We start from the raw sequence: 72,089 nt of genomic DNA, 5'->3' as shown, positions 1-72,089 counted from the left end.
GGAAGACAAGGATAAATTGAATATGTTTCAAAAATAATTCCTTAATTATGGTTTAATAATGGCAAAAAAACATACTGACATTTTGGAAAAAATACATCGATACGAACGCTTAAAATGTGGTTTTCAAACATGTTGGAAACCCTACATCTTGAAGAAATGTGATTCCTCCTAACAGACAAAGTAGACCAATTCCAAAGGATTTGGTCTCCATTTGTCTACTTCTTAGAAGCATATGGTGCAACACAAACGTAGAAATGATTTGTTTCAGGACTGGGTGAACGGTGGTCAAGAATAATAAATAGCTATCTCTCCTTTATTCTTCTGCTTTCTACCTCTGATTCTTTTCTCTTCATTTTCTCATTTTCCTTTTCTCACTTTCTGATATCACACAGTTCTCTATTTCTTTTCTATTTTTTTTCTGTCTCCTTTTTATTGTTAAAATAAAAATAATAAGAAGCTGTACATGAATTTTAAAATGCCAATATATACTAGGTACCTATGGTACCATATTATTGTACTTACTTCTAATAAAAAAACAACAAAAAAAACAAAAAAACAATGCCACTCTCAGTGCACCATTCACAATGGGCTCTCAAGTTGCCGAGTGCCACCCCCCCCCCCCCCCCCCCCCCCCCCCCCCCCCCGGGTTATTCACACACGCCTGCCCCCTCACCCCCGGGTTATTCACCCACACACACCCCTTCCCCCTGCTGCCTCATAAAAGCAGCCACACCCCCCCCAACCCCCGGGTTATTCACATCCCCTGCCCCCCTGCCCCCCGTGTTATTTACCCCCCCCCCCCCCCCCCCCACCCCCCCCCTACCCTGCTGCCTCAAAAAAGGCAGCCAACATCATCAAAGACCCACACTCATCTCTCTGTTGCCCTTGGGAAGAAGGTATAGGAGCTTGAAATCTGGAAGATCCAGGCAGCAAGCAAGAATTTCATTGTCCTATATGGGACATATGACAATAAAACACACTCTGGACCCTCGTCCCCCACAACCCCCATGCTCACCCCCCTCCTCCCACCCCCCCCCCTCGGCTCCCCCCATCCTCACCCCTGCCCCCACCCCCCCCAACGTGGGGACGATTAATTGCTTCTATAAATTCCATAATTTTCCTTGTGGGGGATAATGGGGGTGATTCGCTCCGGGGGACGCCTGCGGGTGAGCACCAACACCGTGCCCCCACCCAACAGGTCCCACTTGGTCTAGTATACAATAAATCTTATATATAAAAAATCCAGCTTCATGAGTATTTGGGACAATCTCGCAAATGGAACCCTTGTTCAAATGCTGGTGAATTGCTAGCTTAATTCAAATTTCTGAAAACTATACTTTGAAGTGTTTAAGAATGTTCAAGCTATTCAAACTGTTCAAATCAACCAATTTTATTGACCGAATTTCATCCAAGGCCATATATTTTTTGCTTTAGTCACATTTTCTGAATTCTTCACTCATCCGGAACCCATTGAAAAATACAACACGCATATTTTTCCATTCAAATTTTTGGAAGAGTCATATCAGTTGCATTTTCTTGGTGCCTCACTGAGTTTCTCTAACTGTACAGCTTAGCTAATTTAGCATACATTGGTTCACTAAGAATCAATATTTTTGTGGTCAAAGGGGTTGTAGCTGATAGTGCTGCTACCTCTCAGCACCAGAGTCCTGGGCTTGATTGTGACCCTGGGTGTTGCCTGTGTAGAGTTTGCGCTTTCTCCCTGCAACCCTGTGGGTTTCCTCCAGGTGCTCTGGCTCCCTCCCACATCTCAATGACATGTGGGTTTGAAGTGCTAATTGCCCTCTATAAATTACTACTGGTGTATAGGGATAGGACGAAAAAGTGGGATAAAATGGAACTGGTCTGAACAGGTGATCAATGGTCCATGTGAACTTGATGGGTTAAAGGGCCCCTTTCCATGCTATATCTAAAAAAATCATCCATTGTGATACACCCTGTATCATTATTTTGGGACTAAATATTTACTCCCCAATCGGCTTTAGAGAAGCTCAGATACAAAATGATCAGACATCTCCAACTCCATTGCCTGCAGAAATACTGACTCTAGGTGAACCTATGTATACTGTAATATACATTCGTATATTAAGTTTGTAATGTTCGTATTGGTGGAAATGTGTCAGCCTCGATAACAATCAGCACGGGAGCACCTCAAGGCTGCGTTCTCAGCCCCCTCCTGTACTCACTCTATACCCATGACTGCGTAGCCAATCACAGTGCGAACTCCATCATCAAGTTCGCTAAAGACACCACTGTTGTGGGGCATATCACTGATGGGGATGAGTCAGAGTATAGAAGAGAGATCGAGCAACTGTCCATATGGTGCCAGCGCCATAACCTGGCCCTCAACACCAGCAAAACCAAGGAACTGATTGTGGACTTTGGAAGGAGTAGGAGGGGGACCCACAGCCCCATTTATATCAATGGGTCGATGATTGAAAGGGTCAAGAGCTTCAAATTCCTGGGCGTGCTCATCTCTGAAGATCTTTCCTGGTCCGAGAACACTAATGCAATTATCAAGAAAGCACATCAGCGCCTCTACTTCCTGAGAAGATTACGGAGAGTCAGTTTGTCAAGGAAGACTCTCTCTAACTTCTACAGGTGCACAGTAGAGAGCGTGCTGACCGGTTGCATCATGGCTTGGTTCGGCAATTTGAGCGCCCTGGAGAGGAAAAGACTACAAAAAGTAGTAAACACTGCCCAGTCCATCATCGGCTCTGACCTTCCTTCCATCGAGGGGATTTATCGCAGTCGCTGCCTCAAAAAGGCTGGCAGTATCATCAAAGACCCACACCATCCTGGCCACACACTCATCTCCCTGCTACCTTCAGGTAGAAGGTACAGGAGCCTGAAGACCGCAACAACCAGGTTCAGGAATAGCTGCTTCCCCATAGCCATCAGGCTATTAAACCTGGCTCGGTCAAAACTCTGATTATTAATAACCATTTTCTGTTATTTGCACTTTATCCGTTTATTTATTCATGTGTGTATATATTTATATCATGGTATATGGACACACTTATCTGTTTTGTAGTAAATGCCTACTATGTTCTGTGTGCTGAAGCAAAGCAAGAATTTCATTGTCCTATACAGAGACACATGACAATAAACTCACTTGAACTTGAACTTCAACTTGTACTAATATATACAGTTCTACACGCTCAATTGGGCACCTCGAAAATTCAACTATTAATATGGCGCTTCCAGAATGTTTGAATGGGATACCAGAATGTAGAGAGATTTAATTTTGGTCTGCAATATTGACATGAACGAAAGGCAAGCAAACACGTGCATAACATTACCTATATTGTAAATATTTGAATGCTAGTTTCCTATCCCTCCTTTTTTGCCTAATCAGATATGTAATGCCTTCTATGGCATGGTGCTTATTCCTTGTGCAAGTCCTGTTATCATTGAAATATTATATATATTTTCTGGGATGCTGTTACAAAATACTGATGTATTACAAAATGATCCTGATCTAATCGAAAGGTTTGAGAAAATTGTTTTATTAAGCGATTCGAACCAGGGAAGAAATAATTGACCAATTAAAATAAACACACTCATAAATCGACTGAGAATGGAGTCTTCTGGCAACAACAAATGCAAAAGACATCAATACCTCTTATTGCATCCACAATCCTGGTTCAGGACGAAAGTGTGCTCAAAGGATCCAAGAAAGAAAGAGTTTTCAAGCAAACAATATTCTCAAGAGTCAAGAGTGCTTAATTTTTATTAGCAGCAGGAACAGAACAACTAGTTTCTTACGTACTGTGGCTTTTACAGGCTTGTTAAAACAACAACACAACAAATCAATACACAATAAATAATAACACAATACGTTAGCAGTCATACTTGTAACAAGAACATTTCTGCAAGGCAAAGTACGTATTGCAACCCTCATACAAAATCCTGTGAATTCTGTGATGAGGAAGGTTGTGGTTAGGTCATTGTGGTTAGGATACACATTCCATCTGCTATTCTACAGTCCTGGCAACAATACATACACCTGCTTTCTCAGACAGAAGGAAAGCTTAACATAACTTCCCACTCCAGGAGAACAAAGTTCACTCCACCTGTGACAATATCTACTAATTTTATATCCATGATCAAACAACTTTCTATCACATGACAAATCACTTTTGCAAACAAACTTTACTCAACATTACTGCACATTAAACCTTTATTTAATTGGATTTCATATTTAACCTTCCCATGCCAGTGCTTTTTTACAAATGTCAGTTGCACATAATATAAGGTGTTGATAAATTATGTTGAATTTATAATATCATTACCCTAAATAGATTATTAATTTCTTGCTGTCTTTTGCATAACAATACAGTGGCCTAATAAGTTAATTGATATAATAATTTCAGATAGTGATTTTAATGCTTGCTGGTGAAAGGAAACTAGGTAGTTTGGGAGTTATTGTGATCCAAATTGACTACTGTCTGGACAAAGAAAATAAAGGGCCTGTGCCACTTGCCGATTTTTCGGCAACTGCCGCGTCATTGATTGACTTATCAGGGTCGCCAAAAGATTTTGAATATTTCAAAATCCAACGACGACAAAAAAAATGTTGCGACACTTGAGGAGACACTGCACGTCAATACGTCATCATGCCGCCTCACGACGCATCACCCCGCAACTTTTTTGGTGACCTGATACGTCAGGCAATGATGCCGACAGTTGCCGAAAAAATCACCAAGTGGGACAGGCCCTTAACCCAGATCCCGTAATTTCTAATTTTAATGGGCAATTCTGGACAGATACAGAAGGCACACACTGTATAAGTTAATCAAAATATAATGATACAATTGGGACTCTGATAGTCAGTTAACATTTGGCTTGAGAAACAAAGGCATCATGATATCCTCCTCAAGAGGCCAACATAATGACAATCTACTTATCTTTATAAATATTTGCATTCACTCTTTACCAACCAATACTGTATCCTGGGGGAAGGGATGACGAGAGAAAAAGACAGAAGGAAAGTTTACTCAGTTCAGAAAATCTCAAATTCCTTTCCGTGCTTTAGCAAATATCATGGAGCTTATTCTAACACAGGTAAATAATAAGCACAATTGGATTTGGTACCTTCTTTCAGAAATTGACAGTTCTAAAATCAGAAGTAAATCTATCCTCCAGTTATTTAGTTGTTGTGGACGGCGACCATCAGTTAATAGACTTTTTAAATATACAGGCACATTTAATCTCCCAACCCTATATATTTAAAATAACCATACTCCCCACATTTTGATACCTCAGTCATACTGCCTCAAAATATTTTTCCAGAACTAATACCTTTTTATCGTTTGGGATTTTCACCATCCTGGTGTCGTCCTCAGTGCCTCCAAAACATCAGCATCATCTGCACAGAGCTACCCATTATAACCCAAGAGCAGGATCTCATTTTGCAGATGGCACTGATAATGCAAACTAACACCTACCAACGATGGACACAAAATGCTGGAGTAACTCAGTTGGTCAAGCAGCATCTCTGGTGAAAGGGAATAGGTGACATTTCGGGTCGAGAACCTTCTTCAGACTGATTTGACCCATATGGTCTCCTAATCCTTTATTCCAGAAATGCTTCCTGACCTGCTCAGTTAGTTCGGCATTTTGTGACTATCTTTAGTGAAAACTGGCATCTGCAGTTCCTTCCTCCACATTATAATTGACCAACTTCATTTAGCTATCTTGCATTGTTTGTGCGGCTTGAATTTGAAGTCAGCTAATACCCAAAAGTTACATTTAAAAACAGATGTATTTTGCATATGACAGATTTGCCCATAAAGATACCTGTTAAGGATAGTTGACATCTCAAATTTTCTGAACAACAATGTTGAACTTGCTGTTTACCTAATTTTTCCATAATGATGACTCGCTCAGTATATGTTCCTCTGTGTATTTCTCTAAAAAACCTTTGAGAGATTTGTTTCCCAATTTCCACAGTGGAATTCCAGCATCAATGAATGCTTTGCACAGATCACTCGAAAACTCAGATTTGTGACTGGATCCAGCAGTAAATGTTGTTAGAACAAGGGGTCACAGTTTAAGAATAAGGGGGAAATCTCTTAGGACCGAGATGAGGAAAACATTTTTCACACAGAGAGTGGTGAATCTCTGGAATTCTCTGCCGCAGAAGGTAGTTTAGGCCAGTTCATTGGCTATATTTAAGAGGGAGTTAGATGTGGCTAAAGGGATCAGGGGGTATGGAGCGAAGGCAGGTACAGGATACTGAGTTCGATGATCAGCCATGATCATATTGAATGGCGGTGCAGGCTCGAAGGGCCGAATGGCCTACTCCTGCACCTATTTTCTATGTCTCTATGTTTCTAGAAGACAGGTTTGCGTATTTCCTACCTTCAGTTTCTCTGTTGCCGAATTGTGTTTAGCTGTCTGTACATGCTGGGAGATTAAATATTTCTTCACATGATTCATTACTTTGCAAAACAGCACACAGTTTTGTAGAGAATATATCACTCCCGGACACTCTCACCAAATCATTCAGTTTTTTACAAGGCGTTGATTTGACTTTAGGCATTTTGACGCTTGCAGGAGTGAGGATGCAGACCTCTACAGGGAGGCCAAGTACAAGCTGAGAGAGGAATCAGAGCTGCCAAGGAAAAGTACTCTGAAAAGCTTTTATTTTATTTTAATAGAAGCAGTGTACAAAAGTATAACATATGACATAATACATTTATTGTACATTTATTGTTAGATGAAATAGAAAAAGAGAGAAAAAGCAAGAAAGAGAGAAAATGAAAGAGAAAGTGAATGTGTAAGAATAGAACCCTTAGACTACCAAATAGGTGTAGTCGAAGACTGAGTAAGTAAAAGAAATGAGAAAAACATAAATAAATAAAAAGACAAAAACAGATTGAAAAGCAAAGAGTGATGATATAACTGCTTCGTATCTCTCCCCATCCATCACCCAACTCGTAAGTCGGTTTAATTCTGAAGATTTGTTGCACCATACTATCATAATGAATCAATGAATGGAATCCATGTCTTCGAAAATTGCTCTGGTTTTCCTGCTAAGACAAGTCTCATATTTTCAAGATGAAGCATCTCAGACATGTTTGTAATCCACATTTTAAGAGTAGGGGAAAATTTCCAAAAATTTAAGTATTTGTTTTTTCGCCGTTATCAGGCCATAATTAAGGAAACATCTTTGAAATATTGATAGCTCAAGGCAGGCTTTTGATGTTCCGAAAATAATCAGTTCCGTATGGGGGTCCAGTTTGTTTTTATTGTTTTTGAGAAAATGTCAAAACTTCCTTTCCAAAAGTAATGTAGTTTTATGCAAAAGGCAAAGGAATGTGTTATGGTTGCTTCTTGAAGGAAACATTTGTCACAAATAGGAGATACATTTGAGAAAATCTTATTCAGTTTAGTCTTTGAGTAGTAGAGTCTGTGCAGTGTTTTAAATTTGATCAAAGTGTGTCTAACATTAATCAAACATCGTGCGGGGCTCCGAAAATCCCGCACTGTCCAAAGATCTAAGCGCGCCAACGGCCTGTCGGCCCGCAGGCACATTGAGGGCATATGCAGTGTCTTAACGGCGTACGCAGCGTCTTGATAACGTACGCAGTGTCTTGACAGCGTACGCCTAGAGCGTGGCGTTGCGCGATGATGTCACCACCCGGCATGTCGTTGCGTGATGACGTCACCGCCCGACTCCGTGCGACGTCCAAATTCAGTCGGCCCACCTCCTGCCCAGCTGATTGGTGAGTATGATGTTGTGACTAGCCCCGCACAACTCCATACGCATCTGTGGTTCGAAGTGGGACCGGTCCAGTGCGGCTGTACGCCTCAAGCGACCACGTTTGGTCACGCTAGATGCATGCAATCACATGCTGATGGGACAGGCCCTTTACTCTGGCAGGTCATGCGACTGCGCTCATGTAAAAATGTAACGGCCCTGCTGTTCTTTTGTATCGATCAGCGACGTGGAGAGGGGGGGACGTGCTGCATGAGCAACAGCTTGTCCTCCATATGACATCACCCAGGCTTGCATCTGACCACACATCACCTGCAAACTAGGATGCATCACCCATGGTCGTTCTTGACTGAGGGGGGCCTACTGGACAGGCTAAAGCTAGCATTTAAATTAATAATATGACTTTGTGACAAAGAGGTGAATCGCAAACATAAGTTGTGGAAGAATGCCTTTGCCATTAAGGAAGCATTAGAAAAAGTATGGCATCAACAAGCCTTAGTAAAAGTCATAATCCAGATTCAGGGACAGTTTCTTCCCAGCTGTTTCAGCACAGAGAGCCGTGAGTCTGTGGAATTCTCTGCCTCAGAGGGCAGTGGAGTCTGGTTCTCTGGATGCTTTCAAGAGAGAGCTAGATAGGGCTCTTAAAAATAGTGGAATCAGGGGATATGGCGAGAAGGCAGGAATGGGATACTGATTGGGGATGATCAGCCATGATCACATTGAAAGGGTGTGCTGGATCGAAGGGCCGAATGGCCTACTTCTGCACCTATTGTCTATTGCCTATTGTCTGTCATCAGGCAACTGAAACATCCTACCAACTACGAGAGAGTGGTCCAGAGCTACCATCTACTTCATGGAGATCCTTGTATTATCTTAATTAGACTTTACTGGACTTTATCTTGCATAATACATTATTCTCTTTATCATGTTTCTGCACACTCTGGACTGCTCAATTGTAATCATGCGTGGTCTTTCCACTGACTAGATAGTAGCAATGTTACAAAATGTTGAGATTTTAGAAATCAAGTTTGCAAATTATCCCATCAGATAAAGCATAAAAATAAGTTTAATTTGATACCTAATTCGCTTTCATATCTTCAGTATTAAAAAAGTTATGGCCATTATCATACTCTGAAATTAGCATCTTGTTCCCTATTGATTTTCCATTGACTTAAGACAAAAGTTGTGATCAAGGACAGTGAAATGGCCATAACTTTATTAAAAATTAAGAGAACCGAAATAAATCTTCAGTTATTATAGATAGAAGCATTCTGAAACAAATATTAAACAATCTTACTTGGATGACCTGAAATTAAAGCATATAATTAGTTAGTTACCCAATTGTAGCTAATTCAAAAATTCAATTACTAGATCTAAACATCCATCCATTTCTTAAGAAAATATTAACATTTTTAAATATCCTAAGTGTCCAAAGAACATTCACACAAGAATTCACAATAAAACATGATTTTTAAATCTCATTGACATTAATTTATAGGCCAAATGGAAGAGATTTAGTGTTCAATTGCTGTAAATTAATGGCCATTTAAATCAGCTTGCAAGTGGGATTTTCTCGAACGTGCTGGTTAGGAACGCTGCCATTGCGGTGAATTAAACCCCATATGGCATGAAAGATACTACGGGATTGAATGGGTCCCCAAGTCACGTATTCGCAACTTAAAATTTTGAATAAAGGGATCTTAAGAAGCCCTTTTTAATGTAAAAATAAACAACCTATCTTGCCTTGTCCCCTACATGAGATCCGTCCCGTTGTCGGCGTTCGCGGCTTGATTTTTTAACCTAGTATAGTAATCAAATAATCCAATTTAGTTTAAAAATACTTGCAGCGAACGAATTTCACAGCGTTTTTTAATCAGCAACTAAGTAGGCTGAACAACATCGATTTCAACAGCCTAGATAAAATCGCTTTTTAAACCCGCCCCCTCTCAAAGACGCCAAAGTCGCGCACACGGGCAGCGACAGAACTGCAGCGCCGCTGAAGGTAAGTTTTGCAACATACCTATAGATAGCATGTAACAAAAATATTTTTTAGATAGCATACAACAAAAAACTTTACTTATGTACACGTGACAATAAACTAAACTCAAATAAGCTGAACATATAAATTGTATTTATACAGTGTTTTCAATAGAGCTAATGGCCCAAGGCGCTTTTCTGAAACACCACCCAATAAACTAAAACTGAAATCAATGGGATTTAATGGGGGGAAAAAACATAACAAGTGACTTGAGTTACGCCTCACATAATGGAAAATGGTCATGGCTGTTGGTGGTCAGTCTTTCTATTCTTATGATGGCAGTGCAATAGCTCTCCAGTGCATTGTTTTAGGCCCAACAAATTCTCAGTTGTTTCTTCAAATAACTTTATTTCACATAATGTTAGAAGTGGAGATGTTTGCTGATGATCCCATAATATTCAATCCATTTGCAATTTGTCTGGAAATGAAGCAGTCTATCTGTATGCAGCAAGATTTATAACATGTTCTGGTGTGGGCTGGTAAGTGACAAATAACATTAATGTCACAGAAGTGCCTATCAATGACCAGATCCACCGTAAGAGTGCCAAAATACCTATCCATGATAATAATTGCCATTATCATCACTGAAACCACATCATCAACAGCTGTAGGAGGTCAATATCAATGAGAAATTTAATTTACCAAACAATTGGGCAGCACTGTGGCACCGTGGTAGTGGTGCTGCCTTACTGGACTGGAGCTGCTATGCCTGTTTACCATCAGCAACCTCACTAGCCTGACATAAACTGACCTGCAGCTGGGCAAGAGAAAGAGCAGCAGGGAAATGCAACTCAGTGGAAGTGGGTTGCACGGTGGTAGAGTTGCTGCCTTACAGCATCAGAGACCCGGGTTCGATCCTGACCACAGGTGCTGTCTGTACGGCGTTTGTGCGCTCTCCCCATGACCTGCATGGGCTTTCTCTAGGATCTCCGGTTTCCTCCCATCCCTAAAGACGTCCAGGTTTGTAGGTTGATGAGCTTGGTATAGATGTAAATTGTCCCTCGTGTGTGTGGGATAGTGCAAGTGTCCGGGGATCGTTGGTTGTCGTGGACTCCATGGGCCGAAGGACCTATTTCTGCACTGTATCTCTAAATTAAACTAAACTATTTTAAGTTCACTGGCTGATTACAAATCTGAGGCTATGCATCATGAGGCAAGTGCTACTGTTGAGTGAGCAGCTAAAGGGATGAACAATGCAGGAGATTTAAAAGCAGCCTTTAACATGAAGCCAGGACAGTTCAATTGTGGAGTGAGCAACTAAGAGGATGAGAGCAGTAGAGAACGCGAGGGTAAAAGGCAAGGGGAAGTTGATTTATTGATTAACAAAAACATCATGTCAGTATCCCGAGGTGACATTATTGGTAGCGAGATCAGTAAGGCCACACTGACAGAGCTGTAAAATAAAAAAAGATGATGATCACATTATTGAGATTGTACTATAGACCCCCAAATAAGCAACTAGAGGAACAAAAACATCAGAAGATTACAAATAGCTGCAACATAGTCTTAGTAGGAGATTTTATCTTCCCAATATAGACCAAGGCCTTAAATTGAGTCATGTGTGTTCAGGAAAATCTCCTCAGACAATATGGTTTGTCCAATATGGGAAGGCCTGGCCTTGGATGACAAGAGAAATTGAGGCTCTGGTCAGGAAGAAGGAGGCATTGATCAGCAAAGGCAGCTGGGATTAGGCATATCCCTGCAGAAATATTGGGGATTGAGGAACAGAAGGAAACCAGGAAGTCAAAAAGGGGGCATGAGATACCTCAGACAAATCCAAAGAGATTTTATGTACTTTAAAAGAAAAAGCATTACGTGAGAGAAAATAGGAATCCTCTGAGTCTAAAGTGGTCATCTATATATGGAGCTTCATTAGATGGGCAAGTTTCTCAATGAATATATCTCCTTTGTTTTTTTACCCCAGAGAAATACATAAAGACATGGGAATTTGGAAAAATAAATGAAAATTTCTTGTGGATTGTCTATATTGCATTTGAGGAAGTGCTAGATATCCGAAGACCAATGAAGATAAATGCCCTAGGCCGGATCAGATATCTCCACGCATACTGTGGACACTGGTTCTCTAATCTGCACTGGATCACATGGACATTAGGAATACGGATGTTATCAACTACAGGTTGGTGTTCAATCTATCTTCTCTAAACTTATCATCAGATGCAGGGAACTAGGTCTTTCCTCCTCAGTGTCTGTCTTCTGCTGGACCTTTGCCAGTCCTTGCATTCTTGCCGGAAACCCACCGATTTGCAATGGAGGAGACTTCAGATGACAACATTCTGAGTAAGGGTCCTGGACCTGAAATATTAACTCTGTTTTCCTGCCACGAATGGTGCTTGACTTGCTTAGATTTTTCAGATTTTTTGTTTTTGTTTTTAATTTAATTTTGTTTTTAAAATGAACAAGACGTGGGAATGAGATAATGATAAGACCATAAGATATGTGCGCAAAAAATGAGGGCCATTTGGCCCATCGAGTCATCTCCACCATTCGATCATGATTAATATATTTTTCTCTCTAAACCATATTTTCCTGCCTTCTCCCCATAAGCTTTGGCACCCTAAAGGGCCTGTCCCACTTACTTGTCCTTGGCACGCAAATTACGCGACCTCATGGTCGCGTTGAGGCACACGGGCATCGTATGGCTGCACGGGGCTTGTCCCACAGAGACATCGCGCGGGGGGCTCAGAAATTTTTTTTAGCGAACAAAATCTTCGCGCGCCAATGGCCAAAGTGGGACAGGCCCAAGACCCTGGCGCAATGCAACGTCTCACCTTCAACAGCAGTAGAAGCAGGCAAACGATCGCCAAACTCGGCCTGGGGCTCACGGCCGTTGTGGATCCAGATCCGCCCCCACTTCTACTCCCAGAGCAGGGCCAAGAAAATTGAAGATAGACACAAAATGCTGGAGTAACTCAGCGGGACCGGCAGTATCTCTGGAGAGAAAGAATAGGTGACGTTTCAGGCTGAGACCCTTCTTTTAGACTGAAGAAGAGTCTCAACAAGAAACGTCACCCATTGCTTCTCTCCAGTGATGCTGCCGGTCATGCTGAGTTACTCCTGCATTTTGCGTCCATCTTCCAATGACGTCATGCGCTCCAGACGGCTGTGCATACGCATGAAATCGCGTGTGACCCTCGCGGGACCGCCGCGGCTCAATGCGACCACAAGGTCGCGTAATGTGCGCGCCAAGGACATGTAAGTGGGACAGGCCCTTTACTAATCAAGATCTCTCAATCTACACTTTAAAAATATCTAATCACTTGGCCTCCAAGCTGTCAGTGGCAATTAATTCCAGATTCACCACCCTCTGGCAAAAGAAATTCCTCCACATCTTCATTCCGATCTGCTTGCACCAGTCATTCATGATTTTTTTTAATGCACATTAGCTGATGTTGTGCCTCATATTATTCCCAATTCACCTTATGAAGTCTTCCATGTTAAAGCACAGCCTCCTGAACAGGAATGGTCTAAGGTCAGTGATGGTGATATACAGTCATCAACCATTTCATATTCTTAAGAGGATTCTTATAATTGGATGTGCTGATACTTAATGTTTATTAATGCGTTCAAAGGACAATCAAGAGGAAATACAGGAAGTTCAGAAAGCAATGTCCATATTTTCATTGAAGGTGATGATGGGGTACAACACCTCTATACAGCATTTGCCTTAATCCCACATCTACTTTGCTTGAAATTGCTGTAACATTTATCTGTAAATAATTGAAGATGTCAGAAGTCTTTTATTTTAAAGAAATTGATGACAAATCCCATCTCTTTAACATTTAAGCCAACCCAGAAGTTTTTAAACTAAACACTTCTCAAATGCACATATCGATGTGAACACTTAACCAGAACTAATGCATTGGAATGGAACAAAAACATATCTTTTAATCACTTAATTTATCTATCTGCCAGAACATTGATGAAAAAGATCTGCTGCAATAAAAGAGACTAGCTACTGTGATCTTTCAAAACTTGTGCATGTGAACTGCATGCTTGAACAGAGTAGGAAGATTGGAGATTAGTGAAGTATAATTTGGAAAGTTGATGATGATGAGTGTTAAATAATATTGTCCATGCATTATTACCAACTTTAACATTTATGGATCGACGAGACAGAATCAAAAGCCATTATTCCATCTCAAAAGTTGTGATCGTGTTTTTAAAATCCTTTGAGTCATTATTCACCTCATTGGTTTGGTGCTCTGTAATGATGCTTTGTATTTTCTAATTTTAAATAACACCCTCCTTCCCACTCTCTTTTTCCTGTGTCCCATCTCCCTTCCCTGGACCCATTTCTCTCACTACCTCCACAAACTCATCCCCACATCTGTCCCACTCCCTTCCAACCATTCCCTTCTGGCGTTTCAACCCATTCCTCTTCTTTGCTTATCTGACACCTTTTTGTCTACATTTCATCTCTCACCTTTGTCACTCAACCGATCTGTAAATCATTCCTCTCCCCTCAACTGTATCTAAATCACACTCACCAGACTTTGTCCCTCCGCAAATTATTTCCCAGCTCCCCCCCCACTCCTCACCACACACAACAATCTGTCTGAAGAAGTATCTGGTAGACACAAAATGCTGGCGTAACTCAGTGGGACAGTCAGCATCTCTGGAGAGAAGGAATGGGTGATGTTTTGGGTCGAGACCCTTCTTCAAACTGAAGAACTACTTGAAGAAGTCTCTGATCTGAAATGTCACCTATCTATATCCTCTGTGGATGCTGCCTGATCTGTTGAATAACTTCAGCACTTTGTGTTTTGCTTGGACTTGACCACTTCTTGTTGTTCTGTATATTGATTTTAGAAAAACATGCTGCCACTTACGGCTGTGATTTTTGGCCATCTTTTTGGCCATCTCCATCCGCTGCGCAGGACAAGAGGGATTTTTCCCATCGATTAAAAATGAGTGTTTAAAAAATGTTGAGATTCTCTCTCCTGATGCCATGCCCCTTCCAGAGGGACTATAAAACCCAGATGTGTTGTGTGCCTCAGTCAGCCTTTGCAAGATGGGGGAATGAGAGGATCACGTCTCTCAGTCTGAACTGTGAATAACACTGAACACATGTCTACTAAACTGTGAGTGGTTTTACTGACCTGTCAGTGCCCTTAATGTGGTTTGAAAATATAGTTTGGAAATGCTAAAGCTGTGTTGCCTTTGGTTTGGAAATGCTAAAGCTGTGTTGCCTTTGGTTTGGAAATGCTAAAGCTGTGTTGCCTTTGGTTTGGAAATGCTAAAGCTGCGTTGCCTTTGGTTTGGAAATGTTAAAGTTGTGTTGCCTAATTAAAGTTGCCTTTCCTAATTAAAGTTGCCTTGCCTTCTATATAATTAAAAGTCTATTCTTGACCACTTCCTGTTTGCGCTTTATATTGATTTTAGAAAAAAACGCTACCACGTACATCTTTTGCCCAGAGTCCCCTCCGCTCATTATGTGCTGAGGATTTTTCCCATTGATGAAAAATAAAAGTTATTAGTGTTTAAAAAACGTTGAAATTCTCTCTCCTGCCAATCATGCCATGAAACCACTTAGTCTAGTATTTATTATTTTTCGAGGTCTAAAGTAATGCTTCTGATTTTGTTTCTGTGCTGTTTGCTAAATTCCTCATTCATACATTACTACTACATTTTATGGCAGGCCAGCCTACTCTCTTGTCATCTGACAGATGCCTTCACCATCCCCATGACCTTTCTGCACACCTTTGTGCCTACCTAAAACCTCCATCCCTACCATATAATTTAGTGTGCTTGTCTTGTTCTGCTGTCTCTAGTCATGTCCATTGTTGGCCCACTTCCAGCAGTGTATGTTTAAAATGACACTTGAGAATTTTCCAAGAACCATTTTAATCATTTCTCATACCTGATAGATTGTGCTTTGATTATTTTCATTACACTCGGATGTGTATGGTGAATTATGCATTGTGGAGATAATGGTGAACTTTATGCCAAATATTTGAATTAGTTTATTCAGTGTGCAGGTGGGTAACAAGCATTGTAGATGATAACACTCAGCTAGTGCTTTCTATTTTGTTAGAGATGAGAATTATTTCCTGTGCACATTTTTTTCCTTAAAGTGGAATATTAATGTACTGACATCCTTGAAGGCTATATTGGTTTTACTAATTATCTTTTAAAACTGTCACATTCTTTTTTAAAACATCAAAAACTACAGTTGCTTCTGCTCATCTAACAATGTTGCAGATGTGAAGTATTGCTTCCATCAAGGAGATAATTCTTTCTTACAAATCCTTGCTACTACAAGAAACAACCATTCATCATCTGCTCAAGAACAGGCAATTAAATGGGTGACCTGTCTGGGACTATCAACTGGAATGAATTATTTTATATGAGTTTTGGTAAGCTCTTTATGTAAAGGAATTATGCAATGGGTCAATCCATGGATTAACATATCACTTAAATATAATTTTCTTTGGAAAAAAGTTTGAACTCAGAGGCCATGTCTTGCAACTAGAATTCTGTTTAGCATCATAACCTCCCGTGGGGTCTAGGGGTAGGGAACCGGTGTGTTGGGGGAGCAGTCCTTGGTCTAGTAACAATTACTGCACTTGGTCTAGCAACAAATATTTATGAACAGCTGATTAATTTCTTGTTACTTGATACCTTTTCTGAATGGTGTGTCTTTGCGTCGTAAGCAAGCTAAAATGTATCGAAATCTGAAGAAGGGTCCAATTCAAAATGTCACCTTCCCATGTTATCCAGAGATACTACCTGACCTGCTGATTTACTCCAGCACTTTGTGTCTTCTTATGTAAACCAGCATCTGCAGTTCCTTGATTAATTAATTAACCAACCTCTGTAACAGATGAAAGGATACAACACTAGTGGCCTTAGGCCTCAGACAAAAAGGGTAGCACAGTGAAGCTGCAGGTAATGCTGGTGCCTCATATGTCCTGGTACCCAGGTTTGATTCTGACCTGCAGTACTGCCTATGTGCAGTTTCCACATTCCACTGGATGCTCCAATTTTCTTCAACATCCCAAAGGTATATTGATAATATCAATATACCGGTAATAACGTCATAAAATGTCAGCACATATAAAGAAGCCTTTCAGACCAATTAGTCTGCAGCAAGCATCAAAGCACCCATTTTTACACTGATTCTGCTGTAACCCATTTTATATTCTTCGTAATCCTCCTAGATTCCATCTCCCATCTGCACAGTGTGAGTAATGTGCAGTCAACAATCAACCTGCAAATGTCTTTAAGATGTAGTACCACCGGGTGGCGCCCGCAATGGCCGCCTCACCAACAGTCTGTCTCACCCCTGCCTTCTTTGTTGTTTTCTAGTATGTGTTAAATGTAAGTTTTAGTGTTCTTTAGCTTGTTTTATATGGGGGGGGGGGGGGGGGAATCTCTTACCTCAACGGAGATGCAATTATTTTCCGTATTGTATCTCCATCCGCACTGCGGCCCAAAATCGTGGAGTTGGTGGCCTCTGCTCGAGACTGACTTCACGAGCTCCAACCACGGGAGCCTGCGGACTTTAACATCGAGGCGCTGGCGTCTCTGGTTAGAGACCGACTTTGGGTGCTCTAAGCCGCAGGAGCTTCATCCGCCTTAATGCGGGAGCTTCGATCGCCCTGACACTGAGGCTTCAGTCACCGGCTGCGAGAGTTTTGATTGCCCCGACTGCGGATGGTTCGACTGCCCCGACTGTGGTAGAATAAAGAGGAAGAAGATTGGACTTTATTGCCTTCCATCACAGTGAGGAATGTGGGGAACCCGCTGTGGTGCATGTTTATGTTAACTTTTATGTAGTTGTGTGTCTTGTTGCTTTTTTTCAGTATGGCTATATGGCAATTCGAGTTTCACTGTACCCTAATTGGTACATATGACAATAAACAGATCCTTGAAGCTTTGAATCTTTGAAGATGTGGGCGGAATCTGGAACACCCTGAGGAAACTCACAAGATCACAGGGAGAATGTGCAAATTTAACATACTATATGTAACTCCAGAGCTCAAGATTGAACCTAGATTGATGTAACAGTGAGAAACAACTGTACTAGCTGTGCCAGTATGCCAGCCCAATTATTTGGTTCCTATAAATTGGTCCTAGAGTCAAGGTGGGAGAAAAGAGAATTAAGGTGGAGGGGCACGCGAATGAGAATGGTTGCAGGGAAATGGAACTGCACTGATAGGATTGTTCCGAGAAATGGCAACATTTGATGAGCCAAATGGCCTCTTTCTAGATTATAAGAAAACATAAGACATTATCAGATGCATCCAACTGTGCATTGCCCACCATAGCACAGTAGACAATAGACAATAGGTGCAGGAGTAGGCCATTTGGCCCTTCGAGCCAGCACTGCCATTCAATGTGACATTGCTGATCATCCCCAATCAGTACCCCATTCCTGCCTTCTCCCCGTATCCCCCGACTCTGCTATTATTAAGAGCCTTGAAAGCATCCAGAGAACCTGCCTCCACTGCCCTCTGAGGCAGAGAATTCCACAGACTCACCACTCTCTGTGAGAAAAAGTGTTTCTTTGTCTCCGTTCTAAATGGCTTACTCCTTATTCTTAAACTGTGGTCCCTAGTTCTGGACTCCCGCAAAATCGGGAACATGTTTCCTGCCTTCTAGCGTGTCCAAACCCGTGACAATCTTATATGTTTCAATAAGATTCCCTCTCATCCTTCTAAACTCCAGAGTGTACAAGCCCAGCTGCTCCATTTTCTCAGCATATGACAGTCCCACCATCCCCGGAATTAACCTTGTAAACCTACGCTGCACTCCCTCAATAGCAAGAATGTCCTTCCTCAAATTAGGGGACCAAAACTGCACAAAATACTCCAAGTGTGTCTCGCTAGGGCTCTGTACAACCGCGGAAGGAACTCTATGCTCCTATATTCAATTCTCTTGTTACAAAGGCCAACGTGCTATTCACTTTCTTCACTGCCTGCTGTACCTGCATGCCTACTTTCATAGACTGATGAAAAAGGACCCCCAGATCCCATTGTTCTTCCCCTTTTCCCAACTTGACACCATTTAGATAGTAATCTGCCTTCCTGTTTTTGCTACCAAAGTGGATAGCCTCACATTTATCCGCATTAAACGTCATCTGCCATACATCTGCCCACTCCCCCAACCTGTCCAAGTCACCCTGCATTCTCATAGCATCCTCCTCACAGTTCATACTGCCACCCAGCTTTGTGTCATCTGCAAATTTGCTAATGTTACTTTGAATTCCTTCATCCAAATCATTGATGTATATTGTAAATAGCTGCGGTCCCAGCACCGAGCCTTGCGGTACACCTCTAGTCGCGCCTGCCATCCTGAAAGGGACCCGTTAATCCCTACTGTTTGTTTCCTGTTTGCCAACCACTTTTCTATCCATGTCAGCACTCTACCCCCCATACCATGTGCCTTAATTCTGCCCACTAATCTCCTACATGGGACCTTATCAAATGCTTTCTGAAAGTCCAGGCACACTGCATCCACTGGCTCTCCATTGTCCATTTTCCTAGTTACATTAAAAAAATTCCAGAAGATTAGTCAAGCATGATTTCCCCTTCGTAAATCCATGCTGACCCAGACCGATCCTGTTACTGCCACCATATGTTTGGTTATTTAATCTTTTATAATTGACTTCAGCATCTTCCCCACCACCAATGTCAGGCTAACTGGTCTATAATTCCCTGTTTCCTCTCTCCTGCCTTTCTTAAAAAGTGGGATAACATTAGCAACCCTCCAATCCACAGGAACTGATCCTGAGTCTATGGAACATTGGTTGTAAAATTATCACCAATGCATCCACGATTTCTAGAGCCACTTCCTTAAGTACCCTGGGATGAAGACCATCAGGCCCTAGGGATTTATCAGCCTTTAATCCCATCAGTCTATCCAACATCATTTCCTGCCTAATGTGGACTTCCATCAGTTCCTCTGTCACCCCAGATCATCTGGCCATTACTATATCAGGAAGATTGTTTGTGTCCTCCTTAGTGAAGACAGATCCAAAGTACCTGTTCAACACATCTGCCATTTTCTTGTTCCCCATAATATTCACCTTTTTCGGTCTTCAAGGGTCCAACTTTGCACATTTTAGGTTACACCAGACCTCACCAGCGCTTTCACTCAAATATTAATACAGGTTGAATGCCGGAAGAACTATAGAAAAGCGATAATTATTATTGATATAGCATTGCATTGAATAAAGAATGAATGATCTCAACAATCTCTTATTAAAGAGGAATAAGAAAAATATCTCCAAAGATTGAGCCACGTCCATTTGTGGTGAAGATCAGCATGATTTTAGAGGTTGCATCACATACCTTGAATAACTTCAAAGAATAATTTTCATCTCCTGTATCAATAGCCTGGCTGCTCTGATAATAGACAATAGACAATAGATTCAATATTCAAGAGATTCAAGAAAGTTTATTGTCATGTGTCCCAGATAGGACAATGACATTCTTGCTTTGCTTCAGCACAACAGAATATAGTAGGCATGAATACAGAACAGATCAGTGTGTCCATATACCATTATGTAAATATATACACACATGAATAAATGCACAGATAAAGTGCAAATAAACAGATAATGGGCTAGTAATGTTCAGAGTTTTATTTGAGTTGAGTTTAATAGCCTGATGGCTGTGGGGAAGTAGCTATTACTGAACCTGGATGTTGCAGTCTTCAGGCTCCTGTACCTTCTACCTGAAGGTAGCAGGGAGATGAGTGTGTGGCCAGGATGGTGCAGTCCTTGATGATGCTGCCAGCCTTTTTGAGGCAGCGACTGCGATAGATCCCCTCGATGGTAGGGAGGTCAGAGCCGATGATGGACTGGGCAGTGTTACCTTTGGGAACCTCAGACCTCAGTACCTTTTGAAGTCTTTTTCTGCTCCTGGACGCTCAAGATGCCGAACCAAGCCATGATGCAATGCTCTCTACTGTGCACCTTTAGCAGTTAGAGAGAGTCCTGTTTGACAAACCGACTCTCCGTAATCTTCTAAGGAAATAGAGGCACTGATGTGCTTTCTTTAAAATTGCGTCAGTGTCCTCGGACCAGGAGAAATCTTCAGAGATGTGCACGCCCAGGAATTTGAAGCGCTTGACCCTCTCCACCATTGATCCATTGATATAAATGGGACTCTGGGTCCCCATCCTACCTCTTTCTAAGTCCACAATCAGCTCCTTGGTTTTGCTGGAGTTGAGGGACAGGTTATTGTGCTGGCACCATTTGGTCAGTCAGTTGATCTCTCTTCTATACTCTGACTCATCCCCATCAGTGATACGTCCCACAACAGTGGTGTCGTCAGCAAACTTAATGATGGAGTTCGCACTATGACCGGCTACACAGTCATGAGTATAGAGTGAGCATGCAGCCTTGGGGTGCTCCCGTGCTGATTGTTATCGAGGCTGTCACCTTTCCACCAATACGAACAGACTGTGGTCTGTGAATGAGGAAGTCGATGATGCAATTGCAGAGGAATGCACAGAGACCCAGTTCTGCGAGTTTGGTAACCAGCTTGGAGGGGATAACTATATTAAATGCCGAGCTGTAATCAATGAATAGCAGCCTGACATATGTGTTTTGTTGTCTAAGAGATCCAGAGTGGAGTGGAGGGCCAGCGAGATTGCACCCACCGTTGATCTGTTGTGGCGGTAGGCAAACTGCAGTGGGTCCAGGTGTTTGTCGAGATAGGAGTTGAACAACCTCTCAAAGTCATCACCACCGACATTAGTGCCATTGGTCGATAGTCATTGAGGCACGTCACCTTGCTCTTCTTGGGCACCGGTATAATTGATGCCCTTTTAAAGCAGGTGGGAATCTCAGACCTCAGAAATGAGAGGTTGAAAATGTCCGTAAAAACTCCAGCCAGTTGATCCGCACAGGTTTTTAGAACACAACCGGGTATACCATCAGGTCCAGGTGCTTTTTGAGGGTTCACCCCTCTGAAGGATTTTCTGACGTCGGCCTCTGTGACTGTGACTGAAATACCATCACAGCGAATGGGGGCTCGAGAAGGCACATCAGTGTTCTCCCTATCAAACGCAATGAGCTTGTCAGGGAGTGATGCTATGCCGACATTCGAGCTGCCTCCTGATTTTGCCTTGTCGGAGGTGATTGCATTCAGGCCACGGCATAGCTGCCGAACATCTGTCTCATCCTCCAGCTTGGAACAAAAGCCCCTTTTAGTCTTTTTGATGGCCTTACCAAGGTCGTATCTGGACTTCTTGTAGACCACTGTATCATCAGACATGAATGCCCGGTGTCTGGTCTTTAGAAGAGTGTGGATCTCAAAGTTCATCCAAGGTTTCTGAATGGGAAACACTCGGAAGGTTTTTGTAGGGATGCAGTCCTCCACACATTTCTTTATGAAGTCTGTAATGACTGTGGCGTATTCTTTCAGATCCGTTGCCAAGTCCCTGAACATTGCCCAGTCCACAAACTTCAAACAGTCCTGGAGTTGTTTTCTGCCCCCCGAGGTGTGGAGAGCAGGAGTTGGAAAGGACTGCCACATCTGAACACCACACAGAGTTGACCATAAGGCAGAAGCCCCCTCCCCTCCCTTTCCCAGATGCCTGCGTATGGTCCATATGGTGGATGGAGAAACCTTCAGGCTGGACCGCTGAGTCTGGGGAGCTGGGGGTGAGCCATGTCTCTGTGAAACAGAACACAGAGCATTCCCTCAGCTCCCTTTGATAAAGCAACCTTGCTCTTAAGTCCTCCACTTTATTTTCAAGGGACTGTACGTTGGCCAGTAGGATAGTAGGGAGAGGGGGCCGAAGTCTCCTGCGGTTTAGTCTGACCTGAAGCCCTGCCCGTCGGCCACTTTTCCGGACACAATGGAGGCCTCCCCGTAGTTTCCAGGTACTGTACTTACTGTACTTGCAAGAGTAGGCCCTTCACTATGATCATGGCTGATCATCCATTAGTACCCCGTTCCTGCCTTCTCCCTATATCCCTTGACTGCTATCTTTAACTCTATCGAATGATAACTCAACCAGTCCATCCAAATCTCTTCAGCATCCCACGTCAGCCTGGATCTTGATAACACCCAATATAAGGTGACAAATGACCAACAGAATTTAGCCAAATATTTTCAACAAAATAAACTTGAGTAATGTGTCCGTCATTTTAGTTTTTCTCCCAGTAATATTTTGTCTATGTGAAGGAAGGACCTGCAGATGCTGGTTTACAACGAAGATATACACATAATACTAGAGTAACTCAGCGGAACAGGCAGAATATCTGGAAAGAAGGAATGGGTGACGTTTTGGGTTGAGACTCTTCTTCAATCTCGACCCGAAACACCATCCATTGCTTCTATCCAGAGATACTGCCTGTTCAGCTGAGTTACTCCAGCATTTTGTGTCTATCTGCAGTATCTATCAGGTTTAACTCAGAAGTATGAGAAATATTCATCATTCAACTGGGTACAGCTTTGGTAACACTCAAGGTATCAGGAGATTAACCAGATCATTTAACTTTGTTTAGTGATGCCTAATCAGTAGCATCAATATTGTTCGCTTAACGACTATTGTTCCACAATAGAATGTAATGCAGCCATTCGCCAAAACCACCGATCAATATTTCACTTGGCAGCAAGCGGTATCTGTGTCAATAAGCAGTGCGATAGAATGGTCGAAATAGCTTTCCATGTCATACAACATGTCATACAGTGATCGTCATTCCCACATCATTACTGGATTGGAGCCTTGGATTTGGCAATAATTCCTTTTGCCTATTACTGCACCATAAGAGGCAGCTCAGTCTTATAAATCAGACTTAATTCCACTAGCATGTTTTTTAAAAATAATGCAAAAGATTGCAGAAACTAATGATGCCAGGTTTAACTTGTGATTGAAATTCACTAATGTTTGTTCCACCATCTTTCAAGATTTGGAGTAAATTGCACCAATAAAAATGATGTCATCAACTCGGAAGCTCAAGGCCGTATGTTTATATTGTTAATATTTGGAGATGGGGGAATTGGAGATGGCTCCTAGTATTATTTTTTTTAATGTACAGTACCAAAGAATTGCCTTACAGCACCAAAGGCCCGGGTTCGATCCTGACTATGGGTGCTATCTGTATGGAGTTTGTACGTTGTCCCCATAATCTGCATGGGTTTTCTCTGGGTGCTCTGGTTTTGCTCCCACACCAAAGACAAATAGGTTTGCAGGTTAATTGGTTTCGGTAAAATTGTAAATTGCCCCTAGTGTGTGTAGGCGTGTGTTAGTGTGCGGGGATTGCTGGTCGGTGGGCAGAAGGGCCTATAGTGTGCTGTATCTCTAACTTAAACTAAACTACTTTCAGTGCACTGGCTGATTACAAGTCTGATTTAGTTCCTGATTATTTACAATCACTCATTCTGCATCTCAGATAATTGCATAATAAACTTTTTGCTCATTCATAATTTGGGTCATAAGTTAAGAAACAAGCTTATATCAAGTAGTTCTAATAAAAACACTTCTGAATGATTAACTCCTGCTTTTCCCTCAACAGATAAGGCCACTACTATTGAATTCAATTGAAATATACACCATGGAAACAGGCCCTTTTGTCCATAAATTCCACACCAACAAACTAGTTCTGTTATCCTACTTTCACACAACTCCCTACACACGAGTGACAATTTACAGAGGCCAATTAACCTACAAACCCACACGTCTTTGGGATGTGGGAGGAAGCCTGCGCACCTGTAGGAAACCCACACAGTCACAGGCTTGAGGTCAGCCCAAACATGCAAACTCCACACAGACAAGGCTCGAGGTCAGGATTGAATCTGTCTCTTCCAGCAGCTCTATCAGGTGCATTCTCATTTAAGATCATCGGTAGTAAAGGTAATCGTTTTATTTTTAATGCACCATAGGCAGATACAACAAAATAACAGAAGTTGTAATACTCCATCAAAATCTGTAATTGTGCTGTGATTAATTCATGAGGTTTCATTGGATTCAAGAAAATTAAGCTGTCAATGAAAATGTTTTCCTGTGAAAAGGTAATCTGTATATTACTAAAACTCTCATCTCATTTTGTTTGTACGTTTCTTTGCTTGGTTTGTATTTGCACAAACATGGTACACAGTAGCTCTGCAAATATTTGGCCCACCTATTGAGGGAGAGGGGTTATGGTGGGAGAGAGGGGAAATGGTGGGAGAGAGGGGAAAGTGGGGCAGTGACGAAGCAGAGTGGTGGAGGAGGGGGAGGGGAGAGGGGTTATGGAGGGAGGGAGTGAATGAATGTAGGGGAAAGGAGAGGTGAGGGAGTGAGTGGGGGAGGAGGACAGAGGTAGGGAGAGGAATTGCGAGGAGCAATTGGGGGAGTGTTGCCATGATGGCGAGGCGCAGTTGGGGAAGGGTTGCCATGACTCGCGTCACAATGGGGATTTCTGGCATCACAATGGGATCCCCTCAGCCGCGCCTGCATAGTTGGGGGCTATGGGTGAGTGGTGGAATATTGTATTGGGGGAATGGATTTTCAGGTTATAGGCATCGTTGGCAAGGCCAACATTTTCATCACATCCCTAATTGTCCTAGGTGATGGTGGGTCACGTTTTGAAAGCCGATGTTCTTCCAATGAAGATGCTCCTCAAAATGTTTTTGGGGAGGGACCTCCAAGACTTAGATTCTGCATTGAAGGTGGAGAAGCAATAAGGTCAGGCCAGCATGTTGTGCAACTTGGCGTGGGTGGTGTTCCTGGGCGCTTGCTGCCTTGTCCATCCCAGGTGGCCTGGTTTGGAAGTGACATTGGAGTAGCATTGGCAAGTAACTCTGAAACATTTTGTAAGTACCACACCCTGCAGCTACTGTACACCAGATTTGAACAGGTTGCTGTGTCCTGGATGGTGTAAAACCTTTGTGCTATTGGAGATGTATTCATTAGGCAATTGGAGAATGTTCCATTACATCCATTACACTTTATAGATGGAGGAAAGTCTCTGGAGTTTCTGTCGATTTCTCAATGTTTTGAGGTGACTGGGTATATAATGATCATGAGGACAAAACACCATGTGCTGGGGTAACTGAGCAGGTCAGGCAGCATCTGTGAAAGAATTGGATAGGAGATGTTTCAGAACACTACCCTTCTTCAGACCTAATAACTAATTATTGAATCTGAATTAAATTATGAACTGATTCGGAAGAAGGCTCCTGACCCAAACATTGTCTATCCATTCCCTCCACAGGTGATGCCTCACCCGCTGAGTTACTCCAGCATTTCATGTTTCACTCAATATTCCAGCTTTTGCAATTCCTTGTGTCATCATAAGGGCAAAGCCTGGTCGATTTCCACTCCTCTTAGTGACTGGAGCTAAATATTGCTCAACTACCAATATTTAGTCAATTAATATTGTAGAGGGTGGGTTCAAACCTTATAGCATTCTGGCTGTATTATGAACTATTTCAACAATTTAGCCAGCTAGACAACTAAGAATACCTTCTTGTAACAGTGCCTCTTTTTATTAACTTTTTTTTTATAATGCAGCAAAGTATTTGGAATAAAGAGCATTTGAAATGTCAATGTGAGACAGGAACAAAAAGTAATTACATTTTTTCCTACTTCAGACTAACATTTAACTAATAAATATGCAAACATTCTCCAGTATCTTCGTTAAAAGTTCAAGTCAACCTACGTTTACTGTATATATAAAAAAATCTACTTGTGTCAACACAACTGTGATGGTTATACTGTTTATGTAGTGGTCACCTGTGCTATCTAACTTAAATCCTAGCTCATACATCTGAGCCACCAATGATACAGTGAATTACCAAAAAGGTCAAAACTGTTTTACTTGAAGGAGATGAAATTTTAAGAGTACACATATACCACCTGAGGAGGTTGGTTGTATGGTAACATCCATAGAATCATATAGCACAAAAGGAGACTGTTCAAACCATTACTCTATCAAAATTACCAATAATATTGAATACTTCTTTGAGGTTACAACTGAAGTTTCTCTTCCCATTAGAGAACAACCCCATTTTTTTTGTTGCAAATACCTGTATTCTTGAATCTTCAGTGTAATTCCAATAAATCTCCTTAGTAATAAAAAACAAAGTACTGGAGTAACTCAGTAGGCCAGGAAACATTTGTGGAGTGAAATGGACAGATGATGTTTCAAGACAGTACCCTTCTTCAGTGCATCTCCCTCCACAGATGCTGCCAGACCAGCTGAGTTCTTCCTGTGCTTTATTTTTTGCCACACATTACAGAATCTGCAGTCTCTTGTGTCTCCAAACTCCGTTGGTATAATCTCTAGGTTTCTGAAATTGTTCACAAGGGATGGTTCCACAATCACACAAAAATCCCTGGATGATGCCGGAAGAGAGAAATATCCATTGACTTCCTTGTTTTTCTTTCCAATGCCCCTGTTTTCAAATATAAATGTATGTACATTTATTAATGCCTTTCAACTTTATCTGTCACCATCAAAGATTTATGAATAGACAACACCAAGTGGGACCCGTTGGGCCCTGTTCCTTCAACACGCGGTTGCAGGATGGGGGGGGGGGGGGGGGGAGGGTGGCCTGTGACGTCACACACACACACACTAACCATCCTCTCACACATAAACTAACTTCCCCCCCTTGATATTATATTGATATTATTAATTTGCTCCTTTTCCCTCATCCCCCTCCCTATCCACTCAAGCATAGCCCTCAACTGCGCAGGCGTGGTTAGAGAGCGAGGGGAGGGGGGGTAGAGAGGGAGGGGAAGGGGTAGAGTGGTAGAGGGGAAGAGGGGTAGAGGGGTAGAGAGGGAGGATAGAGAAAGGGGGAGTGGGAGGGGGGTAGAGATTGAGGGCTAGGGGGAGTGCGCAGCATCACAGGGGAGGGATGGTCCCCAAACGCAATACTCCACCACTCACCCATAGGACCCAATACTCACCACTCCCTAGAGAGGGAGGGGCATAAAGAGGGAGAGGGGCCAGAGAGGGAGGGGGCCAGAGAGGGAGGGGGCAGAGAGGGAGGGAGGGGGGGGTGAGTGGGGGGGGGGGGGGGGGGGGGGTAGAAAGGGAGGGTTTTTAGAAAGGGAGGATTTAGGACAACTTGTTCTATTTGATCTTACTTGATTGTGCACGCCAGGTTGATTGCATTTGTGGAAACACGTGAAGGTTTCAAATTCCCACCCCTGTCCCATTGCGATGCCCTATGTAAATGAGATCCATTGTGATTGGATGTCTGTGAGATGGCACTGTGACATCATCAATGGAAAGTGCTGCAGGAGTCTCCCACTGGAAATCAGTTAATTTTTTCAAATAAATGATTAAAACTTTAAAAAACTTCGGAAATATAGGTTGGAATGCGATGGGAAGATATTTAACCCGTCGAGGGAAAAATGTGAGTAGCATGTATGAAAATGGGAAGGCTGTTGCCAAGCATTTTGGAAGAAGATACAAATTAAGGAGATTAAAAGAAAGCCAACACAACCCTGCATACAGACATAAATTTATAATGTTGAGAACAAAGGAGAAAGTTTGTATAATGTTGATACACAGGTCGTTCTCAAACTTCTTCATTAAACAATGCACGTTTTTTTTTCTCTGCATTATTTCTCCCAACCTGTCTTAATTTGCATTTATCCCATTAAAATGCATACGCCACCTATCCATTCATTTCACTTTTGTGTGTACATTCTCCTGAATCTGCTGCAATGCTATTCACTATTTTCTTCCTTGTCAAAATCTGTTTAATTCGCAAACTTCAAAAATCTTCTCCATGCACACAATTCCAGAATACTTTCATGCAACAAGCAAAACCATTATTATCTAACCGACTCATGATGGGTCCCACTGAATACTTCTCTCTAGTCAGAAAATCATCTGTTCACAATTACTTTCTGCCTCCTATTATTTGGCCAATCACATTACAAAGTAAGAATTGTTTCTTTAATATCCTATTCTCCTTTCTTTGAATTGTAGAGGTTTAATAGTTCAACCATGACATATTGATATATTTGTGTTGCTATGGGATACAGTAATCTCATGCATTAAAACAATTCTGTTTAATATGATGACAGAGCCACAGTTACCTCTCTTGCAGCACACTCTCTTGCAGCATTGTTTTGGGTTCCATTCTACTTTATCTCTCAAATTTAGAATATTTCCTACAGTTTCCAACAAATCGTTCAAAATTACAAAGAAACCAGCACATTCCACCAGTTGCTTCTATTAAATGGTTATTAAAAATTTGCTTGCAAGAAAGGCATGCCTTATGTTAGAATGCTCCATGCTGTCTTCATGCTAGTATTGCATTGCCAGGCAGGGATCATACATATTTTTAATCTTTGTTAGGTGAGGTGACAAATCTGTTCTGTCTTTTAAAGAGTTGTCAAGTCATACAGCTAATCCCATTTGCTCACGTTTCGTTCATATCCCTCTAAATCATTCTTCTCTTGAAAACAAAAGAAAAACTAGGACAACATTATTGTAAATAACAGAATTATGAAAAATAGGTATGCATTTTCAGTAGATGAAGAAGTGTCAAACTTCATTTCTCAATGGATACTTTTGTTCTGGAGATTTTAATCTTCTTGGAATAAATAAATTAATGTGGAAAATTGCATGCTGAAAGACAAAGGTAATACTTTTTCAGAGATCAGATATTCTGCAGTAATGACTTTTTCCTTTCTACTGTTAAACTGGAAATTTGAAAATTAAATCTGTATTTTAATTTCAATTGTTCCATGTAGTTTCAATTTTAAGTTCCTGACTCAAAATATCACAAAATCTGACTGCTTAATACTTTGATTATATCCCTGACAGTTTTTTTTATCAACTGTCTTTATCTATGACAAATTTAGAACCTCAGCCAAATTTTGCTCAGAATTTCTTAACCTGAATCTTACAAGAATGATCTTTAAGGATTGATGAGGAAATCTCACAAGAGAATAACATTCAATCAACTTCAGGTGCGCACGGGTGTTGTAAACCTAGGGCTGGATCTGTGTGGCGTGGCCGGAACTTGAAGGCCAGAGCTACAGAGAGAGTTTGGCCTGGCAAGGACTTTATTCCCTGGAATGCAGGAGGATGAGGGTGATCTTATAGAGATGTATAAAATCATGGGGGGGTATAGATAGGGTAGATGCCCAGAGTCTTTTACCCAAAGTAGGATAATCAAGAACCAGAGGTCATAAATTTCAGGTGATGGGGGAAAGATTTAACAGGAACCTGAGCAGCAATTTTTCTCAAAGGGGGTGGTGGGTATAAAGAACGAGCTGCCAGAGGGGGTAGTTGAGACGGGTAATATAACAACATATAAAACACATTTGGACAGGTACACTGATAGCAAAGGTTTAGAGGGATGTGTGCCAAACGTGGGCAAGGGGACTGGTGTAGATGGGGCATCTTGATCGGCATGAGCAAGTTGGGCTAAAGAGCCTGTTTCCAGGCTGTATGACTTTATGACTATGACTCAATGATAAGAGTGCAACAACAAAAAGTGGATAACTCTGGAACAATCTTTTCAGCTAAATAAAAGAAAACTTGGGTTTCAAAGGATTCAAAGAGATCTGTCATATTAGGCTGAGTCATTGTAGCTTGGAAGCTCTACAAAATAAACTAACTGGCACAAAATACAGCTACAAAGTAAGAAATCATTCTAATTAGAACTTGGCAAGTTCTAGAATTTAAAAAAAACTGTTGAATAAAAATAATTTGGCTACAAAGACAACAATTTTATTTTGAAAGGATATTTGTAACTTCATGACTTGAGAAAACAACATACAACAATCAGAATTGTGTATTGTGGGAACACATTTTGTTTTTGGCTATGTAGGCCATTGTGAGAGAGTATTGGATGGATGGTTGGAGAAGGGACAGATGGTGGGGGTGGGGCATGGGCATATTTTGCTACGGATGGCAGAGGTTAATTCCCGGGATGGCGGAACTGTAATATGTTGAAAGAATGGAGTGACTGGGCTTGTTTACACTGGAATTTAGAAGGATGAGAGGGGTCTTATGGAAACAAGATTATTAAGGGATTGGACACGCTAGGCAGGAAATATGTTCCCGGTGTTGGGGGAGTCTAGTTGGAGGAAACATCCCATTCACTTCCTGCTGTACCTGCCTGCTTACTTTCTGTGACTGATGAACCCCCAGAACGTGTTGTACTCCGCCTTTTGCTAACTTGACAGCATTTAGATAATAATCTGCCTTCCTGTTTTTGCCACCCAAGTGGATAACCTCACATTTATCACATTAAATGGCATCTGCCATGCATCTGCCCACTCACCCAACCTGTCCAATTCACCGTGCATCCTCATCGCATCCTCCTCACAGTTCACACCGCCACCCTGCTTTGAGTCATCTGCAAATTTGCTAATGTTACTTTTAATCCCTTGAACCAAATCATTAATATATATTGTAAATAGCTGCGGTCCTAGCACCGAGCCTTGTGGCATCCCACTAGTCACTGCCTGCCATTCTCAAAGGGAACTGTTAATTCCTACCATGTGTTTCCTCTCTACCAACCAATGTTATATTCATGTCAGCACCCTACCCCCAATACCATGTGCTCTAATTTTGACCACTAATCTCCTATGTGGGACCTTATCAAATGCTTTCTGAAAGTCCAGATACACTACATCCAATGGCTCTTCCTTGTCCATTATCCTGGTTACATCCTCAAAAAATTCCAGAAGATTAGTCAAGCATGATTTCCCCTTCATAAATCCATGCTGACTCGGACTGATCCTGCTACTGCTATCCAAATCTGCCACTATTTAATCTTTTATTATTAACTCTTTTATCTTCCCCATCACGGATGTCAGGCTAACTGGTCTATAATTCCCTGTTTTCTCTCTGCCGCGTTTCTTAAAAAGTGGGACAACATTAGCTACCCTCCAATCCACAGGAACTGATCCTGAATCTATAGAACATTGGAAAATGATCACCAATGCGTCCACAATTTCTAGAGCCACTTCCTTAAGTACCCTGGGATGCAGACCATCAGGCCTTGTGGATTTATCAGTCTTCAGTCCCATCAATCTACCAAACATCATTTCCTGCCCAATGTGAATCTCCTTCAGTTCCTCCGGCACCCGAGATCCTCTGGCCACTAGTACACCAGGAAGATTGTTTGTGTCCTCCTTAGTGAAGACGGATCGAAAGTATCTGTTCAACATCTGCCATTTCCTTGTTCCCCATAATAAATTCACCCTTTTCAAGGGTCCAACTTTGGCCTTAACTAGTTTTTTCCTCTTCACATACCTAAATAAGTTTTTATTATCCTCCTTTATATTCTTGGCTAGCTTACCTTTGTACTTCTTCTTTTCTCCCCGTATTACCTTTTGTGTTGCCTTCGGTTGCTGTTTGAAAGTTACCCAATCCTCTGGCTTCCCGTTCATCTTTGCTATGTTATATTTCTTCTTGTTTATATTTATACTCTCCCTGACTTCCCTTGTCAGCCACGGTTACCCCTTACTCCCCTTGGATTCTTTCTTCCTCTTTGGAATGAACCAATCCTGCACCTTCTGTATTATTCCCAGAAATACCTGGCATTGTTGTTCCACTGTCATCCCCGCTAGGGTATCTTTCCAGTCAACTTTGGCCAATTCCTCCCTCATGGCTCCATAGTCCCCTTTGCTCAACTGTAATACCCTTCTCCCTCTCAAGTTATAGATTATGGATGAATGACTCAAGGTAATTGCACCAATTTGTTTGCTTGCTCCTTTATATATCGCCTCAAGTCAATCTTGCATTATTCACAGATGCCATTGTCAGCTTCTTTCGCATTGATGCAATACATATTTTTAAATGAAAAAAAAAAATGCAGATGCTGGAAATCTGGAACAAGAATAGAAAATGCAGAAACACTCAGCTGGTATTCAGTCTGAAACATCAACTCAGTTTCTCTTTCCAGAGATGGTGCCTGACCTGCTGTGAAATTCCAGCATTCACTGCTTTTGTTTAATTATATATTTTGTAATTTAACCTTTCTTGGTTTTCAACTATTCAGTCTTACCTCTTTAATACCTCCACTACCACCCAACCCTCAACACCACCTCTTCGTTTCAGTTCTATTTATCATTACCTTTCTTGTTTCTGATGAAAAAACATAAACCTGAATTAGAGTCAGATTCATACAGCATGGAAATAGACCCATTGTCTCAACTTGGCCCATGCTGACAAAGATGCCCCCATCTATACCAGTCCCACCTGCCCGCATTTGGCCCATATGCCTCTAAATCATTCCTGTGCTCATATCTATCCAAATGTCTAAAATGGTGTATAGGACCTGTCTCAACTGCGTCTCCTGGTAGCTCATTCCATGTACCCACCGCCGCTGTGTGAAAAATGTTAACTCCTGTTTGATCACCCACAAATTATGTCTGTCCTCCAGTTTTTTCTGGCATTTACTGTTTTGTTTCAGATTTGCAGCAGTTGTGGTATCTTGGTTTTGGATCATGATATTAAGCAATGTCTTCACTTTTCTGGTTTCTTCACATCCATTTTCTATTTATATTCCGGGTGATTTATTTTTTGGTACTTATTTCCAGGCAGTTTGAACAATTCTCAGCAGAAACTGTCTGGCTTGTTTTGGTTTAAACAAGCTCTTACATGGTGCCCGATTGTGATTTATTTATTTTTTCTAGATTATAACGATAACTGCAATTCCAAGCTACATGGTATTGTAATGCCCAGCATTTTGGGGGGTTCCCTGGAGTTTTGAAAAGTGCTATATTAAAATCTCTTTACTTTCCCTTGTTGCCAATTTGACTTTCAACAACTGCCTATGCATTATTTGGGGTTAGGTTATGTCATAAGTAATTTATGTGTGAAAACCCTCAAAGATTTTCTGACTGCCAAGACTTTGTGTTGTCAGTTTGAGGTTGAATCTGTTCCTGCTGGAGGATGGATATTGATGAAAGTCTTGAACGGTACATGAGGACTTGAAATTGGCCATCAGTGAATGTGCAACAGAATGGCCTGTAGCATTCTTACATGAGCTATACATCTGGTTCCATCCTTTTGAAATTCATTAAGTGTAAAATGGTGGCACAATGGTGCAGCTGGTAGTACTGCTGCCTCGCAGCTCCAGAGACGCGGGTTCCATCCTGACCTTGGTTGCTGGCAATGTGGTGTTTTCATATTCTCCCTGTGATAGTGTGAGTTTCCTTCGGATGCTTCTGTTTCTTCCCATAACCCAAAGGCATGCAGATTTGTAGGTTAATTGACCTCTGTAATTTGCCCTTATGTGTGTAGAGTTTGCCCTTGTGTGTGTAGAGTGAATGCAAAAGTGGGAAAACATAGAACTAGTGTGAATGAGTGTGAATGGCCTGGGAGGAGTTGACTTTGACCCAGGTCTGGAATCCTGGATAGGTCTCTCTATTTTACTTCGCAGTCACGTGAGTGACTACGTGAAGAAGGGCCGTCCGTCTGCGTGCGTGTCATTACGTCTGAACGCAACGCGCACAACGGACTGGCAGAGGCACTGCGTCCTCCCAGCCATTGGAATTTTAAAAAGGCGGCCGGTAAGGAAAGTTGAAATACTTATCTGCGTTCTTTTTCGGGCCTGAAGTTATTGTATTTCAGAGCCCAGATGTCGAGGAGACGGTCCGTGGGGAAGTCGGCTGCCGAAGACCGCGGCATTCCCAGTAGTGGGCGACGGTCTTTGTCCCCGACATTACCGCCGGCAGCAGAACCGGCAGCACCAGACTTGGTGCGGGAGGAGAGCACCGTGGTGGTCCCGGCGGGATGTAAAGCCACCCGCAAGTCTGTCAGACCCGTTGACTCGGATGAGTCTGGGGAAGAGGGATACCCTCCCTCAACGGGAAGTGGCCGAGGACGACTCTCCCACATGGAGCAACTTGTGGAGAAGTTGCTCCACAATGATCTGCTCCGAAGGAGGGAGCAATATCAGCACGGGTCTCCACAGCAGACCGTGCCAGGAGCCTCGCACATGGGGCAGCACAATGCCTTTCCCATTGGAGGGGGAAGTACATATGGAAGAAACTACTCTGAGTCAGAGTACGGAAGCACAAAGGTAAACCATTCCCAGGGACGTGCAGAAGAAGTACCTCTGCAATCATCCAGGTTTGCTATCACAACACCACTGGGTGCTCCCCTGGATGAAGATCTGGCTAGTAACATCAATTACCTAGCCTCCCATCAACTTAAAGACCTGGCCATGGAAGATGCATCCTTACAGCTCTCGGCGTTTTACGCCTAGAGGACCAGGCACTGGAGGAAGACCCACGCCGGAGTCAAGGTCTTTTTTAGGGACAGGCCCCAGCCGGCCCACAGCGAGGATGAGGAGAGAGCAACCACCAGTTCAGCCTACAAAACCCCATGAACGAAAACCAGCGCCATACCACCAGTAACGTCAGAGGTAAGTCAAACCAGTTCCTTAGGGAACACTCCAGACAGGCCTCACATACAGGTGGGTGGGAAGGTTAAAATATTTTTTGAAAGAATGGTGTTGGGTCACAATGGATCCGTTTGTACTGCACAGTATAGAAGGGGGGTTCAAAATTCAGTTCATTTACGAATTCACCACCCACCACATTTTCGCACATATGTTTTCTCTCAACGAGAAACTATGGATATACAGGAGATTTGAACTTTATCTGACAAAAATGTAATTGAAAGGTCACATACAGAACCTCACCAATTCATATCCAATATATTCTCAAAAGAGAAAAAAATATGGATCTTACGGAACTCTGGATCTTACGGAACTCAATACATATGTGCAATATAAACATTTCAAAATGGACAATTTTGGAACAGCATCTCAGTTGTTTTCCAAAAATGGTTACATGGCATGCATCTACCTCAAAGATGCATACTATTTGTTGCCTATTCACAAAGAGTACAGGAGATATTTGAAGTTTAACTGGATGGGTCAATAATGGCAATACAAGGCTCTGCCAAATGCTTTGACATCAGCTCTTAGACTATTTACTAAACTACTGAAACCAATTCTGGGTCTACTAACGTCTCAGAACCACATAGTCATGGCATATTTGGATGACATTTTCATTTTTGGAGTCACCAAAGAATTGGCAGAAGCATCAGTCAAAGCAACCAAAACCCTGTTTGAAAAGCATTGGCTTCCTCATCCATCCAGTTAAATAAAAATTGACACCTACCAGGGTAATTGATTACCTAGGATTTGCTATCAACACAGTAAATATGTTGGTGACTTTGCCTAGGGGCAAACATCAAGATTTGAGTAAAGCCTGCAATGACCTGATAGTCAAATACAAGCCATCTATCAGGCAAACAGCGAGTGTAATTGGCAAATTAGTAGCTGCATTTCCAGCAGTACGTTACGGGCCTTTGCATTACCAGAATTTACAGCAAACGAACACCGATGCAGGCCAATTTGGCAAACCTATGCGATTGCCAGCAGAGGCCATTGTTGAATTACAATGGTGGATGACGAACGTGAGACACAGCTCAAGGGAAATCTTGCTCAAAAGCCCATCGGTGGTTCTTCAAACCGATGCAAGCGGTTTAGGATGGGGAGCTACTAACAGTCAAGAGCTGTGGGGGCAGATGGGATGAGCAGGAGTCTGTGATTCTCCAACAACATGGAATCAATTACCTGGAATTGTTGGGGGAACTATATGGGCTCAAGGCTTTCTGTAGCAACATGCAACTTGTGCATGTTCAGATTCAGATTGATAACACTACAACGGTGGCATATACCAATCACATGGGTGGTGTAAAATCTGTATCTTGCGACAGATTGTCAAACCTCATTTGGCACTGATGTATCGAGAGGGATATTTGGGTTACGGTGGTCTATCTACCAGGTAGATATAGCACGGTGGCAGATGCCAGGTCACGAATGTTTAATGATAACACAGATGTTGAATCAGGCAGTATTTAATGAAATAACTACACGATTTGGCATACCAGATATTGATCTGTTTGCATCTAGATTAAACCATCAGTTACCCTGATATGTGGCCTGGGAGCCGGATCCAGAAGCAGAGGCAGTGGATGCTTTCTCCCTCAATTGGGGAGGAATGTTTATGTATGCTTTTCCGCCATTTTGTCTCATAAACCGATGCTTGACCAAAATCAAGCAAGACAAAGCCACAGGCATTTTGGTAGTGCCAGATTGGCCTACACAACCCTGGTTCCCCAAAATTTTGGGAATTATAGTCCAGCCATTAAAGGCTGAACCCAAGAGCAGGGATCTCCTAGTGAACCCAGTTACAGGGAGCAATCATCCACTACAGACCATATTAATCTGTTGATTTCCAGATTCTGAGGAGGCCATTTCAAGGTATTGGACTGTACGAACGAACAGTGGATGTCATCACTATGGCATGGAGGGACAGTACTAAAAAACAGTATGCCACAAACATTAAGAATTGGGAAATGTTCTGCAATGCCAATAATATAACATACAACACAGTTCGGATAACGGATGTCGTGGAGTTCCTATCAACTCTGTACTTTAACTATAAATTAAGTTATAGTGCAATCAATATAGTCGATAGGAACGCACCCCTTTATAACAACATTTATGAAGGGAATTTACAATTTAATACCTCCAAGGCCAAGGTACACGGACACATGGGATATGCACGAGGTACTAACCCTACTTTGAGAGTGGGGACCGCCAATGGCCTTATCATTATCTAAACTAACCCTGAAGGTGGTTATGCTGATGGCACTAGTAACAGCCCAAAGAGTCCAGACACTGCAATAGCTACGATTGGACTACATGACCACCAATATGACCAACATAACTTTCGTTATCAGGGACCTGATAAAACAGAGCAGGCCAGGAATGGCAGGGATGAAGATCCAGCTCTTGGAATATCCAGAGGACCAATGGTTGTGTGTGGTAACATATACTTACACCACTATCTGAGAGTTACGGAGAACCTCAGAGGCTCAGAACAATCGGTCCTCATCAGCCATAAAAAACCACATCAGAAGGTGTCAACTCAAACCATCTCCAGATGGTTAAAGGAGGTAATAGCAGGAGTGAACATTCATATCTTTAAATCTCACTCCACCAGGGCTGCATCTACATCGGCAGCAAGAGCAATGGACGTGCCCCTTGACGACATCCTAGCGGCTGCAGGATGGGCGTATGAACGAATGTTCCACCGGTTTTATAACAAACTCATAACCAGACCGGAGGTGTTTGCACGTACCATTTTAAGTTCTGTTTCCTAGTTTCCCCCCAGGTTGGGAGGAGTAACTATTAAAAAATGTTTTTCTTTCGTGTAAAGCATCAGTGTCTTTACTTAACTATGTTATGTCTGAATGCTTTAATGATTACACTCAATCCATTCAGTGTGTGACGCCTGGATTCGTAACCAGCGTGAAATCACAGAGCTTTGAAATCTTCACGTAGTCACTCACATGACTCTGAAGTAAAATAGTAAGATTAAACGAGAACTTACCAGTTTGAAGTTTGATCATGATTTTATGAGGAGTTACGATGAGCGATTACGTGCCCACCGGTCCCACCCTCATACTATCAAGGTCATCTGGAAGTTCTAGTTTCTTCACAATCTTACTATTCTCAGGTCTTCTTTTTATCTGTTATTTTACACCGCTGTTTTGAAGATTGACGCGCACGCAGACGGACAGCCCTTCTTCACTTAATCGCTCATCGTAACTCCTCATAAAATCAAGATCAAACTTCAAACTGGTAAGTTCTCGTTTAATCTTGCTATTTCATGTGTGAAATGGATGCCACACAGCTAACTGCAGAGGCCCATCAGAAGGTGAACATTAGGTTGAGCATCTCTCGTGCTGGAACTATGCAGATCAAAGTAGGAGGATGAAGTTCCATATCACTCAAGGCCTTCTGTAATTACATAGAGGACTAACTCAAGGAACAATGGCCTTTCATTGTGTTATCAGAAAATATGAGACATCAAAACAGGAATTACAGGAATATGCTGTGGTAGTTCAGTATTCCACAAGATTTGATTACATGCCCTGAAGGGAGAATTCAGATCCCAATGTGTGAATTAAAATTCAGTTAATTAAGTAATTCTGAAATAAATTAAAAAAAATAGCTTTACAAATGGTGACCAAGAAAGTGACAGACTGGTTTAAAAGCACATTTGTTGTCCTAATGCCTTTAGTGATGTGATCCTTTCTTTCAGCTGGTCTGCCCTTTATGTAACACTAAATCCATAACAAAAATTATTGAATTCCAACTGTCCCCTGAAATGATCACTCAGACGGTTAAGTGGATTTGCACATTCCGAAGGCCCCTTGGGGAGGGAGAGCCAATAAATGTTGGTTTTGGCAACAATGCTCAAACCCCGTGTATGCTTCTGTTAAGAACATTGCAAAGTTAAATTAATTTTCAGGCTTTACAATTTGATGTTCAAATAAATGACAGCATATAAGGGCGCAATCCCACCCTTGAATGTTACTGCAGTTAAGTAATTAAGCCTCATTTATGATGGAATTTATGAAACAATTCCTTGCTCCAAAATTCACACTGAGCAGCTGTAATGTGTGAAAATCAATGTTGTTCTTGGGGTCTTTTCCAATGGCATTGCATTATTCCACAGCATCTGATTATGCTGGAAGCTTTTGAAAGTCTTCTGTAAGCATGCAATTACTTTTTCTTTGCAAACTATGATTTCTTGTATAAGAATATGTGTTCTCTAAAGTCATCAGGCATTTGTCATTTCAGCAGACATTTACATTAATTCTCTTTGATTTATACTAAATGACATTTTCCCAGTAGGTTTCAAATTTGTTATTGATCTCCTGGCAGGTTGTCTATGAAATAACGTTTCCAAGTGAGTGAGTTCTTATATTAAATTCTGGTCAGGTCAGGTAATATGTGACATTATGTGCCTCTTAAAATGACTTTAGCCATAGAAAAACATGGAAAAACTGTAGTAATTTGATGATCAATACATTAGCATAGATTGTTTGATAATATCTAATTATCCATTACCAATAAAATCTATATATTACAAGATTTTACAGAATTGAATATCTATATAACTAAAAGTCTCAACTTGACCACTTCCTGCTGTGCTGTATATTGATTTACGAAAGAAAAGCTACCATATTTGATATGACTTTTGGCCATCGTACTCACAGTCCTCCTCCGATGAGGATTTTTCCGATCGATGAAAAATAAAAAAGTTACGAGTGTTTAAAAAATCTTGAGATCAGCTGATTGGTCCTCTCGCCTGTCAATCACCACGATGAAGGTAACGCCACCTCCAGGGGGACAAGGCTATAAAACCCCAGATGACTGGACATCAGTCAGTCACTCTGGAAGATTGTGAGGGAGAGCCCACAACTGTGATTCTAAGCTGTGAATCAACTGAACTGTGAGTCTGCAATTTACTTGCAATAAATGATTTGTTAGCCCTTAATGACAATGTAATGAGTTGTTTGACAATTTGGTGACCTGCACTCTGCTTGAAATGCTATGAAATCGAATTTGGTGGCCTGAACTCTGCTTGAAATGCTCTAAACCTGAATTTGGTGGCCTGCAATCTGCTTGAAATGGAATTTCAAGGAATAGCTGTGAGTGAATTGCCAACCCACCAGCCCTGAGTGACTGATCTGCCAGCCCACCAGCCCTAAGTGGCTGAGCTGCCAGCCCACCAGCCCTGAGTGACTGAGCTGCTAGCACCTGCCAGCCCACCAGGTCTGAATGACTGAGCTGCCAGCCTACCAGGCCTGAGTGACTGGAGCTGACAGCCCACCAGGCCTGAGTGACTGAGCTGCCAGCCCAAGAATCTATTCGGCCCACAATAATGCTTGCAATTAAAAAAAAATTGTTGGGTTGTACACATCAGATTAATCTGCCGACATAAATGCATTTGGAGCTGTAGGATAATGAGGGCATCAGATTAATTTATAAACCATGGAGAGATAATTGATCTGCTCGCAACACTGGCACAGAGGTAGAGTTGCTGCCTTACAGCGCCAGAGATATCGTTTGATCCTTACTAACGGCGGTGTCAATATGGACTTTGTACATTCTCCCTGTGACTGCGTGGGTTTTCTTCGGATGCTCTGGTTTCGTGCCACATTTCAAAGGCATGCAGGTTTGAGGGTTAATTGGCTTCTGTAAATTGTCCCTAGTGTGTGGGATGGAACTAATGTATGTTGGGTTGAAGGGCCTGTTTCCACGTTATATCTCTAAACTAAAAACTAAAACCAAACTTTGACCCTTTTGTGATATGGCTTGTACTCAAATCTATTTGGTTATATTTCACAGCATATGATTGAGATGTCGAATATTCTCCTAATATTTAACTATTACAAAATATCATCATTTAAAGCAGCTTGTTCTTTTGTGGAATTCCTTAATTTAAAAATAACATCCATATTCTAGATTAAGTGTTAGGGAAGTTATATTTCAGTTCAATTACAATGTTCCATTAGAAAATAACCCAATAAAGATAAAATTTAGGTACGAGACTGGATAATAAAGCATGAATTGTCTTTAAAAAAATTAAATACAAACTAATATAACACGAGTTGTCTTTATTTGATTGTACTAAAGGAGCTTTTGCTGCGCATCATTCTTCTCTTTTGAACTTTGGTCTATTTAATCTTAATGAAATAGTCTGAAGAAGGTGTCTCGACCCGAAACGTCACCTATTCCTTCGCTCCATAGATGCTGCCTCACCTGCTGAGTTTCTCCAGAATTTTTGTCTGCCTTTAATGAAATAGAATGTCAGGAAGAAAATGCAAATGACATCTGATATCCAAGCTCTTATTTAGAGTGAGTGATAAACAGCGTGTTTCTATTTGGAACTTTGTTGGATAATGAATTGGCTGAGATATTGGACCATGAACTGTGCATCACTCAGTCACAGGACAACATGTGGATAGGTACTGGGTTTGGTTGCTTGTACCAAATGCATTATTGTGGAAAGTGCTACACACTCCTCTTTTGAAATTTGATTTCAGTGGAGCAGAACTTCAAAGGAAGAGCACAATTCATGCTTATTGCCGTATATTTATCTGTAGCACAGGCTACAAAGGACCAATTTCTTCACAATTGTTAGCACAATGAGACATATATTTTCCAACTAAAAAATCATCAACCATTATATAAGTAAGGATAGATGTGCTGGTTGCAGAAACCAGCACATTTTAAGTGCAGGAAGGTTTATTTAAATTATCATCCTGGCTTTTTGACTTATTTTTTAACTATGTTTGGATTTCGAAGCCACTGTCTTCATTTTTATTTAAAACTATCTGATATGGAAGTGTGAAAATCTTTTAACAGTATAAAATATTCCACTGCCTACTCATGGCTGAGAAATGTATTCTTATTCTAATTACGCAAATCACAATAAATACCACACTGTTAATCATGACAGACTTGCAGCATTTTTTCCCCAGTGATTTATGGAGTTGCAAGAGCAGTAAACCTACATTTTTTTGTATATTCACCTGAATAGTTGTTTCTCATAAATCATGTTGTTCCATAAAAACTGGGATAACCAGCTAAACCATTGACCAGTTTGAATAAATGATGCTACCTCCAGTATTTGTGAGAAGTGTTTAACCCAGAGAGAAACAATTAAGGTTTTTGCAAAATAGTACCACGTTGCACCTAACATTGCATTTTTCTGAAATGTCTAGTGTGAAATCATTCGAGATTTGTAACATTTATAATGCATGTACTATCAACAATAGACTAAGGGACTAGATAATCCAAAAGTTAAAAAAACAAGGACAGACACTCCAAGTAAAAGGAAAATGCTGGACTTGCGCAACAGATTGTGCTAGGTATTTGGGAATGTTCTTGTTAATGATTTTTCACCAAAACTTTGAAATTTTATGAAATAACACATCTTAAAACTAAGTCCACAAAGAAGTCAAGGATCATAGGGAAGAATAGAAAGGAAGTTCTGTGTAGATGGGGGGACCAGGAGAAAGTGAAGGACTAAAAGGATGTTTAAGACGGGTGAAAGAGCACAGTGTTGAGGCAGGTAAAGGAGGGTGGTGCTGGTGGAGAGGAACTAGTTGCTCCTCTGTTCAAGACAGAAGCAAAGGCCCCTGAGGCCATCCTGGTGGGAGGTGGTATTCTGAAAGGACTAGATGTCTATGGTAGTGACCCGGAAACTGGATGTGGAAAGAGCAGCGGCAGAGGTGTCACTGGAATAAGTGGGATGCGGCAAGGAATTGGGGGAAAATAATAGAAGCAAGGTAGTGAAAATGAATAGAGTCTGACTAGAAAAGGCGTAATGGTGAGTTTATTGACTTTGCATCTTCGGGAGGAGATGGAAATTGACTGTGTTCGTCAGAGGTTAAAGGCTCTATTTCTCTTTTCAGAGAAGGTGCTTGTATTCCCAACAATTTCTGTTTTATTTAAGTTTTAGATCATTTTCACAGTGAATAGAATTACATCTAATCTTGGTTGAAATTGCTGCGATTTATTTGAATTCAATATTTAATTGTTTTAGGCCAAACTCATGAGAAATTGTCTCATATCTAAATTCATGAGAATGTTTTTACTGTGAAAGAAAATTCAAAATTATTAAATACTACTTTTTATGCCATATAATTAGGAGTCCAACATTAGTTTTTGTGTTGATCACATAATCTGTCAAGTATCATTTAAACTTAATAGAAAGCAAATCTCAAACAAAAATAATTTAAAAAATCTGAAATGGTTTTGGCAGTTCCAGATCTAATATGTGTGCTCCTTGGAGCAGTTTTCTCAGGTTTGACATGATCTTCACCAAAAATAACACATCAAAAGAAACTATTTGTCAGATTTAACACATGAATTTATGTGTCTTTTCTATGTCTCGGTTCTTTCAAATGATTGTCAAGTTTAACAACTGACTGGTACAAAGTTGGAATATCAAGAGCGGTGCAGCGGTAGAGTTGCTTGCCTTACAGCACTTGCAGCACCGGAGACTCGGGTTCCATCCCGACTACGTATGCTGTCCGAACTGAGTTTGGATGTTATCTTCGTGACCGCGTAAGTTTTCTCCGAGATCTTCGGTTTCCTCCCACACTCCAAACAAGTACAGGTATATAGGTCTTCTTCTTCTTATCGAGTCCACACACATGATTAGAAGTTGTTCAGCCAGAGCTGAACACACATCTCGGCATCCGCATACAATGGTGTCTGTCTTGCGCTTCTTGTGCGTGTTGGTGAAGATTGGTGAAAACAGGGCCTTCACGTGAACGCCCTTTGCTTGACCCCAGGTACGTAGGTAAATTGGCTTGATAAATGTAAAAAAATTGTCCCTAGTGTGTGTATAATAGTGTTAATATGCGGGGACCGCTGGTTGGCATGAACCTTGTGGGCTGAAGGGCCAGTTCCCACTCTGTATCTCTTAAACTAAACTAAACTAAAATCTCAGCTGAGATGGAATGAAATCAGAAAAAGCGGGAAACACTCAACAGGCCAGTCTATGCTGTTAGACAAGAAAAAAACATCCCAAAAGGATGATAGGCAAAAATGGATAGTCCTAGTTCCGAAATAAAGATAGAATTTCCGAAAGTCAGAGAATTTGATGCCGTGACCAGATGCTGTAACATGCCCAGATAGAATATTATGTGTTATACTCAGTAACGGAGTTTATAGTCAGAAAGGCCAGAGTGGGAACGGGATGGAGATTTAACATGGAGGCAAGCAGATTCTCTGGGTCACTCCTGCACATGGAATACAAAGCCATTACCCAAATGTGTTAAGGAACACTGAATGCCTGTCTTTACTAGATAGGAAGAAGTAAAAGTGACTCGTTGCTTCACCTTCGAAGACTGTTCGGGTATCTGCAATGTAGGAAGGGAAGAGGTGAAAGGGTAGGTGTTGCATCTCCTGCAGTTGCATGGGGAGGTGCCAAAGATGACAATAAACGAATGACAATAAACAAATCTAATCTAATCTAATCTAATCTAAAGATGAGCAGTCCATCGCAGGGAAGGAACTCACCAATACTCACCAAAGTTTGCTGCCCCATCAGTCTGAAGAAGGGTTTCGGCCCGAAACGTTGCCTATTTCCCTCGCTGCATAGATGCTGCGGCATCCATTGAGTTTCTCCAACATTTTTGAGTACTTTTAAAATTAATCACATGGGTAGAGCAATAGAAAATGCTCAAACCATAGGGATAAATGTTTGAGGTCAAACAATAGTAAGATTAAATGAGAACTTACCAGTTCGAAGTTTGATCGTTATTTTATGAGTACATTGAGGGAATACGTGAAGAACCCCGCCAGGACGCATGCATGTCATTCTTCAAAGCAGCTGTTTGAAATCGCAGATAACTGTAATGACTAAACATAGTAAGATTAGAGAAGAAGATACCAGTTGAGTATATGATCAAGGGTGGGAGCGGAGGGCACGTATTCCCTCAACGTACTCCTCATAAAATAATGATCAAACTTCGAACTGGTACGTTCTCGTTTAATCTTACTATTTTACTTCGGAGTCACGTGAGTGACTACGTGAAGATTTTAAAGCTCTGTGATTCCATGCCGTGGAAACGAATCCATGCATCACATCTGCCTTGATTATGGGGAGAATACTGTTAACATTATTAGACATCAATACGATATTGAAAAACAATGATAAATTTATTAACACCAAATTATAGCCCCTATTTATGGGGTAAAATTATATTACAGAACTTAAATTGTTTCTGCAATTGTTCCAGGTTCAATTACTGGTTTGTTATAAATTCGTTGGAAAGTTTTCTCCGTTGACCATCGTGCTGTCTTGAGGATTTGGTCCATAGGAACATCCAACTTCATAGCTGCCGATGTAGCTGCAGCCCTGGTGGAGTGAGATTTAAAAATGTTAGTGTCTACTCCAGCTTTATTAGGACCTGTTTTAGCCATCTCGAGATGGTCTGGACTGTCACTTTTTTGTGTGGCTGTTTGTAGCTGATTAAAAGTGCCATTTCTTTGCCTCTGATGATCTTAGTATACTCCATATATAATAGCAAGTGTATTACAATACAGAGACGATCATCTGTCGGATAGGCCCTGAATTCTATTTTTAGGCCTGCTGACCCCTGTCTGTTCTGTTTGACTAATTTATTGATGTGAAAAGTTAAATTTCCAGATGAAGAAGTCATGTTGTCCAGCCTTAGTTTCTTTAGCGACTGGACCCTTTGTGCCGTGACCAAGGCCATCAGCATGACTGTTTTCATAGTCAGTTTCTGTAGGGACAGAGCTGTAGCTGGAGACCAGTTTCTTGACATGGTCAGTACAATGCTCACATTCCATATTTGGGAGTACCTGGTTCTTGGGGGATTAACATTAAAAATGCCCCTCATGAGTTTAGTTACCAGGGAATGTGTCCCAACAGAATGCCGCTCTGTTCCTTGCCACAGGTATGTTGACAGAGCACTTCTGGCGCAGTTGATGGCACTATAACTGAGCCCCTCATCGTAATGGAGGCTTGCCAGGAATTCCAGAACAGACGGGATGTTCATAGATCTGTGGGTGATGTTATTGTTGTGACAGTACATTTCCCATTTTTTGATGTACACCAAGTACTGTTTTTTGGTGGACTGTCTGTGGGCCGCTGAAATAATATCCACTGTTCGATCCGTCAGTCCCAGATGTAGTAGAGGTGCTTTCAAACTCTACAATTAATAGGTTTATATAATTATGACATGGGTGACTTTCCCTTGTTACGGGATGAACCAGTAAATTAGGTCTATGATGGATGGTGATGCATGGTACTAATAACATGTCGCGTATCACCGGGAACCATGGTTGAGCAGGCCAATCGGGTACTAGCAAAATTCCAGACGCAGAGTCTTGCTGTATTTTCCTTAATACCCGACTGATGAGGCAGAAAGGAGGGAATGCATAAATAAACAATTTCGATTTGCAGCGAAAATGCATCTGTTGCCGCTGCCCCATGGACTGGTTCCCATGAAACATAGTTTGATAACTGGTGATTGAGTCTGGATGCGAATAGATCGATATCTTTTGTTCCATACTGTGCTGTAATTTCAGCAAATACTTTTTTATCCAACATCCATTCGGTGTTTTCATTGAATTTGCGTGACCTGGTGTCTGTCACTAAATTTAGTTTACTTGGTAAGTAGGTAGCTGATATCCAAATCTCTCTCTGGATACACCATTGCCAAATTGTGTTGGCCAGATTGTCACATGATGTCGATTTGTTTCCACCCATATGGTTGATATATGCTACCACGGTGATGTTGTCAATTTGTAGTCTAACATGCTGGTGATATAACCCAGAACAATATGACTTAATGCCATGGAATGCACCTAACATTTCCAGGTAGTTTATGCCCAGTGTTTGTAATAATGATGCATTCCATCTCCCTCCACAGCTGGAGATGGAATTGGTAGCACCCCAACCAAGTGCACTGGCATCAGTTTGTAGTATCATAGACGGTTTGCTGATAATGATTGGATTGGAACAATGCCCAATGGTATCTTTCCATCATTTTAGTTCCATTATGGCCTCTGTTGGTAGCTTCATTGGTCTGTCAAAATGACCACCATTAATTTTGAGTGCTCGTATTTTAGTCCTCTGTAAATTTTGATAATGTAAAGGTCCGAATTGTGTGGCTGGAAACGCAGCCACTATTTTGCCAATTATTCTTGATACTAGTCTGATGGATGGTTTACTGATGTCAATGATTTTGCTGCAAGCCCCTATTAAGGTTGTAACCTTTTCTTTCGGCAAAGTCACTGACATGTGAACTGAGTTAATGGTGAACCCCAGATAATCCATTGTGGTTGAAGGCGTTAATTTAGATTTAACTGGATGGATGATAAGCCCCAGTTTTTCAAATAATTGTTTTGTGGCTGTTACCGTTTGTTTAGCCAATTCCAAAGATTTGCCCACAATAACTATGTCATCTAGATATGCCATTACCATGTGTTTTTGTTTCCGCAGAAACGCTAGGGCTGGTTTCAAACTTTTAGAGAACAGCCTGGGGGCTGATGTTAGGCCATTAGGTAGTGCCCTGTACTGCCAAGACTGACCCATCCTGTTGAATTTTAAATAACATCTGTGGTCACCTCTTATGGGTACTGTATAGTAAGCAACTTTTAAATCGATGCTTGCCATGTAGTAACCTTTGGAATTCAATTGCTTAGCAGTAACAAAGGTTTCCATCTTGAAATGAATATATTGTATGAAAGTATTCAAATTAGTCAAATCTATGATGATGCGGCAACCACCATCTTTCTTGTGTTTGATAAAGATATTGGATACGAATTCCTGTTCGGTTTCCTCAATTACTCCTTTTTTATAAAGCCGCTGTAGTTCAGCATGTGCTTTTGATTTTTCTTTGCCTGTAAGCATGAACATTCGGTTCGGTACATGCTGAACTGGAGGGTTATGTTTTTGTACAAATTCTATGGTATATACCTGGATACTGCTTAAAATATGTGTCGGTAGTTAACTTATTCCATGCATCCCGATAGAAGTGTAATCTCCCACCAACCTCCATGCTCCCTTCAATTCGTAAAGAACCAAACCCACCTACCTCCATGGTTAACAGTGGTAGGTTTATTACATTTTTGGTATCCTCCGTGGACGTTGAGGCGTCGGTGTCTGGGTCTGTAGTTGGGTTGGTGTTGGGGGTTTGCGCATTTTCCAGGAAGGCCGGTCTGGGCCATGGCCTAAAAAAGACCGATGTTGAGTGTACCTGGCCTTCGAGCTTTCACCAGTTTGTCTTGGCCGACTGGTGGTTGCATAAGGGTGCTGTTTCTGGCCGAAGTAGTTTTTAGACATTGCTTTAATGAGCCCCAGGGTTTTAGCCTCTTCGTCAAGTTCTTTTACCTGTTTGGATAAGTCACCTTCAAATAGTAATATTGGTGGTTTGGAGGTTACAGGTTTGCATAGGCCTGCAAATTTGGGGTCTAAAGCCGGTTGGATGGCACTCTTCCTAATACTATTTAACTCGTATTGGGAGTTGCAAAATAAAGCCAGTGCATCCTGCTGATCTTGTGTCATGTCTTTTTCGTTTATTGTGCGGGCGAAAGCCGTAATTCCCGCTGTTAGGACTTTCAGAACTTTTTGTAGTTTCAAGTCCCTGGCTCTGATTGATGCTCCGACATGTTTCCAAATACACTGGGAACATTCAGTGATTTGCAGTTCCCTGGTGGTAAGTGTCTTGCTGTGGTGTCCAATAATGCCTGTCCTTGTAGCTGATTGAATGACATGTAGTCGATACTTGCAGCTATTTTAGGTTCCAGTTTTGGCCAGTTTGGTCAGGTTGACACCATATCCAATAGGTTTTTATTTTCTTGCACCCCATGCACACTAGGAGTATGTTCTGCACACCCCTCTTCAGGGTCAGCCAGGAATTGACCCCCCGTACTCCCCTCTGATGAGGGAGAAGCACTGTGTAGCCCTACAAGAGGTACTGCTGTAGGGCTTACTAGCTGCCCACTGTGACAGCTCGCGGCTGCTCCTCAAGCCGCTCCAACCGGCCCCAATGCTCACGGGCACTGGCCGCTCGCGGCTGTTCAAAGTCTGACTCATCGGAGTCAACGACTCTGTCAGTTTTTTGCTTTGCTTTACCGCCCGGCCGCGGTGTTGATTTGGCCGGTGCGGGGGTGAAGTCGGGCACAGCTGTTCCCATTACGGGAGATTGGTGTGCCGTTGGCCACTGCTGGCTGCCCGCAACTCCGCAGTTCTCCCCCGTCAGCTTTTTCGCAGACTTCTTGTTTTTCTTGGATCTGTCCATGCCTCCACCTGTGATAATAGTAAGTGGAAAGAACGCAGAGTCTCCTTACCTGCTGTTCCCGGCTTTTAAATTCTGCCGCTAAGGGGAACGTCGTTTCCCCTGCTGTGACTCGTTGCAATGCGTGTAGCGATATGACATGCATGCATCCTGGTGGGGTTCTTCACGTAGTCACTCACGTTACTCCGAAGTAAAACGCCAAATAAATCACATAATTTATTTTTTTTCACCTGTTCGAAAAATACTGGCACGCTCTGTGCTTATGGTCTTCTGATAGCTTTGGATTAGTGGATAAATGTCATCTATGCACCTTGGCTGTGAATATCACAGGGAATAATAGTATGGAGCTCACTTTTTGTGGCGTCAGCTGAAACACAGCCCACTTATGGTCGTACCCTTGTCAGTAGCAACGAGGACTGTCACGGGCTAGGGGGAGTGTCCTGCTGCATAAGCTTTTTTCGCCTTGAGATCTAAGAAGTCAACAGGTAGCTGAGCTTGAGAGAACAACCTCGCTCAGCTACAGCAGCAAAGACAATTACGTTAGCGGATCCAACTTACATGTAACAACGGAATAAAAACTACTGTTTGAACAAGCCTGACGTTTGGCCTTTTCCTGACCACATTTGGTGCCGCTACATTGGTGACCCCGACTATCCAATTTAAAATTTGGATTTCTCCTGATGCACGCAGCCTCGGGAGACCTCGGGACGCCCGATCTTCCAGCGTCTGCAGTTCCCTCTTGAACACTGATGTCTACAGCCGACTGCCCAGCCCTGCAGAACGACACTGCCACCAACCCAGCCCTACCCTAAGGCATGCCGCAGGCCGCCCAGGTCAAGGGGCGCGTTCCAGTGACAGTCCTTGTGTGATGGCCGTCAAGCTCCCCCGCATGACCTGCCCGGAGCTGAGAGGCCGCGGCTGCTGTCGCTTCCCCACCAGCCGTAGCTCTTCCACCAGCCATCGCTGCCCCCACCAGCTGCTGCAGGAGCTGCGAGCAGAGCAGCCCCCCTGCCCCCAGCATCACCAATTCATGCTCGACGCCCCCGGGCGTGGGGAGTGAGCAGGCCCGCCCATTACCCCACCGGCTGCTGGCCAAGGCATAGCCACCCAATAGGGTGAGCTTACCTGGGGTGACTGCCTGAAGACACCCTTCTGCTCCTCACCAGTGCGGACCCCGAAGATCCCTGGGCGCTGGCTGCCTGTCCGGCCCTGCAGCAGGGTCTTAAATCGCTGGTTAAGGCCGCTTCAGCCTGCCGGCAAAATGGCCGCCGTGGCTTACTGAGACAAGCGGCCGCCCGAATACAAAAATGGCCATCGCGGCCGGCCGGAAGAGAAGCTCAACCTTCCCTGATCGCCATCCACAGCGCCTCCTACTGGTCGGATGACATCCCTGCAGCCTGACCACCGGTAACAGCGCCATCTTCAGGCCGGAAGCCGTCCCTGCAGCCTGACCACCGGTAACAGCGCATCATTCAGGTCGGAGGCTGTCACTATAACTTCTGGTTTTCCAGCACAGCTTCCCATCCTGCACCAAGGACACTGGACAATTTGAACTACCACTTTGCACGTGATTGCTCACTGTACTTTGTGTTGTTTCTTTTCACTTTGTTTACACTGTATCACCACGCCGGGTTTAGCAATCAGTTTAATTATTTTATTTCATTTTTTCTTCATTGTTGCCGATGTCTCCCAGCAGTTGATTGGGGCTGTATTTTGATCCCTAAGCTGGTTGAGGAGATGCGACTGTGTCTCTTCCGTCCGGCGGCTTTTACATTGGTCTCCTCGCACACCTCGGCATACCTCGGGATCACCCACAGCCGGAGCATCGACGGCGCCCATGGGCCCCTCAATCCCAACCCACGCCCGGGTGTCCCCGACCCCTAATGCAGCCCTTGACCATTCTATTCCTTCCTCCGGTTCTGGGGGGGGGGGGGTTCTCTGGTGTCAGCTGATACACAGACCACTTATGGTTGAACCCTCGTCAGTAGCTATGAGGGCTGGCACATGACATCAAGGGCTAGGGGGAGTGTCCTGCTACATAAGCTTATCTTACCTTGAAATCTAGGGAGTCAACAGGTAGCTGAGCTCGAGAGAACAACCTCGCTTAGCTACAACAGCAATGACAATTGCGTTAGCGGATCAAACTTACATGTACCAACTGAATAAAAACTACTGTTTGAACCAGCCTGACGTCTGGCCTTTTCCTGACCACGTGCTTTCTGATTTGGAATTGCAACCGTGCTTGTTTGCTTTTCTTCCCTGTCCAAGGTTATTAAAGGTAATTTGGTGTTTCATAAATGACTGAACATTGATAGGTGAAAACAACATGGATATCTTACATATCTTTGGAGAACAACACCACAACTTTTTGAAAATTAGGAAATTATGGAAGAAAATTAGGCTAGAATTTTAAAGTTGATCATGTGTCCAGATATTATAATAATAAAGAAATTCAAGCTACAAATTTTATTTCGTACAGCGGCGGATGTTTTGTTCTATTTGTATAAACTTGTAATAACACAGATCTACTTATTTTAGGGATGACTGCATATAATGATTAAACCATGTGTAGGATTTGGGGGAATTTTATTAACAATAGAAGTAACATTTGTAACTACAAATTAATAACTACAAAATAATTATCTGAATAAAATAAAAACACTACTTTTTTTAAACTTTTTGTTTCGTTTACTGTTGCAAATTTTACTCCAGCCCCATGCAGTGCAGTAGGCAAGAGAGGAAATGGTTAAGAGAATTAAAAAATATCTGAACCAAGGCAATTCCTTTAAGCGGATTTCACTCTACCATATGCTGAAACACAGCAAGCTTACCCTGAAGTAAAGATAAAACAAACCCCTTACCTTATGGTATAAGCTGACTTAAATCTACTGGGAGATGTCCTGATTTTTTAGTATCACCACAACTATTTTTAGCTTTGCTCCTCACTTTTTAAGTTAATTCTATGGCATCATGTGTTTTGAGCAGATTTAAATTTACAAAATAATGATAACATCTAACACCTTAATTAGATTTATTGCACTCAATATTACCATCTTGAGTCTAAAGAGGCAATTGTTGGTTCTTAATACCTCTGTCCCATGGTACGAGTTCATTCCAAGAGCTCTCCTAAGTTAAAAAAAAATCAAACTCGTGGTAAGCACGGAGAATGAACGTAGCAGGTACTTCGGAGCTCGGGGACGTCTCTTAGCGGCTCGTAATGCTAACGGCAAGCACTCGGGGAGACTCACTAACAACAGGTGAGCACGGGAAGAATTGTGAAGATTTTTCAACATGTTGAAAAATGTCCACAAGAGCCCTGAGTACCAATGAGTGGCCATAACTGTAAACCTCCGAGTTCGAATCAGGGCAAACTCGGAAGAACTCTTGGAATGAACTCGTACCGTGGGACAGGGCTATTAGAATCTTCACAATTTTCTCTATCATAGTTTCCTTATTGGTACTCTATTTCCATGTAGACCACCCAAGAACTGAGCGATGTACAAAAAACTGAACCACCTCAGATAGCAGTTTCAATTATCTCTTGCAATTAAACAAAATATATCTTTTCCACAGCATCTTAATTCAAATAAAATATCATAAACCAGAAAGTGAACTTTGTATCTATCTTCATAAATGCTGCCTGACCTGCTAAATGTTTTCTGAATGTTCCGTGATTGCTTTTAGTTTTACTTAATCCATGAATGTTTTTATATGATACAATACTATACGATACAAGACAATATCATGGAATTTTATTTATCATAGGAGGGAAATTGATCTGCCAACAATCATGAAACACAAGACACATGAAACTTTATGGATATATCTTTAGTCAACTTCAAATGTATCAGAAGAGCACTTTTGATTTGCCACTGTAATTGATGAAAGATTCTCATTAACCATTTGATGTATTTATAGCAGTCAGTTGGGAAATCTTTCCAGGAAACTTGCAGAAAAGTGCATGAATGTTAAGAGAATTCCTAGCTTGATTTGTTTTCTGGTGTGTCAAAATATTCCAAGAGGTCTATGTAGTGAAGCTATTTATTCAATGCATGGAAATAATTCTGATTGTATGTGCTTGACTGACAGGCAAAAAGTTAAAAAAATCCAATAATTGCATTAGTTTATGTACTAATTTAATCTGGATTCTATATTTTCTTTGGAGTTTGGTTGGTCCGAAACAATTGCCTGCAGCAATTGAAAGTAGATAAGTAATATAACGAGAACCTTTGAAAAGTAGGCAGCAAATCATCAGGTGGGGCTAATATCAGGTCATATTAAAGATCAAAATAATGTCTTCTTATTTTCTTCTCCTTTCATTGTAGGAATAGTTATGTCTAAACCTGCTCTGAGTCTACTGGTTCTGTTCAATTATTTGTTTACCTATTAAGAATTCAGCTTGACAGTCGGAAAACCAAGTAACAGCCTAGTGAAGCTTTTATTTTATATCAAAGTCACGTGAGTGACTACGTGAAGAGCCCGCCAGCCCGCATGCACGTCAATACGTCAAAGCATGGCGCAAGACTCAGAACAGTTCTAAAATGCCTCCGACTGGTAAGGGAACATTTTTCTTTCAAGAAATAGGGACAGTGTGCCCGGAGAAGCTGGCACAGCTTGTTCAGATGCCACTGTGAAGGCTCCGTAAGGAGCTGGCAGGATCAAAATAGCGACTGCCGGCGCGACCGGGACAGCGATCGCCATGGAGGCTCCGCAGGAGCTGGCGTTTTAAAAATAGCAGCTGCTTGCTCGGCCGGGACAGTGACTGCCATGGCAGAATGGGACTCCACTGGAGCAGGCGGCTGTTCGGAGCATCTGACGGGCAATGCCTGTACAGATTGGAGCTCCGAAAGGGAGTCAGCCAGAAGCCTGCGTTTTCCTCCCCTAAGAAACTCTGTTGAGGCTCCAGAAGGGACCAAGGACTCGGAGTCACTAGCAGGTGCAACCTGTCTAGTGAGTAAAATAAATAAATAAACAAACAAACAAACAAATAAAGAAAAAAAAATTAAATGGATGAATAAATAAATAAAATGGAAAAAGGAAATGTGCTCCTAACTCAGGAGACATTTACAGTCTGTGTCAGTCAGATGCCTGCGGGAGCAACACCTGGTTCAGGGTTGCGTTATAATATTTCCCTCTCAGAAGAGGGGATTGTTGGAGATTCTTACATAGGTGACTCCAACTATGTGGATATCGATAAGGAAATCAAATCCCTGAACAAATGGGGGATGTAAATATGACATCTACATAACACGTAACTTCAGATCATCTTTAATCCACATATAGACTTAACAGCATGTTAGTAGTCACTGCCTCCAGCCTGCTACCGAACTGGGTAGCATAGGATGTAGGTGTTAATATAAATGATACAGTAAGGCGGGGTTAGTGATGCAAACCTATATATGATTGGTTGCATGCATAAACCAATCTACTGGGGATTTTTAACATATGAAGGAGCCACCGGCTCTTGTCACATATTTGGTATCCCTTTGGGGATAGGAGATTCACTGGAGGAAGATCTGGCTAAAAGTATCCGGTGGAATATGCCAGTCCAGATAACTGCCAGACTTTTGGATGTTCCATACGTCAATTTCATCAGTTGGTATATCCTAGTGATGATATGTAGGCAAAGAATTATGTCAGCAAGTCCAAAAACCGCTCTGGAGTCATAACAGCCTTTTGCAAGTCAGTAGATGCGTCTCAACTCTCGGAATAGTAGAAAGCTGCATTATCACTTCGCTGTAATACACAGTTGGGGCTATTGCCTTCACAAAATGCTATAAGGCATGAGATAATTCCCAAAACGGCTCATTTTACAGGACCAGTAACATGCAGCCTGCATAGTTTCTCTTCAGAGAGGACTTATGTAGCAAGTTGAAGTCTTGCAGGGGGATTTTAAGGTGGCTGCGGGGGTGGAGTACCATTCTATGTGGAGTTGACAGCATACCCACCAGATCAGAGATTGGGGTTGTTATTATGTATACAGGTACACTGAACTTGCTAGTACCTATGAGATGAAGGATAGTTTCTTCATTGTTATTTAATAGTTTTCTCAAGAGATTGCTGGGGGCTCATTAGCAGCCAATAGAATGGATATTCCCATTTGATCATCTTCTTGCAACAGCAGGAGGCTTAAATAGTGCGCTTTCAGAAGTTATAAAATTTGGTTGAATGTGCCCGAATTATTGCAGATAGAAATCTGAGCAGTGTTGCATGAGTTATTGTCTAACTCAAAGCCAGTTGGGACTGTGGTCCGATTAAGAGCAATGGCCATGTATGCAAGTTAGCATCATGTAACCCATGCCTTTTCTACCATTTATGGTTTATCTGTTTAGGTGTTTTACACACAGATTGGGTTACTGCACGAAACCACAAATCTTTGAAGACTTCACATAGTCACTCATGTGACTTTGATATAAAATAGAAAGATTAAACGAAAACTTACCATTTGAAGTTTGATCTTTTTTTATGAGACGTTGAAGTGAGGGATCACGTGCCCTCCACTCCCAACCCTGAATCTCATAAAGATAATTCGGTAACTCAACGGTTATTAATCTTTCTATAGTTTAAGTTTGTGCAAGTGGTCTGTGGTTCCATACAGTTGCTCTGAAAATTGACGCGCATGCGGGCTGGTGGGCTCTTCACGTAATCCCTCACTTCAACTCCTCATAAAATAAAGATCAAACTTCAAATGGCAAGTTTTCGTTTAATCGTTCTATTTTATTGCTTTCCAAAACTGAGGAAAAACAATAGTATAAGTCCTGTGCCAATAACAAGAGATTTCAGTTAGATCCTCATATTTCCTATAAATTACTTACACGTTGGAGAATGATCTCAATGATGAAACAACACGTTTAGCCCCTTTAATGGAACAAAGTGTTCAAGAACAGACAGTTGTAACAAGAGCCAACACATGTCCAGAGAATTATCTCAGATTCAAAAGTATCAAAACGTGATCCCAAAGATCTGCAGTCTGTAATTGTGGTGACAACTGCTGGAATTACTTTCAATGTCCCTCTCAGTTTTGAGAGCAGGGGCAATTTTGTTTACGTGGTGTCAAGTGGTAATTTTTATCACTTTGAGTGGCCACTAGCTCCCATAAATTACCAGGAAACCTGACTGTTTGAAAACTTCCAAGAAAAGCTGGGAAGTGATCATACACTCAGGGCCGGCCTTAGAATGTGCGGGGCCCAATTGGGAACAATTTTGGTGGGCCCCAGGTTCCCAGCCAAGGTCTGTCAGCCCAGTTATTTAGTATATATTATGAAATTGTACACTAGGTGCTATGGATTATACACTGTGTGAATCTCTCCTGCTCCCTCCCGCTTGCCTGTCAGTAGCTCCGCTGGCTTCCAACATTTACCGTAGCTACTAATTATGTGATTGGACACAATGCCCTTGGAGACAGCGGCTGATTGGATGGGAGGAGACTTATTTGTTGATTGGACGGGAATTTTAAAGCAAGCTGGTTGGTGATTGTATGCAACCCCCTTAGAGACAGCGTTTGATTGGCAGCCAAATAAAATTGTCAAATCTGTAACAAAAATCGCTGGTCGGTGCGAGCTCTGTGGACTATCTGTTTGTATCTCCAAACTAAACAGTATAACATGCAGGTACATTCATTTAAAATGAAATTCAGTGATTATTTCACATGATTTCTTACTGTGTAAAGCTCAATATCTGACCAATTTCAGTTTAACACGTTTGGTCTGCCGAGAGCACTTTTCTCTCCCAAAACAGTTCATATCTAGCAAACCGATCAACAAACTAGACAGCAGTTGGACGCAGTCATAGAAACATAGAAAATAGGTGCAGGAGTAGGCCATTCGGCCCTTTGAGCCTGCACAACCATTCAATATGATCATGGCTGATCATCCAACTCAGTATCCTGTTACTGCCTTCTCTCTATACCTCCTGATTCCTTTAGCCACAAGGGCCACATCTAACTCCCTCTTAAATATAGCCAATGAACTAGCCTCAACTACATTCTGTGGCAGAGAATTCCAGAGATGCACCACTCTCTGTGGAAACAATGTTTTTCTCATCTCAGTCCTAAAAGATTTCCCCCTTATCCTTAAACTGTGACCCCTTGTTCTGGACTCCCCCAACATCGGGAACAATCTTCCTACATCTAGCCTGTCCAACCCCTTAAGAATTTTGTGGGTTTCTATAAGATCACCCCCTCAATCTTCTAAATTTTAGCTAGTACAAGCCGAGTCTATCCAGTCTTTCTTCATATGAAAGTCCTGACATCCCAGGAATCAGTCTGGTGAACCTTCTCTGTACTCCCTCTATGGCAAGAATGTCCTTCCTCAGATTAGGAGCCCAAAACTGTACACAATACTCCAGGTGTGGTCTCACCAAGACCCTGTACAATTGCAGTAGAACCTCCCTGTTCCTATACTCAAATCCTTTTGCTATGAATGCTAACATACCATTCGCTTTCTTCACTGCCTGCTGCACCTGCATGCCTACTTTCAATGACTGGTGTACCATGACACCCAGGTCTCGTTGCATCTCCCCTTTTCCTAATTGGCCACCATTCAGATAATAGTCTACTTTCCTGCTTTTGCCACCAAAGTGGGTAACCTCACATTTATCCACATTATACTGCATCTGCCATGCATTTGCCCACTCACCCAGCCTATACAAGTCACCTTGTAGCCTCCTAGTTTAGAGGGGTTTAAACGGTTTAGAGATGTTTAGAGGGCTTCAGATGGGTCCAGATGGGTTTAGCAGTGTTCAGAAGTGTTGTAGAGGGACATAGGGGGGAATAGAGTGGGTGTAGAGGTGTTAAGAGTGTCCCAGAGGGGTTTATAGACGTGATAAGCCCCCCGTGAGAAATTGTATTTCTCTGAAATTGAAGATAGACATAAATCTGGAGTAACCAGCAGGACAGGTAGCGCAGCGACTGCAGAGAAGACCCTTCTTCAGACTGAATTGAACTATCGTCGGTGAGAGTACTTGTGATTGGCTGAAGAAGGGTCTCGACCAGAAACGCAACCCTCTCCCCAGAGCCGCTGCCCGTCCCGTTGAGCCACCTTCAACTTCAGAGCCAAACAAAAAACACAGAGTGCTGGATGAACTCAGCGGTCAAGGCGGCTGCCTCACCCGCTGGTTTCTCCAGCATTTTGATTACTGCTAAACGTCAATGATTCTGGGAATGCTGAGGCAACAGGGTGAGAGAACTAGAGAGAGATGAGATGGGGAGCGGGAGAGAGAGCGCGAGAGGGAGGGAGGGAGGGAGAGAGCAAAACACAGAGAGACACAATGTGGGTCAGTAGGTGAATGACTAACCTGCACACCAGGAAGAAGCCCCTTCTCGTGGTCCGGGGCCCCTCACTCATGATGGTGAAAGAAATTCTCAATGTGTCATCGATCTACATTCCTCAGTAAATGTAATTGTGTTTTAAACAAGTATTTATGATGCTGCGTGAATTTTATTCAAAGGAATACGGCGTCATTAATACTCATTCAAAACACAATAACATTTACTGAGGAATGTGGATGGATGCAGATTGATATAACAACTTGTTAACTACTTCATGTTAAGAAGTGCTAACAGTACTAGTTAACAAATCATTTGTGTCTGATGGCCGTGCAGCGGCTGTTATACATAGTCATTTAAAGAAAAAATCCGGATGGCAAATTAAAAAAAAAATCTTTATTTAACAAAGAGAATTCGTATTTCCGTACAAAATATGGAACATTAGTGCAGGGCCCCCATTAGGCGCAGGGCCTAATTGGGGGCAATCGGTCAAATCGGCTTAAGGCCGGCCCTGCATACACTGATACAATGAATCAAATGGTCAAAAGGTCAAAAACTTTATTTGCCATTTGTGCTTACACACATAGGAACTCTTGTGCGGTTGTTCAGAGAGTCAAGTCAAGTCAAGTTTAAAAAGACACAGAAGACACATAATCTGTAAAAACATATACTTCTCTAGAACTAAAAAAGAAAGAAAATGCCTAAAACCCTGTATAAAGGGGAAAGTGAGAGCATTGTAAATTACACAAACCCTATATAAAAAGTGTCGATTGCATTGTAAATTGCACAGGCCCAGGAGACAATATAATATAATATAATATGATGTGCTATGAGGTAGGTCAGGACATCAGTTCATTTTGTTTTGGCCAAGAGTCTCACTGTGGCAGGGAAGAAGCTCTTAAAAAAGCGTGTTCTGTTTGTGACGATGCTGTCCGCTCGTCTGTGCCTGAGGTTGTATGTGCAGTTTTTGTGTTTGAGCAGGGAGTGAGCTGGATGTAGTGTGTCTCTGATGATTCTCTCTGCTCTTTTTTGACAGCGCTGTGTATAGATTGTGTCCATGGAGGGGAGTTCCGTTCTGATAATCCTCTCTGCAGTCTTTATGACTCTTTGCAGAGCCTTCCTCTCTGTCTGTGTGGTGTTTCCATACCACACCGTGATGCCTGTGGTGAGGATGCTCTCTATCAGTCCTTTGTAGACCTGGGTGAGAGGGCGACAGTGCAGACCAGCTTTTCTGAGCAGCCTGATGAAGTACAGTCTCTGCTGTGCTTTTTTCACTGTGGCAGCAGTGTTCAAAGTCCAGTTCAGATCTGATGTTACTTGTAATCCCAGGTATCTGTAACTGTCAGCCCTCTCTACCACAGTCCCCTTGCTGTGCTGTGACTCCAACTGTATCCCTTAGTCTTGTGAGAGGGATTACTGCCCACCAATTTTTCTCCTATGGTCACCTGCTGATGCTTCTTAAGCTCCTTAGGAATAATCAAGAGGTCAATAACAACGCTCTGGAACTGGTGAAGTTGCTTGAAGCACAGTGATATACTGAAAAATGTACAAGAGCTCCTTGGAACCCGCATGAACATTCAGGGATTTTACGAACATAGAAACATGGTAAATAGGTGCAGGAGTAGTGTGGTGGCACTGTGGCACAGCGATAGAGTTGCCGCTTTACAGCGCCAGAGACCCAGGTTAGATCCTAACTACGGATGCTGTCTGTGCAGAGTTTGTACATACTCCCAGTGACCATGTGGGTTTTCTCTGGGTGCTCCAAAGAAGTGCAAGTTTGTAAGTTAATTGCCTTTGGGTGAAACAAAATTTAAATTGACCCTTGTGTGTAGGATAGTGTTAGTGTGCCGAGTGACCACTGGTCGGTATAGACTCGGTGGGCTGAAGAGCCTGTTTCCACGCTGTATCTCTAAAATCGAAAGAGTAAAGAACTCAGTCCTGCTAGCCTCCTCCACCATTCAACCTGATCATATTGATCATCTGCTTTGGTACCTTCTTGCTTTCACCTCTGTCATCTCTTTTTTGTTTTTAATCAAAAAATGTTTTCAATTATTAAAAAAATTATATTTACACTACAATAAAACAAGCCAGAACCCACCACCATAATACAATACAACCATATATCCATAATAAACTACTATACAATTATGATACAATCCTTATTGAGTATATATTCAACACCCTGCGTAGCCCAGCGGTCCCGGAACTCCCTCAGGGTGCCCGTGGACAGGGCGTATTCCCTTTCTAACTGCACCCGGGCATGGACGTATCCCCAGAAAAGGGGCAGGCAGCTGGCTCGGATAAAGCCCTCCACTGCCTGGCGCCTGGACTTGTGGATGGCCAGCTTGGCCAGGCCCAGGAGCAACCTAACCAGGACATCTTCAGCCCTCCCCTCTCCCCTGTGCACAGAGTGTCCAAAGATGAGGATGGTGGGTGAAAAATGCAGTCAGAAGGCAAGGAGCAGCCCCTTAAGGTATTCAAACTGTGGCTGCAGCCTCACGCACTCCATGTACATGTGGTACACAGAATCTTCCAGCCTGCAAAATTGGCAGGCGGCTGGCTAGTCTGTGAAACGCGATAGAAACAGGTTGCAGGGAACACCTCGGTGCAATATCCTCCACCCTTGGTCCCCAATGTAGAGGGGGAGAATCCTTGCGTAGAGGGACCCCCACCGGGGGCCCAACCTCTGTCATCTCTTTGGCATTAAGAAACACATCTGCCTCCTGCTTGAATATATTGAGTGTGTTAGCCTTCACAATCTCCGGTGGTAGAGAAACCCACAAGTTCACCATGCTCTAGGTGAAAAAAAATGTCCGGTTTCTAAAAGGCACACTTGGAATCATGAGATGTGACACCTTGTTCTGCATGTCTGCTGCTGGTAAAACTTCATTATATCCAGTCCATCCAGTCCTGGTAGAATTTTTATAGTTTAGGTTTAATATTGTCAAGTGCACTGAGGTACAGTGAAAAGTTCTATTTTGCATGCTATCCAAACAGAACAGATACACCATACATAAATACGATCAAATCAAAGTCAAGTGCGATAGGTAAAGCAAAGGGAAACATACAGAGTGCAGAATATAGTTCTCAGCATTGTAGTGCATCATACAGAATACATTACACGGAACAGTACTGCACAAGAACAGGCCCATCAGCCCACAACATCTGTGGCAAACAACTCTTAAGAACAACTCTTATCTGCCAGCAAATGATCCATATCACTCCATTCCCTGCATTTCAAAATGTTTATCCAAATGCCTGTTAAATACCACTATTGTATCTGCCTCAACCACCACCTCTGGCAATTCTATTCCATCTTGGTTTTAAGGCAGGTATAAAGGCTCTAGAATTGTCTTGCCAAAGCCATTCCATTACTTATTTAGGCCTTTCTAATTGCCTGCTTGATTTCTTTCCACCCTTCTCTGAATCCCTCAAAGGCCCTGTCTCTTTCCATCCTCTTAAACATTGCACGTGCTTCCTTTATCCTTTTGACTAAATTTACAACCTCTTTGGTCATCCAAGGTTCCCTGATTTTGCCATCATGATCTTTTCTCCTCACTGGAACATGCTGCTTCTGAATTTTGATCAACTGGCCTTTCAATGGTGGGTCCCTGGAGTACAAAGCCTGGGATGGTGATGGAGACAGATGCGGTAGTGACATTTAACATGCTTTTGGATAGACCTATAGATATAAAGGGAATGGAAAGATGGATCAGAGGAGATCGGTTTAATGTGGAATGATGCTTAGAACACAAAGTGCAGGAGTAACTCAACAGGGTCAGGTAGCATCACAGGAGGTTGTGGATAGACAGGATATTAAGTCAGGACCTGTCTTCAGACTGATTGTAGTGAAGGAGCGAAAGCTGGAAAGCTTTTTCCAGCTTTCTCTTCCATGCCACAGCTTTTTTCCAATTTTCTCTCTCCCACTACAATCAGTTGTTAGAATTGTCCAGACCTGAAATGTCACCTTTTCATGTCCTCCAGAGATGCTGTCTGACCTGTTGAGTCACTTCAGCACATTTTGGGTTCTATGCAAGATCCCAGCATCTGCAATTCCTTGACTACTCTTAACTTGGTATCATGTTTGGCATGGACATTGTGAGCAGAAGGATCAGTTCCTGTGCTGTATTGTTTCATGTTCTATGTTCTATGCTTGAAATATCACACAGATAAAGAGTGAACCTGAAATGTTCACAGCTAATCTCAAAGCAGAGTAGCACAATTAGTCCCCTCCCCGGGCACTTTCCGTTGCAACCGCAAGAAATGCAACACCTGTCCCTTCACCTCCCCCCTCGACTCCATTCGAGGACCCAAGCAGTCGTTCCAGGTGTGACAAAGGTTCACCTGTATCTCCTCCAACCTCATCTACTGCATCCGTTGCTCTAGATGTCAGCTGATTTACATCAGGGAGACTAAGCGGAGGTTGGGCGATCGTTTCGCCGAACACCTCCACTCAGTCCACAATAACCTACCTGAACTCCCGGTGGCTCAGCACTTCAACTCCCCCTCCCATTCCCAATCCGACCTCTCTGTCCTGGGTCTCCTCCATTGCCAGAGTGAGCAACACCGGAAATTGGAGGAACAGCACCTCATATTCTGCCTGGGTTGCTTGCGTCCGGATGGCATGAACGTTGAATTCTCCCAATTTTGCTAGCCCTTGCTGTCTCCTCCCCTTCCTTAACCCTCAAGCTGTCTTCTCCCATCCCCCCGCCCTCGGGCTCCTCCTCCTCCCTTTTTCCTTCCTTCTCCCCTCCACCCCCTTCGGCCTGAAACGTCATCTATTTCCTTCGCTCCATAGATGCTGCTGCACCCGCTGAGTTTCTCCAGCATTTTTGTGTAGCACAATTAGAAATACTGGTTGCAGTGATGGTGTTAATAAGAGGAATTTGCACACCTGGTGCCTCTATGTTTTTTGCTGATTATATCATTTTAAAACAGGATGATGAATTATCAATGATAATCATATCAGTGCAATCTTTGTGCCTTAGGAATAAATCAGTCAATATTTTCCTTTCTCTCAGGCCCAGGAAAATTCCTTTGTTTATCTTATTTGGATTATTAATTTAGTCGGTTCCTGTGCCATCCTTAAATTTAGTAATGTAGTTATTCATGTAGCACATGCACGTGCCAGAAGTATGAAGAATAGATGAATGGCATTTGCTGATTTGCTCATTTTATCACCATTCTGCCACAATGAAACCCTCACAGCAGATGTTTATTATTGTAAGGAGAAGATGTTTAGCAACTGGGCGCGTTCCCCTGATTGTGCTATTTGTGCTGTGCGGATCTTCTTCTTTGGTGACCTCGGACTACCCTTGATCGGACTTTGCTGGTTTTATCTTGCACTATACTTTGTTCCCTTATCATGTATCTATGCACCAAAAAAATATTTCACTGTAATTCAGTGCAAGTGACATTAAACTAAAGTGAACTTTAAAGAGATTCTCAAGGACTTGCACGTTTGTTGGCGATTGACAGAGAGTGAAGATGACCCGGGAGAAGAGCAGTGATCACATTCCCTAAAGAGGTAAATGCTCTAAAATCTGCAAGGTATTTGATGGATGAGATTCTGATTATGAAGCCAAAAGCTACTGTTGGGCATATCCTACAATGAGTACATTGATGGGTGCATTGATGCTTGCTTGAAATGGGTGTATTAATGGCCATACCATTGAGCCTTCAACATGAAGAGAGGAAAGAGAGGGCCCACAAATTGAAAGGCTGAGGGTTAAAGTGTATTAAAGCAGCAGGTGATGTATGGGTTCCAGAGAGGAGAAGAATACCTCATGGGACACTGTTTCAGCAAGGAGATAGAAACAAACATAGAAATATAAGTGCAGGAGTACGCCATTCGGCCCTACAAGCCAGCACTGCCATTCAATATGATCATGGCTGATCATCCAAAATCAGATGCTGAGATCTGCATCCAGCAGTCAGCCAGATAGCACTAGGTGAGCTGCTTTCTCTATAAAGGTTTCATTATTAGGGGTGGCACAGAGACACAGCTGTAGAGTTGCTGCCTTACAACGATAGAGATCCCGAGTTCATTCCTGACTATGGATGCTGCCTGTATGGAGTTTACACGTTCTCTCCATGACCGCGTGGGTTTTCTCTGGGTGCTCCAGTTTTTTCCCACATTCCAAAGACATACAGGTTGTAGTTTAACTGGCTTTGGTCAAATTGTAAATTATCCCTGGTGTGTAGGATAGTGCTAGTGTATGGGGATCACTGGTTGGCATGGACTCGGTGGGCCGAAGGGCCTGTTTCCGTGCTGTATCTTCAAAGTCTAAAGTTGATAAGAGTACACAAGACAAGCTACTTTTTCTATAAAGTTTATACGATTATTAAATTACTTTTATTCTTTTTTTTTCAATGGGCATCGGGGATATCAACAATATATTATCATGTGTAAAGAATTGCCATATGATGGGGGAATTAGGAGAGGTAGTGGTATGGGACTACCACAGAGGATCATAAACAGTCGTGTGAAGGGCGATCCCTGGAATGATAAGAGATAATATCATCCGTTCCTTTTACCTATGCCTGATTCTGCACATGACATCACGATGCATCAAACCAGATTTGGTCCATTGAAATGGTGGAAGTAAGGAACATGTGTTTAATAATTGTTGTGCAAAATTCTTCTGCTGTTGCTGCTGCTGAAGGCTCACAGGAGCTTTGTGTGGCTAAATTTGTTCTAATTCTTCCCAGCGAGAATGTGATAGCCATGCTTTAATTGCCACTGTCACAAAGACATGGTAGTTGCCAAAGATTACGCAAGCCTTGGTCACCTCCAGATGATTGGAAAATAATCCTGTTCTTGAAAAGCCCAGGCAATACTCCAAGGTGAAACTGCATTCAACCTTCTCAGTTCCTTCTTAAAATTGGCATTTGGCGTAAGCCAGGCTTATTTTGCAGTTTCAATAATATGGGCCATTAACCTTGTTTACTTTGCCCCATGAGTGTTGTAATGGTCTGACCCAGGATTGAAGTCTATTTGTGAACATTTACACACGTTTGCAAAACTCGTCTCACAATGGCTTAGAGGAACATGGCAAAAATCAATACTGTTCTGGATGACGAGGGAACTGCAACATACACTGTACTATTGGTTAAAAAGAGAGAAAAGATAACCTAAGCAATTATAGGTCAGTCTGCTTAATTAGAGGGCAAGTTATTGGAATTAATTCTGAGGGACTGTATAAACATTCATACAGAGAGACACAAATTAATCAGGAATAGATAGTGTTGTTTTGTAAATAGAAGGCCATATCATGTGAGCCTAATTGAATTTTTAGTGGAGTTAACAAGGAAGGTCAAAGAGGACGGTTCATTCCATGTGATCTATATGGATTTTTGCAAGGCTTTTAGTAGGGTCCCACTTGGAGGCTAATCAAAAAGTTAAATGTTCGTCGGACCCAAGGGAAAGTAACCAATTGGCTCCAAAATTATCCCATTTCAGAAGCAAAGTGTAACTGTTAATGGGCGGCCTTGTCAGTGGGCTATTTTCAGTAGGTTTACACATGGCTCAAATTCTTGCTGTTTTTTGGTAGATATTAATGATTTAGACTGAAATGGTGGAGCCACGATAAATAAATTTGCATTTGATACAAAAAAATGATGTGTGATTGACATTAAGGAAGAAATATTTAGGTCATAGATGATATCGACTACGTTGCTGAAAAGTGACAAGTGAAATTCATTCAGGAGGAGAATGGATAGTGCATGACCGGGCATGTAACAAGGCAAGAGCATGACCAAGGAATGGGAGGGTGCTGAGAGGCATGGAGGAACAAAGGAACCTTGGTAAATGTGTTTTTAATTACTTAAAGTTAGCAGCATAAGTTGGGAAGGTAATTAAAAAGGCACATGGCATACATTCCTTCATTAGCCAAACATCAAATACAAGAACAAGAAACTGTATACATGTATTGTGTTTCAGTTCTAGTTTAGTTTTAGTTTTAGAGAAACAGTGTGGAAACATACCCTTTGGCCCACCGAGTTCCTGCCGACAGTAATCACCCATATGCCTGTTCTATTCTGCACACTTAGAATAATTTTACAGAAGCCAATTAACTAACAAATCTGCACGTGTTTGGAATATGGGAGGAAACCGGGGCACCCAGAGAAAACCCACACAGTCACAGGGAAAACATACAAACTCCATACCGACAGTATCCGCTGTCAGGATTGAACACAGGTCTCTGGTGCTGCAAGGCAGCAATTGTTCTGCTGCATCAACCCTAGTTCTGGTTCAGTTCTACAAACATTATTGCACTGGAGAAAACACAAAGAAAACTTATGATGTTGCCAGGACAGAAAAATATATTAATTAAGAAGAAAGATTAGATAGGCTGAATTGTTTTCTTTGAAACAGAAAAGGTTGAGAGAAAATTCACTTGAAGTATATAAACTTACGAAAACAAATAGAAAAGATTATTCCCCTGGCCTTAAGAGTGCATAGATTTGAGGGATTGGTCAAAGGATTAGATGAAAGATGAAGCCAAATTGCTCAGCAGTGGTCCAGGGTTCTGAAAGGGTGGTAGAGACAGAATCCCTCTCACATTTATAAAATGTTTGAAGAATTGTCAATGAAGGGCTAATTTCAGTGCCTTTTTTTATGATTCTATGGTTCTGTGTTATGCATCGTAACTTCAACATTAGTCTTCTCAACAGTTAGCATCCAATCTCCATGAATGTTGAGCATCTTGCTAATAGTGATTATTATTGCAAGAGGAGAATGGGCCCATAAATATAGTGTAGCAACTGCAGATTATAAATATAGTGCCCACATGAAGATGAACTTGTATACTCAGGGAAAGTGCACTCCCACATTCCAAACTATTGCGCTAGCTAAGTGAACAGAGGGTCTAGTTGAGGAGATTGGTGTTTTAAATGGATTTGAAAGTGGAAACAAAGTTTTCTTCAGGGGGAATATCTCAGTCATGTAGCTACTAAACAAACTTCTGAATTGACAGGTAACATAGATCTGCCACATATCATGTGTCAAGCCGATTCAGGAAGCACCAAATCTTAGAAAGTCTCCTGGAGTTAGTTGTCACATTCCCTGTTGAAATGATCCCAGAATAATTACGAGGAATGTTGGCTAAAATATTTTCAGAAACCAAGGGATTGATTTTCTGTAACATTTGCCCATTCATCATGATAGCTATAGTGAAGATTAATGGCAGTGCTGGGAGAGAGACATAACTGACAATCACACCTGAGTTTCTCAGGATCTTCATCTGAAGTTAAGATAGACAAAAGAGAATCCATACGGAACCTGTAGCTCGAGGTGATTAAAAAACATGAACACTGCCTCTACACTCCCTCGACAGTTAAACCATGCTTTCGTGCACCTACAAAAATACAAACAGAGCCTGGAATTTATAAATAACTGCATAGATTAGGCTATCTATTATCTCAACGATTTAAATTAGTTTTGGAAGGTTCAAACCATCTCTGGACACTGTAAGCTTAATTTAGTTTAGTTTAGTTTAATTTACCTTAGTTTATTATTGTCATGTGTACAGAGTGAAAAGCATTTGTTTGTGTGCCATCCAGTCAAAGAAAATACTATACATGAATGCAATCAAGCTGACCACAGTTTAGATAAAGGATAACGGGTACAACATTTAGTGCGAGATTTAACATTGAAGACTGATAATGTCAGATTAAAGATAGTTCAAAGGTATCAAAGTGCCACACCTCACACTTGCTCAAGATGGAGTTTAACCAAAGCAAATCCGAGGTTTTGCACTTTGGGAGGTTGAATGTAAGGAGAGAGTATACAGTCAATGGCAACTTAACAGCATTGATGTGCAGATGGATCTTTCAGTACAAGTTCATAGCTCACTAAAGGTGGCAGCACAATTAGATAGGGTGGTAAAGAAGGGGTAAGGTATGTTTGCCTTCATTCTGTGGAACATTGAATATAAGAGTCAGAAAATCATGATGCAGCTCTCTATGACTTTGTTTATACCGCATTTAGAGTGTTGTGTGCAGTTCTGGAAGCTCCATTGGAGAGGGTGAAGAAGAAGCTTTGTAGAGGGTGCAGTGGAAGTTTATCAGAGTGCTTCCTGGATTAAAGAGTTTCAGCAACATGGAGAGGTTGGATAGACTTGGATTGTTTTCTTTGGATCATCGGAGATTGAGGAGTGATTTGAAAGAAGTACATATAGTTATGAGAGGCATAAATTGAGTAGACAGCCAGAACATTTTTTCCAGGGGTGGAAATATCCAATACTAAAGGGCATAGATATAAGGTGAGAGGGGAAAGCTTAATGGAGATATGTGGGCCAAAGTTTTTACTCAGAGGTTAGTGGGGCCTGGAACGCATTGCCAGGGTTGATAGTGGAGGCAGATATCCACTGCCTCCACTATGTTTAAGAGGCTTTTAAATAAGCACATGGAAATACAGGGAATAGAAGAATATTGATCATGTGCAGGCAAATTAGTTCAGTTTAACTAAACATCATATTTGGCATGAACATTGTGGACTGAAGGGCCTGTTCCTGTGCTTTATTGTTCTATGTTTATCCATGTACCTGTCCAAAAGTATTTTAAATGTAGTTATACCTGCCTCAATAACTTTCTATGACAGCTCATTCCATATATCTGTGCAAAATTGGTGTCCCTCGAGTTCATATTAAATCTTTCTCCTCTTATCTTAAACCAATGTCCTCGGGATCTTGATTCCACTAATCTGGATAAAAGACACTGTGCATTCACCCTATTTATTCCCCCTCATGATTTTATGCACTTATATAAGATCACTCCTCAGTCTTCCGTGCTCCAAGGAATAAAGTCCTAGCCTACTCAACCTCTCCCCATACCTCAAGTCTTTGAGTCTCCACAATATCCTTGTAAATCATTTCTGCACTCTTTGCAGCTTAATGCCATCCCTCCTATAGCACGGTGAACTAAACACAATACTCCAAATGCAGCCTCATCAATATGTTGCACAACTGCTACAGATAATCCCATCTTTTATATTCAACATTATAATAATTACACTGACTGATGAAGTTCAATGAACCAAAAGCCTCCTTTACTACCCTTTCTAGCTGTGATGCCACTCCCATGGAACAATGTACTGCACTCCCAGATCCCTCTGCTCTCATCTTCTGTCTCTAATTCGGATTTCCAGCATTTCAATTTTTATTTTAAGATACATCGATCTTTCTTCAATTCATGCACAGTCCAATGCCTCGTAACACAATGTGAATTTCTCGATAATAAGATAATAAGATAATAATAAGATAATAAGATAGCTCTTCGGGCTAATGGAATCAAGGGATATTGGGAGAAAGCAGGAACGGGGTTCTGATTTTGGATGATCAGCGATGATCATATTGAATGACAGTGCTGGCTCGAAGGGCCGAATAGCCTACTCCTGCATCTATTTTCTATGCTTTTATGTTTTATCTACCAATTTCAGCATAGTGGCGGAGTCTTATGTATTGGTGCACTGCATCCAGGACTTAAAATGCCCTCAAAAATGTTTGGGACAAAGACCCATCATTTATTTATTTGCCACTATATTCCACAATTTGAGATTTGTAATAGAAAATATCACATGTAGTTAAAGTGCAAATTGTCAGATTTATTAAAGGCCATTTTTATACATTTTGGTTTCACCATGTACAAATTACAGCAGTGTTTATACATAGTCCCCCCATTTCTGGGCAAAATAATGTTTGGGACACATGGCTTCAAGGGCATTTGTAATTGCTCAGGTGTGTTTACTTCCCTCCTTTTTGCAGGTATAAGAGAGCTCTCAGCACCTAGTCTTTCCTCTAGTCTTTCCATCACATTTGGAAACTTTTATTGCTGTTTATCAACATGGGGACCAAAGCTGTGCCAATGAAACTCAAAGAAGCCATTATGAGACTGAAAAACAAGAAAAAAAAACAGTTAGATCCATCAGCCAGACCTTAGGCTGTTTGGAACATCTTTAAGAAGAAAGAGCGCACTTGTGAGCGTACTAATTGCAAAGGGGCTGGCAGGCCAAGAAAGACCTCCACAGCTGATGACAGGAAAATTCTCTCTATAATAAAGAAAAATCTCCAAACACCTGTCTGACAGATCAGAAACACTTTTCAGGATGTGGATTTGTCAATGATCACTGTTCGCAGAAGAATTTGTGAGCAGAAATACACAGGCTACACTGCAAGATGCCAACCACTGGTTAGCTGCAAAGATAGGATGGCCAGGTTACAGTTTGCCAAGAAGTACTTAAAAGAGCAACCACAGTTCTGGAAAAAGGTCTTGTGGACAGATGCAATGAAGATTAACATATCAGTGATGGCAAGAGCAAAGTATGGAGGAGAGAAGGAACTGCCCAAGATCCAAAGCATACCACCTCTTCTGTGAAATCCGGAGGTGGGGGTGTTATGACCTGGGCATGTATGGCTGCTGAAGGTACTGGCCCACTTACCTTCATTGATAATACAACTACTGATGGTAGTAGGATAATGAATTCTGAAGTGTATAGACACTTCCTATCTGCTCAAGTTCAAACAAATGTCTCAAAACTCATTGGCCAGCGGTTCATTCTACAACAAGACAATGATCCCAAACATACTGATAAAGCAACAAAAGAGTTTTTCAAAGCTAAAAATTTGTCAATTCTTGAGTGGGAGTCAATCACCTGATCTGTACCCAATTCAGCATGCCTTTTATATGCTGAAGAGAAAACTGAAGGGTACTAGCCCCCAAAAGAAGCATCTAAAGATTGCTGCAATACAGGCCTGGCAGAGCATCACCAGAGAAGACACCCAGTAACTGCTGATGTCCATAAACTGCTGATGGCCTTCAAGCAGTCATTGTATGCAAAGGATATGCAACAAAATACTAAACATAACTACTTTCATTTACATGACATTGCTGTGCCCCAAACATTATGGTGCCCTGAAATGGGGGATTATGTATAAACACTGCTATAATTTCTACATGGTGAAACCAAATTGTATAAAAATGACCTTTATTGAAATCTGACAATGTGCACTTTAACTAGGTATGTTACAATACTTACCTTCAGCGGCGCTGCAGTTCTGCCACTGGCCGTGTGTGCGATTTTGGCGCCTTTGAGGGGTGGGGGGGGGGAGGGGGGGAGTTAAAACACGGTTTTCTCCTACCTTGTCTTGGATTATATTTTGTTGGAGTGCAAGCTTTTACTGAAGAATTGTTCTGACGGGCGTTCTGTGTATTTTTTTTTTAATCGCCCGACAAGTTCAGCGCTGGATTAATTTAAAAATCAGCTTCTAAAGCCGTCAACGCCGACAACGGGAACAGATTTCACGTACGGGACAGATAAAGGAAAGCTGTTTATTTTATGTATAAAAATGCTACTTACGATGCCTTTAATTCACATTTTACGTTGCGAAACGGTGATTTTTTTCCCCCATGCGAACCAACAGTATTT

Source organism: Leucoraja erinacea, chromosome 1 (assembly GCF_028641065.1).
Source record: "Leucoraja erinacea ecotype New England chromosome 1, Leri_hhj_1, whole genome shotgun sequence".
In the NCBI taxonomy this organism is placed as follows: Eukaryota; Metazoa; Chordata; class Chondrichthyes; order Rajiformes; family Rajidae; genus Leucoraja; species Leucoraja erinaceus.
The sequence above is the reverse complement of the archived record's forward strand: the minus strand, read 5'-3'. Positions refer to the sequence as shown.